The sequence below is a fragment of the Malania oleifera genome, chromosome 11 (genome assembly GCF_029873635.1).
Source record: "Malania oleifera isolate guangnan ecotype guangnan chromosome 11, ASM2987363v1, whole genome shotgun sequence".
NCBI classification, from domain to species: Eukaryota; Viridiplantae; Streptophyta; class Magnoliopsida; order Santalales; family Ximeniaceae; genus Malania; species Malania oleifera.
This window is the reverse complement of record NC_080427.1, coordinates 31,555,102-31,627,190: the sequence shown is the minus strand read 5'-3', so window position 1 is coordinate 31,627,190 and position 72,089 is coordinate 31,555,102. Positions and strand designations below refer to the sequence as shown.

Genomic DNA, 72,089 nt, shown 5'->3' with positions numbered 1-72,089 from the left:
CCGGCCGAGAATCCTTCCCCTCACGTTGTCAAGCTCTCAATTCAGGCCGGCAAGGAACTCGAAGACTCTTTTGTTCTCGAGCCACCTTCGGTATCTTGTGCTGTCGCCGGAGCACTCCCACTCCTCGTCGGTGCTCAAATCGAGCTCTTGCCAGAGATGAGTCATCTCCATTAAATACTCGGTGACGCCTCTCTCCCCTTGTCTCATCTGCCACAATCGTGTCTTGATTTCGAAGATCTGCGAGTAGCTTTCGACGTCGGAGTATGTCTCACGTACAGCTTCCCAGACTTCCTTCGCTGGTGGCATGAACAAGTAAACCTTTTCGATTGATGGCTGCATCGAATTGACGAGCCAAGCTGTAACCATGGAGTTTTCGGATTTCCATCTTTGCAAGGCAACGGCGTCGGTAGGGTCTGGCTTCCTCCTTTCCCCGGTAAGGTAGCCCAGCTTCCCTTTTCCCTCAATCACCAATTTCATGGATTGAGCCCATTCACAAAGTTTCTTCCGTTTAATTTTTCCAATGAGAGTGGAAAAGCTGTGTTGTCCAGCCCATTCAAAGCCCCAACGGATGTGGCCTCTAAGTCATCATTAATATTTGCAGACGAAGTAGAACCTCTACTGTTGGCCATCGTTTAGCTAGGGTTGAGAAAACCTAGCTCTGATACCATGAAGGAAGAAACAATTGAATATTTTCTTCATTGATTTGTTCATATGTACATCCCAATATATATAATACGATTACCTATTCTAAACAAGGAAACAATTTCCTTACTGAATAATATCAAATCCCCCATATCAACCTACTTCCCTAATTTGTATATTATTTACAATGATACTCGGGATTGGGATTTTAACAAAAGCAAAATGTCATCACCAAAAGAGAGTGGATAATCAAGTACTCATTTTTACATCTGGTAATTCTTTTGAATGGAGATTCTAAATTATACCCCATATTGACCATCTAGTTGTTGAGGCTTGAGAAAAGCTTCAAAAAATATAAAATAAAAAAGCTTAATCTGCATTTTTCACCCTTGTACTATACCTCTTGCGTGTATGTTGTGTACTGCTTAATTTGCATTTTTCACCTTTGTACTTCACCTCTTGGCAAACTTCTTATATGATGAAACAAATGAAGTGTGAATTACCCAATGAGACTGGGTCGTCAAATATGAGAATACATCATCATTTTCCAATCATTCCTAAGACTTGCAATTAGATAGGAATGATTGGAAAGAAGTGAAGTAGCAAATTTGGGTTGATGCCATAACATGATGGAAAGGAGATAGTTGCAGAATTGATCAAAATCTGGGATATTTTTTTATTATCACTCAACTTGGATTCCATTACATCGCACATGTACATTACCGACATTTTTGCTGCGATGACTTTGCTATGTGGAACAACAGAAAAATTGTTTATTAAACCATCTCAATCTAGTTACCTTAAAAACGAGACACAATGGTTGTTATATCATCAATCTTGCCTCCCTTATGTTTGTGCCTTGCACACACAAACTCTTGCACAGGGCGTGTCAATATTTTTGTCCATTGAACTGTAAAACGCGAGGATCATCAAAATCAATGCCAACTGTTATGACCCCACACTTTTACTAGGACTTTATGATATATTCTGTCTCCGTTTGGAGCATGTTGTCAAGCAATCCATTGATTGCAGTAACAATGATGTCTCCTGGTACTACTGCTGTTATTAGCTCTTACATGCATTCAAAAGTTAACAGAAAGTGTAGGATTAGTTCAACTAAAGCATATTTTTTAGCATGACAAACCTGGGCGACACTTGGATGATCACATACTCTGTTATCAAGAATAACGTACTGGGCACCTAATTTGTCTCTGGAAGATGCTCCATTACTCCTATATTGAAAACTTCACCAAATGGAGATGTCACTATGAATTCTCAATATTGGATGCTTTCTAGAGAAAAATGAGATCTCTTAGTAGAGTTCTGAATACCATTTGGAGATCGCATTGACCACAGAGAATCCACATCTTTCTCTGGATGGCTGCGAATCATAATCTGTTGAATTATGGCTTATTTTAGAAGCCTACCATTGCCATTGAAGTCTTCAATGGTGGGCTATTTTTTCTAAGGTAGGTGATTAGTGGTTGTAATAGTGGTATTTCCTAACCTGTATAAACCCATCACCTCCATTTGTAATCTCATCCCCAAATTTGCCTACTTCTCTCTTAGGCACATTCTCTCTTCTCTCTCTCATTTTGTAATATTTCTACAATAGAGAAATATTGATTGATAGTGTCCGAGGACGTAGGCACAATTAGCCGAACCTCGTTAATTCTGGTGTTCTTCCTTTTATCTATTCAGTAGTTAACTTTTGTCGGGTATAGTTGTAGTAATATATTGTGTTAATTACATGTCTAAGGAAAATTCTGTCTAGGAAAGAGAGATTTAAGCGGTCCGTTGTGACCCCCCACTTCCCTGGGAATTTACCTGGTGTAATTTTGCACAATTATTCACTCTCTATTTACCTGTACAATTGTAACTGTGGTAAAGTTAGGTGGAACAATCTCAAGTTTCACAACAATTGGTATCAGAGCCAAGGTTATTCTTAGTATGCTCTGTGGTTGCAGCTTAGTCTGATCTTCCACATCAGAAAAGTTTTCCTTGGGCTATTGGCATTCCGCATCGGCAGCTATTGAATAGCATTTATGGCAGAGATGGCAGATAGTGCAAAAGCATCCACATCAAACTCGTCTATTTTGGCAAGAACTACTGTGACAAATGCCAGATTTGCAGTGGAGATTTTTTACGACACCGGTCATTTTGGTATGTGGCAAAGTGAGGTTCTAGACGCTCTCTTTCAGCAAGGTCTAGACATTGCCATTAAAGAAGAGAAACCAGAAGTTATTGAGAAGAAAGAATGGGGGACCATCAATCGGTTAGGATGTGGTACAATTCGATCATGTCTTTCAAGAGAGCAGAAGTATGCATTCTGTAAGGAAACTTCTGCAAACAAGTTGTGGAAGGCACTGGAGGAAAAGTTTTTGAAGAAAAGCTCTCAGAACAAACTCCATATGAAGAAGATACTATTTCGCTTCACTTATGTCTCGGGTACCACTATGAATGATCATATCACCAACTTTAATAGGTTGGTTACTGATCTAATTAATCTGGATGAGACTTTTAAAGATGAAGACCTGGCTTTGATGTTGTTGGGATCCCTTCCTGAGGAGTTTGAGTTTCTTGAAACTACTCTGCTCCATGGAAAGGATAAAGTGTCTCTTGACGAGGTTTGTGCTGCTTTGTACAGCTATGAACTGAGGAAGAAGGACAAGCTTGAAAACACAAGTGGAGCCAATGAGGCTCTAGTAGTACGAGGCCGTTCACAAAGCCATAATAGAAGAAAGAAAGAGAGATCCAAGTCAAGATCCAGACCAAACAAAGATGAATGTGCCTTTTGTCGAGAAAAGGGGCACTGGAAGAAAGACTGTCCGAAGCTAAAGAATAAAGGCAAACCTGATAAAGGAAAGGTCATCTCAAATGTGGCTGAGTACGAAGATGGAAGCTCAGATCTTTCGCTTGCTGCTACGCCATCAACTAGTTCTTCGAGTATGTGGCTACTAGATTCTGGGTGTAGCCATCATATGTGTCCCAATCGGGATTGGTTCTTTGATTTTAAAGAACTAGAGGGTGGAGTCGTCTACACAGCAAATGATGTCCCTCTTACCACACATGGGATTGGTTCAGTCCACTTGAGGAATCAAGATGGATCAATCAAAATATTGACGGACGTTAGATATGTACCAAGTTTGATGAAGAATCTTATTTCTATGGGAACCCTTGAATCAAAGGGATTCAAAGTAACAGTAGAAAACGGAGTCATGAAGATCATCTCTGGTGCACTCGTGGTAATCAAGGGAATTTGGAAGAACAATAACTTGTATCACTATCAAGGTCGTACAATTATTGGGACGGCAACAACAGTTTCTTCTGATGATAAAGAAATAGAAGCAACTAGGTTATGGCATATACGCTTGGGGCATGCAGGTGAAAAATCCTTGGGACTTCTTACAAATCAAGGATTATTAAAGGGAGCAAAGACCTACAAGCTAGATTTCCGTGAACATTGCATCAAAGGGAAGCAAACAAGAGTGAAATTTGGTACTGCAATCCATAATACCAAGGGTATTTTGGATTATGTTCACTCTGATGTGTGGGGACCTTCCAAGACAACTTCACTAGGAGGAAAACACTACTATGTGACCTTTGTTGACGATTTTTCTCGAAGAGTATGGGTGTATACTATGAAAACTAAGGATGAAGTGTTAGGAGTCTTCCTCAAATGGAAAAATATGGTGGAAACTCAAACAAGTAGAAGGATCAAGTGCCTCCGTACAGATAATGGTGGAGAATATAGAAGTGATCCATTTCTTAAAGTTTGCGAAGATGAAGGTATTATACGACACTTCACAGTGAGAAGTACACCACAACAGAATGGAGTGGCAGAACGTATGAATCGAGCATTGTTGGAGAAGGTTCAGTGTATGTTATCCAATGCTGGGTTGGGTAGAGAATTTTGGGCTGAGGCTGTGACATATGCCTGCCACCTCATCAACCGCCTACCATCTATTACTATTTGTGGTAAAACACCATTGGAGAAATGGTTTGGAAAGCCTGCTACAGATTATGATTCCTTACATGTATTCGGTTCCACTGCCTACTATCATGTCAAGGAATCAAAGCTGGATCCGAGGGCTAAGAAAGCAATCTTTATGGGAATCACCTCTGGAGTAAAGGGATATCGTCTTTGGTGTCCAGAGATAAAGAAAATAATCTTCAGCAGGGATGTTACCTTTAATGAATCTATTTTTTTAAGAAAGGTGACAACAGAAAGTGTTGAGCAAAAAGATGGTGCTCCAAAATAGGTGGAGTTTGATAGAAGAATTGTTTACCCAGAAAATGAAGACTCTCCTATGGTAGAAGAAGAGTCACCTGTAGAAGAGGTTTCAACCCAAGAACCTCCACAGCAACATGAATCTATTGCATTGAGTAAGCCAAAGAGAAAAATTAGAAAGCTTGCTCGCTTTGTTGACATGGTGGCTTACGCATCTCCAATTGCAAACGATGATACTCCTGTTACTTACAATGAAGCAATCCAAAGTTCGGAAGAAGAAAAGTGGAGGGAAGCCATGAATGAAGAAATGCAGTCCCTTCATAAGAATCGAACATGGAAGCTTGTTAGTCTTCCGAAGGGAAAGAAGGCAATTGGGTGTAAATGGGTATATACAAAGAAAGATGGATTTCCTGACAAGAATAGTGTTCGCTACAAAGCAAGGTTGGTGGCTAAAGGCTATGCACAAACGGAGGGAATTGATTACAATGAGGTATATTCTCCAGTAGTAAAACATTCCTCCATTAGAATCTTATTGGCTTTGGTAGCAAAATTGGATATGGAACTAGTTCAATTAGATGTAAAAACTGCATTTTTACATGGAGACTTGGAAGAGGAAATCTACATGACTCAGCCAGGAGGTTTCAAAGTTGCTGGAAAAGAAAATATGGTGTGCAAACTTGAAAAATCGTTGTATGGATTAAAGCAATCCCCAAGGCAGTGGTATAAACGATTTGACAAGTTTATGATGGGGCAAAAGTACAGAAGAAGCAAATATGATCACTGTGTGTATTTTTGCAAGCTACAAGATAGATCTTTCATATATCTTCTTCTTTATGTTGATGATATATTGATAGCCTCCAAGAGTCAGACAGAAATTGACAAACTAAAGGCTCGGTTGAATAAGGAGTTTGAGATGAAGGATCTAGGCGAAGCAAAGAAAATTCTCGGTATGGAGATTAGTAGAGAAAGGAAATTGGGGAGGCTTTATTTGACTCAAAAACAATATTTGAGGAAAGTACTGAAGCGTTTTGGTATGGATGAGAAGTCAAAACCTGTTAGTACTCCGCTTGCTCCTCATTTCAAGCTGAATACATCTATATCTCCAAAAACTGAAGCAGAACGAGAATACATGTCAAAAGTACCGTATTCAAGTGCTGTTGGTAGCTTGATGTATGCCATGGTGTGTACAAGGCCCGATATTTCACAAGCCGTTGAAGTTGTGAGCAGGTATATGCATGATCCTGGAAAGGAACATTGGCAAGCTGTGAAATGGATTCTACGATACATTTTGTATACGGTAGATGTTGGACTAATATTTGAGCAGGATAAGCAAGGTAATCATAGTATTGTTGGATACTATGATTCCGACTACGCTGGTGATTTAGATAAGCGTCGGTCAACTACTGGTTATGTTTTTACTCTTGCAAAAGCGCCAGTTAGTTGGAGGTCTACCTTACAGTCAACAGTTGCTTTGTCCACTACAGAGGCAGAGTATATGGCAGTCACAGAGGCTGTGAAGGAGGCAATTTGGCTTCAAGGATTGATGAAAGATTTAGGAATTGAACAAAAGCACATCAAGGTGCATTGTGATAGCCAAAGTGCTATCCATCTAGCAAAGAACCAAATCTACCATTCAAGAACAAAGCACATTGACGTTCGATATCACTTTGTTCGAGAAATTTTGGAAGAAGGTGGAGTAGTAATCCAGAAGATTCGAACCACTGAGAATCTTGCTGATATGATGACAAAAGTGGTAACTGTGGTCAAGTTTCAACATTGCTTGAACTTGATCAACGTTGTTAAAAATTGAAAGATTTGCGCTACAAGCGCGTTTGAAGACATTATGGAATCTATAAGAGATGTTAAGAGATGGAATTTAGCCAAGGTGGAGATTTGTTGAATTATGGCTTATTCTAGAAGCCTACCATTGCCATTGAAGTCTTCAATGGTGGGCTATTTTTTCTAAGGTAGGTGATTAGTGGTTGTAATAGTGGTATTTCCTAACCTATATAAACCCATCACCTCTATTTGTAATCTCATCCCCAAATTTGCCTACTTCTCTCTTAGGCACATTCTCTCTTCTCTCTCTCATTTTGTAATATTTCTACAATAGAGAAATATTGATTGATAGTGTCTGAGGACGTAGGCACAATTAGCCGAACCTCGTTAATTCTGGTGTTCTTCCTTTTATCTATTTAGTAGTTAACTTTTGTCGGGTATAGTTGTAGTAATATATTGTGTTAATTACATGTCTAAGGAAAATTCTGTCTAGGAAAGAGGGATTTAAGCGGTCCGTTGTGACCCCCCACTTCCCTGAAAATTTACCTGGTGTAATTTTGCAACAATTATTCACTCTCTATTTACCTGTACAATTGTAACTGTGGTAAAGTTAGGTGGAACAATATCAAGTTTCACAACATAATCAAACACACAAATAAAACCAGAAGTGATCCAAAGGCATTTGTCTTTGAGTCATACCGTTCTATTTGCAGCAACCAAAGCAAATTGAGGGTAAATTCATTAGGACTAGACTGCTTTTTAATTATGAGTCGCCCAATGGAGGTGTAAACATGATCTATAATTTGGGAAAGCAAAGCTACAACTGGCAGATATGGCAATGGATAAATAAATATATCTTTGAAAGAGATCACTAATTTGTTGAAGAAATAGAGTTTGCTCAAACAAAAATTCCACTATGGCACCTAAAGGAAAGTACGGACCAGATAATCCTTAGCTAATAGCTTTGAAGTTTGAACCACCTGTCTGAGGGTTGGATGGATTAAACTTAGATACAAAATTTGATCAAAGAGGTTGATGAGGAATGATTTGTCATTTTTTTTCAGGAAAGTTGGTGTTTTTTTCCTGGGTTCAGGCTGCATTTTGAACAGCTCAAAGAAGACTGAAAATAATAGAGCATGAGGTAGAAACCTTAGCCAACTAACTGTGGAAGTGTATTCTTTGGTAGTTGTGTAGGTTTCATATTTCTCGTGCTCGTCAGGAACTGTGAAGGAAATGTGGGTGCAGACTGACTCTCAAACTGGACATTGGAATGGTTTGTTGTTGTGATAAGTGGCTCACATATTGAATGGAAAGCATGCACAAAGGGAAAACATGAATAAAATCAAGGTGCAGCAGGGTAAACCATTGACGGTTTGGAGCAATGTCTAAATAAATTTTCATTCTATCTGAAACCGTCGACAGTTTGGCTCAAGATACCCAACGCAGATTTTAAATTTGAATAAGGGAACATTAATATGATTGGAGTTTGGAGGGAAAACTTCCGGGAACTCTATTTATATGTCACTTGTGATGTATTGTTCATATACTTTGGACAAGAAGATAGTAAATCTTTGCCATTTGCTCCCATGGATGTAGGTATTGATGAACCACGTAATTCCTTGTATATTGTGTTGTTATTGCTTTCATATATTTGCTATGGTTGTGGATTGTTTTATATATTCATCATTAAGTACTGCATTGTGTGTTTAATCCTATATATATATTCTGCTGTGCAATTTGTTTTTTACAACAAATTGGTGTTAAACCATAGTTGAAATGGCCTCTGGAACTTCGTCTGCGAAATTTTACGTTATCAAGATTGATGGAACCGAGAATTTCAGTTTATGGCTGAAAAAGGTGAAGGATCTCTTAGTGCAGCAAGGCATGGTGAAGGCCTTATACGAAATTCAACCGGAAGGCATAGATGAAGCAAGTTGGAATGAATTGGAGGTAAAGACAGTATCAACCATCCGACTTTGTTTGGCTGATGATGTGCTGTATTACGTCATGGATGAGGATTCTTCGGCAATAGTTTGGAGGAAACTAGTAAGCCGGTATATGTCTAAGTCTTTATTGAACAAATTGTTTCTTAAGCAAAGTTTGTATTGGCTTAAGATGGTGGAGGGTTCGGATTTGAACCAACATATCAACGCATTCAATTAGATTGTAAATAATTTGATGCATGTTGATGTAAAGTTCGAGGAGGAAGACAATGCGCTGATGCTATTTAATTCCCTACCTACGTCTCGCATGTATGAGAATTTGGTTACTACTCTGACATAGGGCAAAGAAAGCCTGAATTTAGAAGAGGTGACAAGCGCATTGCTCGGTTTTCATCAAAGAAAAATGGCCAACAATGAAGTTTCACATAGGGAAGGGCTTGTGGTGAAAAGTAACTAGGAACGTGGGAGACATAAGTCCCAGAGTAGATTTCGATTGCAATCCGAGAAGAGAAAGGACAAAAAATATTTTAGGTGCGGTAAAATTAGGCACATAAGACAAGAATGTCCGGAGTGGAAGAAAGGAAATGCTGAAAATCAGTATGGTCCGTCAAAATATAAAAATGTAGTGGAAGGAGACTCAGGGAGCAGTGAAGATGATATGTTGTATGTTTCATAAGGTTCAAAGTGTCTGACAGATTCTTGGATCCTAAATTTTGGATGCTCTTATCACATGATAGCAAATAGAAAATGGTTCAACGCCTACAGTTCAGTTAATATTGGTTCTGTTTTTATGGGAAATGATATTTCATACAAAATAAATGGTATTCAAAATGTCAAAATCAAAATTTATGATGGTGTTGTGAGAGCCTTATGTGATGTAAGACATGTACCAGATCTAAGGAAGAATGTAATTTTATTAGGCACTTTAGATTGTAACAGATATAATTATAAGTCTGAAAGTGAGGAAATGAAAGTGCGTGAAGGCAACTTAATGGTGATGGAAGGATAAAAGGTAGAAGAAATATCTGTGCACTGCAAGGTATCACAGTTGTAGATGGAGCTGCAGCTGTAGAATCTGAGTAAGATGTTCTGTGGCATATGCGGTTAGGGCATATAGGTGACTGCATGTATTTAGATGTTTGGGGACCGATGAAGATAGCATCACTGGATGGACATATGTATTTTGTGGGTTTATCACGAAAGGTCTTGGTGTAGCTTATGTGGCACAAGTCTAAGGTATTTTCCAAGTTAACTTGTGGTTGAGGTGGAGAACCAAACCGGGAGAGATATCCTCAAGTCAGACATTGGGTTTGAGTACGCTGGTTCACTTCAAGGAGTGTTGTGAGCAGGGCTTGTAGAGAACTTCTTGGTGAAGTCAGTGAGCATGGCGTGTGTTTCATTTGATCGGTCGCCAAAAGTATTGTTAGATGGGAGAGTTGTAGGAGAATTGTGGGCAGGTTTTGCTATAGACTACTCTATTTTAAGTGGATGACCACAGGTGCACGTTTCTAGTGAGATAGGATCTAAGCTTGGTGTTATGTTTGAGCAGTACATCTTTCTGGGGTATAAGAAATGTGGGTTCAAGTTGAGTGATCCTGGGGCAAACAAGGTGGTGATCAGCGAAGACATGACTTTTGGTGAGAAAGTCATGGGGTAGTGTACTCAAGTAAAGAAAGAGAAACAGATTCTAAAAAACTGCAGCAGCGGCAACAAACATGTAATTCAAATGAAGTTAGATACTTAGTGCAAAAATGTAGGGAGTTATATCTCAAGTCAACAATATCACAGTATAAATGGGCATGTGATGCTGGTGGAGCTACAGACTCAGGACAGAGATGACATTGTTCATATTGCAGTGAGGTGCAACAATTATAGATAGTTTGGGCATCTTAGGGACCATTGGTGATAATGAAGAAGTGGTAACTTACTTATGTGAATTTGCATTTGTTGGGCCTATAGTGAGCAAATGGGCTTGCCCCATGTGGAGAAACATTTGGGCATGTATGGTGGCTGACCCAAGCCCATTTTTTAAGCCCTAAACCCATCATGTGCTGTTGAAATTTAAAGGGAATTGGTAACTGTCGAATATTCACGAATTTAGACACAAAATAGAGAAAAAGAGAGAGGCAAGGCAAGGTTTTCAACTCAAGGAGAAGCATTGTAATCTTGAGGTTGATTCAAATCATTTTCAACTACAAGACAAGTTATTTTTACTTCCTAATAGCTAGGTTCTTTTCATCACAGCTGGATTTGTGTTCTTCAAGAGGGTAACTCACTTCGGTCTTGTAGTAGAAGTTCAAATAATGTTCTTTGTAGTTGGGCAGCTTGTGTAGCTGTAATTTCCTTATTTTTTCAGATCTCTTGTAACTCTATTTAGTGTTAGTGGATTCTATTTTATGCCCCGTAAATTTTACCCCCAATTTTTGGAGGGTTTTTCATGTTAAATCTTAGTGCCATTAATTGTTATTCTTGATTGCTATTGTTGTAAACTTGTTGGAGTTGTATTTTTACTCACTTAGGTATTCTAGGTTCATTTTCGCAACAACATTATGGTTTTTAACTTTGGCCACAAGGGCTCACTTGATTTGCTTAATTTCTAGACTTGTTTGATGGAAGTTGATGTCTAATAGAGGTGGACAAGAAAAAGTAATAACTTGAACCAAATAACAAAATCGAACCCAAATTTTCGTTTGTCATTCCTCTTGTTTGTAATTTTTGTATTTTTTAGTTATCGGTCCAATTTTGGTTCAACATATTCAATAACCTTTGTTAACCAAACAAAATAGAAATATATATCAATTAAACCCATTAACCTTTTCTTAGTTACAAATTAGTTCACTTTTAAACTTGCTAAACACTACAATTAAATGAGTCAATAATATCTCTTTCAAAATTTTTTCAAAAATATAATATGCTAAAACTATAAAAATCCACCTACTTTTTTCAATCCACCCAACTGTAATTGAATAACCATTGAATGCAAGGTCGCATTTTTCATTAGAATGAAGAAAATGTAAATTTTTCAAACCTCAAAAGGCCAAAACTCAAGAAAGGTCCACATCTATTACCCTAAGTAATATTCATGGCATCAAAGGGGGATTTGGCTAATCAATACTCACATTTAACTAGATGGTTGTTGATCGGGCACATGATGGTCCTACTAAACTCAATTACAAACCCAAAAACCTCCACGGTGAAAATAGCCACAAATGATATCTCAATCTCCACAATTATCATCCAATGAATTTTCATTATATTTTCCCTCTGTTAAATATTATTAAGAATAAAAACTTATTTTAGTATAATTAAAAACTTAAATTTTTTGTTTATGCATTTAATATACTTTTTTTCTTAATAACCAAACATTAAAAATAAAAATTAAAAAAAAAAACAGATTATTTTATATTTTTCTTTCATTTGTCTGCGTTTGGAAGCATATATTTTGAATTTTAAATTTAAATTTGAATGAATCTAAACAAATGTCAATACAAATCCAATACGTCAAATCTAAATTCTCTTCAAACGTGAGGTTAATCTTTTTAAAATTTCAAATGGATGTAAAAATTATTAACAAGGTAAAAACCAACCCCTCCAATGGAACTCCTTCCCTCCTAACCAAAAATACCATAATATTCTCCAGAAAAGGTCGAAGTATATGATCAACGAGGTACAAGGATTTCAAATTTTCAGGCAGGCGAGTCATGCAATGTCAATTCATGGAAAAGAATCCTTTAACCAGAGGATGGCAAATAACTGCAACGGAAAGGGTATTTCTATAGTATTACCCAATGCACATTCTTTCCTAAAATACAAAGATAAAACTACACACTGTACACCCATTGTCGTGTGCCGCTTTCCCAAATCCCCCATAGACAGAGCTTTATGCACCACCTGCCGTCTATTCTTTCCCAAAAATAGTCAAGTATATTTTGTCGTCGTCAAGCAGAAAATCTGATAAATTCTATTCATCATCACCATCATCATTCTCACTTTGATTTTTATCCTAATCTTGATAGAAGCCAAGAAGGACTATTAAAGAAGCACAGATGTACATGTTCCCATCTCCACAAAAAAATGTAAACAATCATAACTGATGTAAATATCTCAGAGAATATCCCAATGGTTATAATTTCTCTTTTGAGACAGCAACTCTGGAAATTCTGTAATCATGACCAGCTTATATTTCATCTTCGTCAAAGGGATCTCGTTCAGGATACTCGCCAACCTGGAAACAAGGTTGCCTTGTAGCATTCAAACCCACATAGAAACCAAGACAAATACAATGCAAAATGGAAGCTCCAATGGTTTTAATAGCAAGGGACCATATTAATTAGGCGCAACAGGGAGTCACAACGACAAATTGACAATGTGGTATCAGCATATAGGTGTATGCCAGTTTCTCATTGAAACTAAAAAAATAAAAAATGAATCATAAAAATGGAAGCATATCAATATTTCTCACAAAATTTTGCATCCAAATTGAATAAGAAAACAACAAGAGACAAGACGAAAGAATTGAGAAAATTACAAACGCAAACATGCAAACAAAGCAAGTTACCCTATGTTTGTGAGCATAGATTTCAGGTCTTAGATTTGGATTTTTGTGGATTTGAACAAAGCAAAACAAAAACTTATATTAAATTTCATCCTAATCCGCATAAATCCAAATCCAAGGCTCAAATTCATACTCCCAAACACTAACTTCGGGACCAGAACTCTTTCATTGTAGTCAAAGGATTTAGCTGACTAGATTGGCACATGCACTCCTCCCTCATCTTTTATTTAAAAAAATAAAAATCATCTCTACCATGTGGCCCATTTTTTACATTTCTTTTCATGTTTCTACAATTTGGGCAGTCTAAAAAATTGCAGTGAGTTAACTGAATTAGATATGACAACCATTTTGTGGGAGAAATTCCATTCTGAAAAGAGATGGATTGAGCCACTAAGAGCCCAAAGAAGCATCCAGTTAATATTTTCCTTTTTTTTTAAACACATGACAGCTCCAGTAGCAAGGTCAAGCTGAAGGATTAGGACACATTACAGAGAGAGAAATTGTAAATGAAGCAATGCAAGATGAGTGAACACAATATTTATTTAGATAAATAGAGAAATATATTAATAGAGAGCGAAATTACAAGATAAAGATAAAGGCAGAGAGGAAAACCACAAAAACACACACTACCTAACCTGGAAAACCTTTTTTGAAAACCTCTTACATATAATTAATTGAGCATTTCAAATTAGCGTATGTCCCACCAACCTTTATTCACCTTATTCTTACCTATATAAACAAACTTCTTGACCAGCAGGATCAGACAACCACCATCCCATCTGATCCAATCTTCCATATACTTCCCTTTCTCTTTTGCGAGCGAAGCAGGGGCAAGCAAAATGCCATCCCTGTTCCCTATTCTTTATCCATAACATCATCCACAAAAATATGAACATCTTCCAGACCTTTGAGACATGTTGGAAGCACATGATGAATATCCCCTACTAAATTTGATGAATCTGTAACATACTCACATTATTGCCGGACCTCATCCAATAATAATCCATTGTCTTCGTTAATGGTTATTTGGTTTTTTAGCATCATTAGTATGTACTAGATTTATGTTAGTTAACTGTTAGTAAGGGTATTAAACATATATTATAAATAAAGGGAGAGACCTATCATTGAGGTAAGGTCTTCCATGTTACCCAATTATTCAATATGGTACCAGAGCAACATCCAACCCAAACCCTACTGCCGCCACCACCAAACCAAAGCCTAAACCTAGCCATCCCATGCAAATCAGTCAGTATAGGAGAATCAATCACACTCCAACAGCCTAGAAACAAGTTCAGGGATTGACGGAAAACTTAGCTGTCGCCTGAAAATTCCCTAGCAATCGCTGCCCTTCTCAAAACCTTCAAAACTCTTCCATATTCACAAAACCAACCATATAACCAACAATAGAACCCTCCAATCTGTAGCTCTGCAGAACCCCATCGCTGGAAACCTCCACATGCACCCCCGCGTGCTGGAACATGAGAATTTCCAGCCTCCCTTTTCTGTATAATGTCCTGATCATTTCCATAGACCATAATATCAAGCTATTGGGCATGTTTTCTGTTCAAAAATCCAACCTTTTTCAGCCATGTACTCGGCAATCCATGTTGTTGTTTGGTATTAGTAAAATTCATCACCAAGTCTCTTGGAGTAGTGGCAGCAATCTACATTGATTTTGTCGGGCTGTGGCAGTGCTATGTCCAGTTGTCGGTGACTTGTTCGTTGTTGAATCAGTGGTTGACTCATTTGTGATTGTTTCGGTTCGTCCGTAAGTTCACTTGTGGTTGTTTCAGTTGGTCCAAAAGTTCATTTTTGGAATTCAAAGAGCATTTTGTTGACTGTGTATTTCTTATTTGCTGCTATATCAAGGTTGTGTGTGTATTGGGATGGCATCCTAAAATCCCAAAAGTGTGTTTTCCACATCAGGAACTTGTTCAGGTGAACACTGTACTATAGTTGTCATGGAGGAAGAGAATTCAAGGTTCCTACAATATCAAGCATCCTAACAAGCATCTCATCACATTGCATCTTTTGCTCAAAAGGGTAAACCTACAATCTGTATGTCATCTAGTAACTCTTCCGCTAGTCCTTGGATTATCAACTCTGCTGCTACCAACCATATGACAGTTGTAATCAACTTCTTTTCTGCCCTCCAATATCCTAAAAATCTACCTCAAGCCAGCATTTCTGATGGGTCCACAACTACAGTTAGGGGACAGGAACAGTAAATCCTACTTCCTCCATCTCTCTTTCTTCTGTTTTGTACATTCCTAAGTCCCCTCTCAATCTCATGTTAGTTAGAAAGCTTACAAAGGCACTAAATTGTTCTGTAACCTTATTTCCTGATTCTGTGATTATTCAGGATCTGAAGACGAGAAAGACAATTGACACAAGACATGAGATTCATGGACTTTACTACTTCATCCCTCACTTCTCCCATTGCCTGCAAGCTGCTGTTACACCACTTCAAATCCATTGTCGCCTTGGTCATCTATCCCCGTACAAATTGAAACAGCTAGTTCCTACCTTGAGTTTTCTCGGGTCAACAAACGAGCGAATAGTTGTTTCATGCTCACCCATTCTAGAATTTGGGGTCCTAGTTGTGTCACATTGGAATTGGAGTTTCAGTACTTTGTTACATTTGTCAATGACTACTCCTGGATGACTTGGTTATAATTAATGAAAGATCATTCTACATTGTTTAATATCTTTTGTGCCTTCTTTTCTCAAATAAAGGCTCAATTCGATATGCTTATCAGAATACTTCGTAGTGGTAGTGCTAAGGATACTTTAGTGTCCTATTTACCTATATGACTAATTTTGGTATGATCCATTAGTCATCTTATGCCTATACTCCACAACGGAATGGATTTCAAAACCAAAAAACAAACATATTCTTTACGTCACTCATAGCCTATTAAATCAAATATATATCCCCAAAATTGTTGGGAGTGATGCCGTGCTCACTACTTGTTCTCTTATCAATAAAATGTTATCCTCTGTCCTTGGTGGTAAAATCTCGTATTCAGCTATCTTCCCTAAGGCTTCTTTGTTCTCCCTTCCTCATATATTCGGTCCTAAGACTTTTTTCCATCCTTTAATTCCAAGAATAGATAAGTTGGATCCTCACACTATCAACTATATTTTTTTTTGGGTTATTCCTATACCAAATGGGATATCAATGTTATAGCACTACTTTATATCGATTCTTTGTCTTTGTTGATGCCACCATGTTTTGAGTCTACATCATACTACTCTGATTCCTAGTCCTTCTCATGGCTTGGATCATCCCAACTTACAAGTATACACATGACGATTTAAGGAAAGAGAGAGCTTCCACTTCTAAGCCTTTAGTTCCCTTGTTAGATGATCCTATTTCCCAAGATGTTGATCCTCCTATTGTTGTTCCAAAATGTAAACGTAGTTGTACCCAACATCCAATCTCTGATTGTGTTTGTTATGATTTCTTGTCACCCTCATAATATTGTTTTGTTAGTACTTCATCTTTTTTGGCTCTTCAAAATCTACTTCTAAAGCCCTGTCCCATTCTAGGTGGAGGAATGTAATAATTGAAGAGATGCATGCGTTACAAGATAGTGATACTTGGGAGTTGGTACCTCTACCACCTGATAAGCCTGTGGTCGGTTGTTGGTGGGTGTATACTGTGAAGGTCAATCCAGATAGTTCCATGGCTCAATTGAAGGCCCACCTTGTTGCTAAAGCATATACTCAAGTGTACGGTTTGGGTTATTCAGACACATTCTCTCCAATCACTAAACTTGCTTCAATACGTTTGTTCATCTCCTCAGCCATTACTTTTCATTGGCCACTACATTAACTGATGTGAAGAATGTTTTCCTACATGGTGATCTTCAGGAGGTCTATATAGACCAGCCACCTGGGTTTGTTGCTCAGAGGGAGTCAAGCTTAGTATGTCGACTCAAAAATCATTATCTGGTTTGGTCAATTCAATGTTATCGTGCTTGAGTTTGACCTCCAACAGTATGCAACAAATCATTTTGTATTTTATAGTCATGCTCCATCTGGTAAGATTTTTCTTATTGTGTACGTCGATGATATTGTGATAACTAAAGATGATGATCAAGATATCTAGGATCTAAAGCTTTTCCTACAGACTAAATTTCAGACCAAGGATTTGGGACTTTTGAAGTACTTCAAGAGCATAAACGTAACGAGATCTCGCATGGGAACAATCTTGTCACAGAGAAAGCATGTACTTAATCTTTAAGATGAGATTGGGTTGTTAAGGTCCAAACCTATTGATACACCATGGATCCCAAAAATAACTTAGTACCAGATATGAGTGATTACTTGCCTAACCCAGGACAATAATGGAGACTTGCCAGAAAGTTGAATTATCTCACATTCACTCAACCTGATATAACTTTTGCAACAAGTGTTGTGAGTCAATTTCTTGATTTCCAGAGAACAAGTCACTGGGATGCATGGTTTTTAAATAACAGTCATTACATAATGGTAAATGAGGCCTCCAATACAGTTATAGGCCGCTAATGCAGTGAGCGAAAAATTCATGGCCGTTACGGAACCATAACGTCCCATAGCAAGCGTTACACTTACGTTACAGTCCGTAACAGCTGTTACATCACGTTACGGCTTCCAACGCCTTATCTCCTCGAATCTGCTTCATTTTTTGTGGTTCTCTTCGCGTGCCGCTGCTTCTTTCCCCCTTTTCTCCTTCTTTCAGCTTAGGTCTATTGATTTGAAGCTTCGAAACCCCCAAAATCCGCATTGATTTGTTGTTTGAAGCTGTGGTCTGCAGGTCAGCTGCATTGGCTCTTCGAGCTATGGATATTTTCACAATTTTTCGGCAAAATTGTTGTTATTTGGGAAAGTTTAGCGTAGATTCTACAAGGAAATTGTGAAATCAATAAGAAATTTGAGGATTTGGAGGCTTGCAGCTGAAACTCACTCCACTTGGTAGGTTCGGTCAATGTCGGGACTCAGGTATGTCTTCTTCTAGACTCCAGTCTTCCTTCTTCTTCTTCTTCTTTTTAGTTATTTTTTTAATATGAAGCAGCAGAGGCTACACCAGCACTACTACAGTACTACATTGCTAGAAGCCTACTAAATTAGCAATTTAGTTTATTTTATACTTTTTACTTAATTACATTTATTTTATTTTATTTTATGTATGTAAAATTGTAAATAATTAATTATATAAGTAAAATTTATTAATTAATATAAAAATTAGTATAAAGTATAGAATCTATAGATTTATAATTAATATATAAGAAAAAATTATTAATTAAAATAAAATTTCTGCAAATTATAAATCTACATATTTATTTTTTTAAATACCTGGACAATTTTATATTTATTTTGTTAAATTGTAAATTGTGATATAAATAATTGTATTATATATGTATAAATCAACTAAAATCTTAATAGTTAGCAACTTAAAGTCTTAAAATTAATCCATCATTTATATTATATTGTTATGTAATTAACTAATTACATACCATTTTATTCTTAATTTCTAGTATAAGGACCATAACTTATTATTTTTACTTGTTTAGAAATCATCTAATCAGGCATCAAGATGCCGCGTGATACAAAAGGAAGTGAAAATCTACCTAGTGAAGACATTGGTTGGCATTTTGCAATGGAAGGTAGTAGACATGTTGTCTTATGTAAATTATGTGGAAAGACAATTAAAGTAGGAATTACACGATTGAAACAACACTGGCACATAAAAAAGGTCAGGTGTCTTCGTGTCCAAATGTAACCATGCAGGTTATGGGAGGTAACGGGCCACCGCCCCATTATGCCAGATGCACCTTCCAACAGCCTTTAACTCGAAATACCTAATTTCTTCCCAATTTTTCTGCCTTCTGCAGCATTTCTCCCTTTCCCCTAGCTCGTCCAGCTTAGATCTAGTGATCTACAGATGCAAAAATAGAAGTTTGTACTTGAAATTGCCGTCCAAAGGTCAAGTGTGTGCTTACCCTTCCTTTTGTCAGAAATTTTATCCATTTGAGAAGAAATTTGTTCTTGTTTGGAAGTGATTTGGGTAGATCTGAGTGGGAAATCAAGTTGGAAGCCTGGGATTTGGGTGGATCTGAAGTGGGTTTGAAGAGTTCGCCGAAATCGTCCTTTTTTGGCTGGCTGCGAGTATTGCCGCTGCTCTTCATCAGTTTGTGGGTTTGTCCAGTTTCCCCCAGTGTCCACTGCCAGCATATATAAATTTATTTAACCCCACCCCCCTCCATTGTCAGCATGTATTATTTATTTAACCCAACATCCCCCCTCCCCTCCTTTTTTATTTCCTCCTGCTTAAGCGAGTTAAGCAGCTGAAAGCTGAAGCTTAATACCAAAGATTAATTTGGTTTACTTTAGATAATTACATTATAAAGATAGTTAATATAAAATTCTAGTTAACTAGGTTTTAAAATTTTAATTATTTAACTTATTTACTTATATATTTTTTATTTTTAACTTAATTTCATATATTTTTTAATTTTTTAAATATCCTAATTTCTTAATAGTTGGTGCTTCATTGCTAATGTACTATCATTAATATTACTTAAAGCTTAACTTATTAATTTTTTATATGGGCCAAAATTTCGTAATGCATAATAAAAATTGCTATGCTTAAAATTTAAAAATTAAATTTGCTAAAAAATACAAAATAACATACATGTAACTATTAAAAACATTGATTACAATGTGTGAAGACTACTACCTACTTAGTATAAATTTACTTAATGAGCCTAAATTGCCTACTTGTATCATAATATTATATTAATATTGACGAATCATGTGTGTATATGTATGTATATTCATTTTATCTCTTTAATGAATTGGTTGTCAATTTCAATTACATTTCTAAATTTTTTAGTCATTACAGTAGTGAACAGTATAAACAACATAAAAATCATGTTCCCTATTAAAAAAAGTATTTGTAGGTTGAATAAAAGCAGTCAAAATTCATTAAAGATCATGTTTTAAAGGATTCCATCATTATTCTTCAATTTTGACGTAGTTGTGCATGCATGAACAAAATTCACGACCACTAAAACCGCTTCCCATTATGTAACATCCGCTTCTCCCGCTTCCCACAACACCCGCAATCGTGACATGGCGTTACCCGCGACCGCAATTTAAAACCATGGTTGCGATTTCTATGTTAACAGTATGAGAGCTTTCTCCGTAGAGGCCATCAGAACAATCAGCAATACAGCACAATCCAGCACACACCAGTACCAGCAAGGACTGCACAACAGAAACAGAAGGAACGGCACACAACAGAGAAAACAGAAGGAGCAAAAAATGACCAAGATGCAGGGCATTATAGCTGGCAGCAACTAGAAGCAAGTGAAGGGAAAAACTGGAAATAGCCATTGAACCCCAAATCAGAAACCAACCAGCAACTGATAGAACAGCATCATCACCCCACAACCAGCCAATGGAACATCAAAATAACAACAGAAGTAAACCAAAAACAGTATACAACTGCCATCACATCAGCAAATCACCACGAACACACACAGCATCCAACCAAGGATGCTGCACAGCCTAACAGAGAGGAAGAGTGTCCCTAAATGACTCACAAAACAAAGAGACAAATCAGATTTGAGAACTGATGGTGAAAAGATAAGAAAATAGAATAAAGGAATGTCCAAAATCAACTCAAATACTCAAATTTAGAGGAGATCAATGCTCTCATACAGTCATACCATGTTACAAACCTGAAATAAATTGAATATTTCATGAAGAAAATACAACACTTAGGGTTAGAGAAAGAGAGAAGAAGAGAGATGAAGATTTGAGAGGGAGACACAGTGGTCAGCAGTCCTGGAGAGTTAATGTACAGCTCCCAGTCTGTCCTCTTTATATATTAATGATAAAAATATATGATGGGCAAAAATGCCCCCACTCACATGGTAATTACTAAAATAATATATTCCCTTCTAACAAACTGAAGAACTTCTCCACAAATGAAGATAAAAGCAATGATTTGATGCGCCACAACCAAGATCCAAGGACCAAGTGTGATGGAGGAGATGATGAAAACACTGTAGGCTGAAGCACCCATCTGTGCATACTGAATTAGGCATAAACTGGGAGATGATGAGCAGTTGAGTACACTGTAGGCTGAAGCACCTCTGTTTGTGTGCTTGTGTCATATTATGTGGATAGAACTCAAGTGAAGTCAGGCATAAACTGGGAGAATCAATTACTAACGTACCAAACAGCCCACAAAATTTACAACCCTAAATCAAAACAAGCTCCAAAAATAACAAACATCAAACTACTTTATGCCTCAATCAAGCACCTATGAAGCAAAATTGAAAAAGATAGGATTACTAAAGGCTCAAGAACTAAGAGAACAAATGAAGAACTTCAACACAGGTGGAAGCAAAAAGAAGGAGATAGGATTGGTAAAGGCTCAAGATCTAAGAGAACTAAAGAAGAACAACACAGGTCAGAATTCAACTATACATCTCAGTTCAAAGGCCATATAAATTCAATCAACATTGATAACAGGCAGGCAACCAATCTGCCCACGGCGTCAGGGCTGCATAATCATTTTAGACCATACAAGTGGACCATGTTCCACATCATCGCAGCCATTAAGCTGATGTCAAATTTTCAAATAGGTTAAACAAATGCATCTATCCAGCATGATTGAGTAGATCATGCTAATCTGTAATATGATCTACCTTGATAGGAAAGTAAGCATCAACAAAATCAAAGATTTTTTTTGGATCAAAAAAGAAGAATATATTAATAGAAAAAGAATGTATATGACTGGAGAATAAGAAATCCTTCTGAAAGGCACAAAAAAGCAATAATAGGAAAACAAAAAAATTAATATAAAACAACACACCAATCATGCTGAACATCCTGAACAGACAAACCCTTGAAACAGCCAGTAGCAACAGCCCATAATGAAGCAAAATACAGAATCTTATCCCAAACCAAAGACTAGGAAGTCTTCTTTCCCTTGAAAATACTGGTGTTCTTTCCAACCAAACACCCAACAAACTCACATGCAACCCACATCTCCAAAGGGTTGATTTGTCCTTCCGAAACCTTAAAAAGAAATGGCCACCTCCACTGACCCTGGACAAACCCAAAGTTCCCCAAAACCACCATAAGAGGTGTGTTCCAAATTCTCAAGAAACAAATGAGAGGCAGACTCAGAACCATCAAAACAAAGAACACACGCATACAGGGATAAGACCTTAGAAGGCCTCCTACTCTGCAATAGATGGTTAAGAATGACCAACCAAATAAAAGCATTAATTTTAAAGTGAACTTTGGCCTTCCAAATACTATGATATTAAGAAAAATGCAAATTCTTCAGGATTAAAAACCCAGAGAAAGATTTACAAGAGAAAACCCCCAAAGACTCCAAAAACTACACTTCCTCACATCCTCCCTATTGGAAGGTAGGAACCCTCCAATAACCTCAACAATGACGCAAGTACAGCCACCTCTCTATCATTCAAAGCTCTATGGAAATGGAAATCCCAAGGAAAGTTCTCCCCAATAGAAATCAAAAAGAAGAAACAAAACCATTATGTAACAAAGAAAGATGATACAAATGAGGGAATGACACAAAAAGAATGAAGTCTCCCAACCATGGGTCATCCCAGAAACGAATGTGATGCCCATTACCCACCCAAAATTGGGTACTAGAAATAATTGTGGACAAAGCTTAGATATGCATCTCCTTCAAATTTACTTTTAGTTACTTTATGTCAAAGAGAGTTCTCCTCTAAAGGAAATCTCCATAACCATTACTCAAGAAGGCAATGTTTTTAGACACCAAATTTGCTAGACCCAGCCTTCCCTCACTTTTAGAACTACACACCACCTCCCACCAAACCAAGTGATTCTTCCTCTCCCCCAACCCACACCAAAGAAAGCCTCCCATAATTCTCTTTACAGACCTAGAAACCCTCACAAAAATTTTTAAAATGGACAAAAAATATAGCAAAACGCTAGAAAGACAAAAAAGAATATGTCTGACATGACCGCCTAACCAAAAAAGAGCACCTTTCTAGTTTCCATCCATCTAGACACCTTCTCTACCACAAGAGCCCAAAAACCCACCAATCTAGGATTACCACCCAAAGGAACCCCAATATATGTCAAGGGCTAATCTAGATTAGCACACCCTACAAAAGAAGCCAACTCCAAAGATCTATCTATTAGGATCCAGCACCTACGACTGGACCAAAAGCTATAATTGTCCAAGCAACACAACCCTTATACATGGCAACACAAAGCCCTGCATCTATACATGCTACAAGTGGGCCTAAGGGGCTTCGCAATGCACACGTAGACAGACTGGCAGGATGGGCTGTTAAGCACCGATATTCTTTACTTGCATACATGATAGCGAGTTTGTAGGGATATCGTTAGCAGCCCATAAATTCTGACAATCTCCTCTCCCAAGTTATGTAGGGACAAGTCCACCAAGTTAAAAGAAAAGAGAAGAAAAGAAAAAAGAAAACAAAAAAACACAAGATCACAAAAAAGAACTAAATGAAATTAAACAAGAAACCCCCTTTTTAAACCCTTTCCACCATAGTTTACCAAACTCTTCAAACTTGCTAATTCCCTTTGGCCCTTCACCTTTCAATTTTTGCCATCATCCAAGCGCACTTCATTTCCTCCAATATCACTCAGCTCTAAATCCATTTTATCCGAAAGATTTTGAGCTTCTAACTCCTCCTACAAGAACTCCTCAATTGGTGTAGGCAAAATCCCATCCGCATGTTGTACCATATTCACCAACCCATCATTATCAAAAATAGAAACTCCTTCCAAACCTTCCAACGAGGGTGGATGAACATAAAATAAATTCCCTATTTCATCGTAGGAGTCAGAAACATACCCATATTGTTCTTGTATCTCATTTAACAACAACCCCATACCCATATTGTTCTCGTATCTCATTTAACAACAACCCCCCCCCCCCCCTCCACAATCAGAATCACAATTATCATCACTTTCTGGATCTGAAATATCTCCCTATTTCTTTGCCTTTTCTAGTCTTATTAGAACCTCCAACATTCTTCTCAACTTGAGGAACTTCCACAATACTAAACTCTCCCTTAGAATCTCTCCTTAACATCTTTGTCATAGACTCACTAGAATTTTCTCTCTTATCTTCGAATATGGTTTTTATTTCAGAACCCAAACAAGCCACCTTTCAACAAGCATAAACCTTATTACCTTCAATTGATCAACATAAATACGGCAATCAACCAATTTCTCCCGCAAACCCGCTTCTTTTTCACTCTTTTTTACACTTCCTTATGAAATTACTACGGGACTAGATGCAGATTTATCACCATATTCTTGAAACGAATATGATCTTCTAATATCCTGGACTTCCTTCAACTCTTGATCATTTCGATTCATATTCATAATGCTTGTAGGCTGAATAATGTTTCATTTAACTGGATGTCAAATAATAACTCCAATACTAGAGGGCATAACTTCCTCCTTCCCAATACACATCTTTTGAGAAGTAGGGGCAATACTTTGGGCCTTTCTATTATCCAGAGCCAAGCCAGCAATATTTTAGACCTATCTGTCATCTACTTAATGTCAAGGCCCTTTTGTGTGAAGCCCATATGAGGAGAACCTCCCTTTTGATCCAAATTGAAGCTTACATCAACATCTCCTAAACATTGGTCCCTTTCAAATAATTGGCCCAATTTAGTTAAAAAAGAAATACCCCCTTCTTGAGTTACGTAGGCGAAGTCCAAAGTAAGAACCATGCAACCCAACCCAAATCTCTTCACTGCTTCCTCCCTGAACGCACCCCTAGCTGCCTCTCTGATCATTCTGCTCCATCCCTAACCCTAACTTCCTTCCCGCTCCTGTCAATCGAAGCTGACTGATTAGCAATTGCCTTAGGTTCATTTCAATGCAACTTGTCTCCACACCAGCAGCACAGATCTTGTTTCCCAACCTGCTTGACTATCGCATGCATCATCATCACGATTTTTGCCTTCCAACACCACCTAACTCCACGATCTGTGTTGTGAGGAGTTATCTGCACCCACACTGCCAGTTTCCTCAAGAAAACCCTTTGCTATCTCGCAAAAAGCCCCGAGGAATAAAGACTTAAAACTTCTTCCCTTCCCATCCCAACCCAAACTCCAAAAATTTTCCTATCTTCGTTCATTTAATCGACATCCAGAGCTTCGTAATACCCAACCGAACTGATCGAAACCCCCTTTTCGTGCGACTGAAAGTAGATACGCCATCAGCAAACCAAAGCATAGCCTATCAGCAAAACCTAACCCACCTGCTACGAGAGATATTGCTCTCGACTACAAGCAAGGATGTGAACCCTCCGACCATAACTAATCACAGATTGAAGGATTTACCTTTGATCAGGATCAAAGGTTTCAGCATTGGCTACCGTAGAAGCTTTCATGGAATCAAGCACATGAAGAGGAGAAAAAGGTCCATGAGAGAGAGAAAGAGAGAAAACCCATTGAGACCTTGGGTGCTTCAATAGCAGATTGCAGGATATGATAGAGAGTTCTATGTTATCATTTTTTTTTATAGAAAAAGCAATTCATTAGATAAAGAAAGAATAGCTGACACCCCATAAATGCCAACACTGTCCACCCTCAAAATTAGTTATTCAATTCTTCCCTAAATTAACTTTTAACCGAAAAGCACACTCAAAAATCTATAAAACAGTAAGCACATGTAAAAAAGACTCCCTATGAATTATGATCCTCTTAAGAAAAAAAATAGTATATCAGCAAACTGAAGATAAGACACTGTAACCCTCTCATTACCAACCCAATACCTCTCACAAGCCCTCTATCAACCGCCCTATCTATCATTTTAATCAAACAATCAACTACCAAGACAAACAAGAGCAGGGAACAGATCTCCTTGCCTAACACTCTTTGAAGCCTTAAACCATGATTTAGATTCCCCATTGATAATAATAGACAATGAAGGATTAGCCAACAACATCAAAGAATCTACATATAAAAATCACCAAAGCTGACTCCCGTTCATAACAATAGAGAATGAAGCATTAGTCAACAGCATCAAAGAAACTCCATTTAAAGTATAACCAAAGTTTAGTTATGCACAAACCTTTACTTTTTCAGGCCTGATCAGTGCACCATGGAGTGGAGGGCAATTGAAGTAACGAGTGCCTTTCACCCTGAAACATGACCAAGCAAAATCATAACCAATAAATATGCACAACACCTCCACTATCCATTAAAAGAAAAAGTTAGATTCCACTGCTCAGTAAAAGCAAAAATGGCAACAAGAATAAAAGGGAGACAAAAAAATAAATACAAGGAAGAGGATGAAACATCCTGTGACAAAGAAAAAACAAAGGAAACTATATTTTTTTAATTACAAAAGCAAAAGAACTTTCCGGCCCATTGAAAATCAACAGATAAACACCTCTGAAGTTCCCAGACACAGAGCACCAATTATTTAATCCATACAGATTGCTATTATATATCAATTTACTTCAAATACTAGATAAATGTTTCTCATTTTTCATTTAAAAGAGATTTTGAAATGCATTCTTGCTGTTAAAGCACATAACTCAATGTAGGTTAGTACTACTAACTGCATCCACATTCAGTATAATGGAAGGAATGGATTCTAAAATGGGGATCCTTATGCACATATATCAGTATTTTTCAAGAGTTTTTTATTACCTGAAAAAATATATCATCATCGAAAGTAAATTACAACCAAATATTTTAAAAAGTAATGGGAAACTAAGACTATAAAGTATCTTTAGTTTCTAGGAAGCACCAAAAAAATTGGAATTAAAAGCTCACATACATGCCATCATGTTTCCCCAGTGGTTCATCATATTGAACTCCAACCCAGAATCCAGGTGCAACAGACTCTGCTCGGCCCACAAACATAACAACACCTCTTTTCTCCCCAGGCTCAACTTCACATCTATCTCCAACCTTTTTTGAAGGGAAAGAAAATGAGGAAAAGAATGGTAGTTATGACAAACACCAATAAGGAATGCTCACTGCTTGAGACAGAACAAAATATGATTAAAAACTATTAGACATATGAATGTATATTCACAATTGAAAATTTCTCTCCTTCATTAATTGAAACAGTGAAATGTATTATTGACATGAAGAAACATTTTGACCATCCATAAGTGCTGTCAAAGACTAACAGCCAGCCAACAAGTAAATCCACTAGGCCCATAGACTGTAACCATATCAGAGCAACATTTTGGTAGAAACAGCACAACAGCTTTAGCAAATATCCAAAATTATTTCATGATACAAGCTTCATGTCATTAAGGATATGTATGAAGGAGTAATGACTAATGTAAGGAATATAGATGGAGAAACTAGAGAATTTCCAATCACCATAGATGTACATCAAGGATCTGCTTTGAGTCCTTATCTTTTTGCTTTAATGATGGACCAATTGACTAAGAGTATTCAAAAGGAGGTTTCATGGTGTATGTTGTTTGCAGATGATATTGTATTTATTAACGAAACTAGGGACGGAGTAGAGGCTGAGTTAGAATTATGGAGAGAAACTTTGGAATCTAGAAGTTTTAAGATAAGTAAAAATAAGACAGAATATATGAAATGTAATTTTAGTAATGATAGGCGGAATATTGGAGACAAAGTTAAACATGATGATGAAGAAATTAATAACACTTGTAGATTTCGATACCTTAGATCTATTATGCAAGCTGAAAGAGAAATCGAAGATGATGTAATGCATAGAGTTAAAGCACGTTGGGTAAAATGGAGAAGTGCTTCAAGTGTGCTCAGTGATCGTAGAATACCCTTAAAATCGAAAGGGAAGTTTTATAGGACAACTATAAGACCAACTATACTATAAGAATCGGAATGTTGGGCAATGAAGAAACATAATATCCAAAAAGTAAAAGTTGTCAAGATGAGAATGCGTAAATGGATGAGTAGTATAACACTGAAAGATAAATTAAGGAACGAACATATTCGTGGTAAGTTAGGTCTAACTCCTATAGAAGATAAGATAAGGGAGGGACGACTCAGATGGTATGGACACTTGCAACGTAGGCCACATAGTGCACCTGTGAGGAAGAGTGACTTAGTTACGGTGGGGGGGTAATAGAAGGAGTAGGGGTAGACCTAAAATAACTTGAGAGGAGATAGTGAGTAAGGATTTAATATCCTTGAATCTATCAAAAGAAATGGTCCATGATAGCATAAATTGGTGGAAAAGGATTCATATAGCCGACCCCGCCTAGTGGGTCTACGGCTTGGTTTTGTTGTCGTTGTTGTTGTTGATACAAGCTTCATCAACTACAATATAAATTTCAAAAGACTAGATAACAATTAGATTATTAGATACTAGGCATGTCAATATTTCACAGTATAGCCATTGTAGTACTTTGAAGAAATTCCAAGCTCTCTGTAAATGTTTATAACCTAAATAATGTTCATACACTCAAACAATGAAGCTGGAAGAGCTTGTTCATTGTCAATATCAACAAAGAAGGATTTACCCCTATCAGGCACACATTTGTAGGCCATTTCTTGGTGAAATCTTTGAATTTATTACATATTAGGGGGGGCTAATGAATAATAAGTGCATTCTTAAGTGGATAAACTACATTGGAATTTGAAGAAGAAATGCCATCACATTCTGTTGCCTTCTGTCCTCTCTTTGCTTTGCTCATTCTTAGCCTCTCTATTAGGCCTATGATCCCTATTTTTGGTTATAAAAAAAAGAGACTTCATTGAAAAGTAGAAGATATAATCCTTAGTACTGTTATACAACTAGGAGATCCTCACCTTAGTTTATCAATCACTATTCAGATTTCAGACCATAACTGTAGTCTGTAGGTAGAATCAAATAAACAGTAAATGACAACATATGCTTCACATAAGACATTTCCTTTACTTAAAGCTGAGATAAAATGGATAGTTGGATACCACATATTATTTACATTGGGTAGCATGTACTGTTCAATGTGTACTTCACCTGTATCTAGATTGTGTTCCATTCGGCACCCATTAATGGATCTTATTACTTATTATTTATTATTTTTGTGTCTATATTTGATTATTTTCGATGATGTTGCCTCAAAAGGCAAATAAAAATTATGTTATAGGCTTATAGCAAACAATAAATCTCTTTCTTTACTATTTGATAGTCTTTCACAGTTCCTTCCCTCCTCTATATCTAGAAAAAGAAAAAGAAATCAATTCCCCAGTGTTAAATAAAATGCAACACCATTCAATTCCATCTTCCTGCAACGCCATTCAATTCCATCTTCCTCTGCATCAATTAGAAGCCTTCTTTTTCATTTAAGTAACCTCTAATACCATGCATACGTGTGTCAATCAAAACAGTAACTCAGAAAAATTTTACAACTTGTTGTTTAAAACAATAATGTCACCCATAAAGCTTACACAAAGCAGCAACGAGTTGTGCAGACATCAAAAACAAGATTTTAGAATTCATCTAGTTTCCTTCACATGAGGGTTTCTTATAAAAATTACAGTCCCCTAAGCATCCTCTTTTACCAAAAATAAAATCATTCCATTATTTATAATTTCCTTTCACTACCACCATCCTTCCAGTGAATGAGAAATAAAATAAAACAAAAATTGAAACCTGCAATCTTTCCTAAAGCAGTAACTAATATTATAAATCACCTTCAATGGACTAAACATTTCAACAGTTGCACATATCCACTAATGCAAAAAAAGAATACATATATTTAATAAATAAATAAATAACCACCTTGATATTGGCACAGAGGTCTTCCATGTAGTCATCTGATATCTGTAAACAAAATTTTGTGCAAATAAATATCCACTCACTGCTAAAAAAAGAACATATCACGTGAAAGTGGAAGTTTGATGATTTAAAATATCATTATCAAGAAGTTCAAGATGCCAACATATAGCAGATGAAGAAAAAAAGTTCATTTTTGAAAAATAGAACTCTCAAAGCACTAAGAATGGAGTTATAACATCAGACAACAATACTGAGAGGCGAGAGCGTCTTACCAGCAAAAATGAAATAGAAGAGCCTTAACAAAATACAAGAGGCTTACTTTAGTTTCAAAAGCTGATGGATTTTGAGAAGCCAATTTTTCCTTAAATTTTCTAAAAGTACCTGCAAATTATGTTAAAAAGAAACTTGAGTTACTAAAACATTGTTAGAGCTTTATATACATTGTTTCCCACAACCTAACAGCTTAAGCTTTTAGGTAAAGTGGTAATATAACTTGGTGTCTGAGCCGGTTACCAAGAGGTCTTGGGTTCTAGTCTTGTTGCCCACGTTTATTGTGTGGTGTTTCAAAATTATCATATTCCCTGTAATGGGTGTTATTTATTGTTTGTTTATCTCTCTAGGTGCTATTAGCTGCACGTGCAGCAGAGTGCTAAAGCCTGACCTACATTATTGGCCCACAACCTAACAGCTTAAGCTTTTAGGTGAAGTAGTAATTTAATAAATATAAACTGTGGTTTCTGGCACTAAACCAGCAGTTTTATATGTTTTTTATATATTTTTCCCAACATTTTCTCAAAGTACCTCTGTGCGTGCGATACATAACCAAATACTACACTAACACCAAATGTAGTGCAGCATTCTCCAGAAGTACCTCTAGCAATGCAGCTTATTCAGTGAAGCCACTAAAATAAACTTAGCTGTTTGTTGTTCTATATCTCAGTCATCTCATTTAAGGTTTGCTACATAATAATACAACAAATCAGCTGGCTTACAGTTACCATTTATATGCACTTCAAGTTTTCGAAAACAGACAAATGGACCAACAAATATGTTTTTGATCAATCAAAAGTAGGTCAACAAATATTAACATCTACCCAAAAACAACTGCCCACCACCCAAAAGCACTACCTATACCTAAACAAAACACCGCCTAAGAGATCTGCTTGTCAGTCCTTTCCTATTGTAATTGGATCACTGCAAATTAGAAAATTCTCATTGCGCCATCCTAGAGCAATTGATTCAGGAACTTATAGTCAGAAAAGGATCATCCAGCGTAAGTGTGTGCGTGTGCATGCGCGTGCAAGCACCATGTCTTAGGCTTTGCTGTTAAGCCAGAAATGTAAATTTTTGCTTGAAGACTCACCATCAAGTTTACCATAGGCTTCTTCAGAAATAGAGTATTTCTCCACCAATGAGGTGTCTTCCAGCCAACCACCAGAAGTTACAGATGAGGGGTCAAGATCCACAACATGCAACCGGAAACTGTTAATAGACAAGGTCCATTGCTTAGCAAAAAAAAATAGACAAGGTCCACAACAAATATTATCTGTGCTAATAAAAGAACTATTAGAAAACCAAAAAAAAAAAGCCAATATGAGAGAAAACCCGATATGACTAACAACAGAAACAAGATAATAAACAACAGCAACTACCTGAAATTAGCTTAATAAACAATGGGTGATTGATTGCAATGCAAGTTATGAAAAAGATATAGTCTCAGTTGATTAAAGAACAAAAATTACACCAAACACAAATAAATGAACAAACATCATCAAAAGCAAAGCTTATAAATCACGCAACAAATTTAAACTCAATTTGAACTTCGAAACTCTTGATGAAAGATAATTATATCAAAAAGACAATAAGTTAACTGCAATGAAGCTGGGTAACTCTGCACTTAGCAATAGCCACCAGGCAAACAACTTCAATGAATATTTACTTTAAAAAAAAAATTGATCTATAAATAAAACTGATTGCACAGGAACAAAATCATAGAGTGTTTACCTGACCCAGAGCACCCAATAACTAAAAGCAAGCAATGCCTGCTAGAACTGGTGAAAAAACATAAAAAAACAAAGAAGACAAAAAATACAACACCTGACAAAATAATCAAGACCATCTGCATCTAGATATCAAACATCTGAATTTCCACCACTGAGATTCTATGGTTCCTCTCTTCCCTTAAACTCCACATGAGAACAAAAGGAAAATGTTCAAAACAAGTAATCCCTTCCTCCCAAGCCTTGGCAAACCCATTTCTCATTAGAAATGACTATCTCTATGAGAACCCCAGAATCCAAATCTGCAAAGGAAAGATGACCAGTTGCAATTGGAGAAACAGAAACATCAACCTTGCAAATAACACATATGGGGAGACCTAGTTCCCAGAATTCACAAGATCCACCACAGAAATCTTGTCTAGGAATGTCATCCCAACAACTTAAAAAGAAAAGAGCAAAGATTTCAAAATGGGCGTATCCCTGCGTTTGGAAGCTTGGAATATGGACCTTGGACTTGGATTTGAGCAGATATAAAATTGAGCACAAAAATCCAAACCCAACAACAACAACAACAACGAACCAAGCCTTAAGTTCCACTAGGTGTGATCTACCACAAGAATCCTTTCTGCCAATTTACTCAATCATGGGCAATATCCTCCGACAATTTAAGGGCTATTAAATCCTTACTATCTCATTCCAAGTTAGTTTAGATCTACCCCTACCCCTCTGCTGCTAGCTCACTCCTCCTCACTAGTGCACTATTTGGCCTATGTTGCACATGCCCAAACTATCTGAGCCACCCCTCCCTGATCTTCTCTTCTACCCTAACTTACCACGAATATATTCATTCCTTAATTTATATTTTAACAGCTCATCCAACTAAGAATTCTCATTTTAGCAACTTTTACTTTTTGATATATTGTCTCTTAGCTGCCATACATATAGCATGGTTGGGCTTATAGCCATCCTATAAACTTTACTTCTAATTTTAAGGGTAATCTACGATCACACAATACACCCATAATACTTCACCATTTAACCTTACTCTATGAATTACATCTTCTATGATTTCTCCTTCAACTTACATATAACACAATAGATCCAATTTATCAAAATCTACTAATTCTATTAATTTTTTGACCATCAACTTTAATCTTTTCTCCAACGTTCCTCCTACCATGATTGAAATTTCATTTCATATATTGTCTTTTTTTCTAAAACATATCATAGAACTTCCTTAGGTACCCCTTTGCTTTCTCTAAGTCAATAAAAATTATATGCAAGTTCCTCTTCTTTTCCTTAAACTTTTCCATTATTAAAAGACACATAGCTTTAATTGATCTCCCGTGCATAAAGCCATATTGATTTTTTGAGACCCTCATTTTAACCTTAGTCTGAGTGTAATTACTATTTCTCATAGTTTTTTGTATGATTCATAAGTTTTAACCCCATGAAAGTTATTACAAGAATATCTCCTCTATTTTCTGTATACAAGTATTGAAATGCTTTCCCTCCATTCATTTTACATTTTCTTAGTTTTAATAATTGTGCTAAATAAATTGGCTAACCATATAATTCCATTGTCATTTAAGCACTTCTGAACATCAATTGGGATGTCATTCAGTCATATAGTTTTCTTTTTTTTTTTTCATTTTTTTAATGCAATCTTAACTTAATTAATTCTATTATTGCAAATAAATCTCAAATTTTTAGTCTTTTCTTCATTTATCAATTTTAAGTTCAAGGTGGTTTTCATTAAATAGTTTATTAAAATAACTTTGCCATGTTTGTCTTATGTATTCTTCTTTAACCAAGATACTATCATCATCATTTTTTATACATTTTACATTACCCAAGTCCATACTCTTTCTTCTGCTAACTCTAGCAAGTTTAAATGTGTCCCTTTCCCCTTCTTTTGTATCTAATCTAGCATATAAATTATATTATGCTCTATATTTAGCTTCACTTTTTTTGCATCTTTTCTTCTTTATACTTTTCAAAGTTTTACATGTTTCTATGTTTTTTCCATATATTATACCAAATTCCTTTTGTCTTTACAGCTTTTCGGACATCCCGATCCCACCAACTTTCTTTACTAACTGAGAATCTTCTTCCCATATATTCACCAAAAAACCTTTTGCTATCTTCTTAACAAAGCTAGCTATCCTTCTCCAAAGAGTTTTTGCATTTACACCATCTCCTATTGTCCCATCACCATCTTTGATCATTTTATCTTTAAATTTTATTATGTTTTCTACCTTTAGGTTCCACCTAACCTAGTTCTCTTGCACTGGTTTATGTTCTCCTTTCTCTTCTATTTTTTAATGCATATATCTAGCACTAAAACTCTATGATGAGTAGTTAAACTAAACTTTCAAATAACTTTACAATCCTTACACGATAAACAATCTACCCTCCTAGTTTAGAAATGTTTAGAAATTTGTTTAACTTTTCTTTTATCCACTTGAAGGATAATAAGTGTTCTCCTCTCCTCTTAAAGCATGTAGTCATTGTAATAACATCAAATGACATGGAAAGTCTAAGATCATATCAAACTCATTTTTATCTACATATTCTTGTCCTCCATGTATCCTCTCATAACATTTATTGTCCTTTCCAATGCGTCCATTCAAATCAGTTCCTACAAATATTTTCTCACTCTCTAATAACTCTTGTATAATACTATCCATATCTTCCCAAAATTGTCTTTCAAGGTTTTACGCTAGACCTATTTACGGAGCCAATGACCTTTATTATCTCCTAGCCTAAGATCATCTTGATTTTTATGATTTTATCCCCCCTTTTTTATAACAAAAGAAGATATCATTAATAGAAAGAGAATTTAATTTACAAGAGGGAGAATGAGACATCTCCTGAGACTAACTGAGACTCTCCAAGCCTAAACAAAAACATAAAAAATGCCCAAAGGAAAAATCATCCAGTCAACATGTTCCTCCAATCTCTTTGCAGCTCTTGAAAACTTGCCTTCTGAAAAAATCCTTATCCGATGCACCACAAAGAGGCCAAATATTTTATTTTTTTCCCAAACCAATATCTAAATTAATTTTTTCTCAGAAAATATTTGAGTATTAAGTTCAATCCATAAATCTCATAATACTGCGAAAAACCACACTTTCATAAAGTTGCCCTATCCTTTCTTCTACCAAAATCTATGAAAGATATTTCTAAAAGGTCTTCAACTGAGGGAGGACAAACCCAGCTTTCTCCTATAATGCCAAAAAGCATATTCCAAATGCTCCAAAAAAATTCACATTGCAAAAGAAGGCGAGAAGTTGTCTCGGAGTTCTTGTAACAAAGCGCACATACATTAAAAGAGAGAACCTTTCCTAACTTTCTCCCCTACCCACTTAGTTTCTCAAAGGCAGATTACATTAATTTTCCATCTAATCATTGTTTTATCCCAAGTCTCCTGAACTCATTTCTCGACCCACCCACATCAAGAATGATGCAAGAACTCTCGCATATTTGCCAGCATGAACGAGTGTAAACATGGCAGTTCATCTCGACAAAACGATCTAGCCTACCCTTGCTCATTTTTCACTAGGATCAAGTGGTAGGCTGGTAGCTCATAGGGGGCACCCCAATAAATAACCAGTTAGGATCCATATCATTCAAATCTAGTACATTTTTAAGTTGGTTGTCAACTACCTAACGTAACCCTCCTCCTTTACACAAGTTTGGACTAGCTGCATGTGAAAAGAATTAGGACATTGAGTACATCCCAGGCGGAGTTGTGATTGAAACCTAGCAAGATCTATGATCCCAAAGACAACCTCAAGGATCCTCCAGTCCCATGAAGACCACTAACCTAAAAAGAGAGCACAATTGAAACTTCAAGATTTAGAGACGAACCAAAAACCCAAGCATTTATCAAATGGCTTCACCTTTTTGATTTACAAATATATTCGTGGATGGTGTCAAAAAAATATTCCTCTAAATATGGAAGTTCCTAAATAAAGTGAAATATGAGACAGGAGGGGCTCGCAAGGCCCAGTAGTTCATATAAATTCTGGAAGCACCAGCAAATCTGCAAAAGAAAGGACAATTCATTTCTCATCTTAGCAAGATCCTCCACTCCCATAACTTAGAGTTGCTATTTGACTATTGGGAGGGGGGGATCTTCCCATGTTAGAAATATTTCACGTTAACAATGTCAGTCTACAAGCTTTTCCATCAACTAAAAGAGAGGGGATTTACAAGAAAAAATCAATTAAACTAACCCGTCCTGAGGAGAATAAAATCCAAGAGGTCTCAAATTATCACTCAGATCCGAAATTTTAGCACCAGTGTCATCATAGAGCTCGAGGCACATTGAATTGACAGAAGTACCACATTTTCTCCAGAGCTTCTCTTTCACAGATTCCACTGTCATCTGAGAACAATTAAACAAAACATAGTCACCGAAAGCTTCAAAATAAGACCAAGAATATATCTTCCATAGATCATGCACTTGAGGTCTAATGCAAACGATACAACTCAATGCATGATACTACTCGACGCATGAATAGAGCATGAGAACTCTTAGAGCATGAATCCAACACACGTAAAGCTGAAAACACAACATCAAGTCAAAAGCAGCAAAAGATTAGATGGCCATCGTGTCCCTCGAAGCATGAATACAAGGAGAATCCAGAGCACGCATGCATTATTCAACACAAATCTTTAATCCATAAACAAGCCCACGCTTGGAATTTGAGTACCTGAAGGGAGAATCGAATATCAGCCGAGAAACTCTTGAGATTGGAATGAGTTGCGCGCAGGAGGACAGAATCATCCGCCTGAAGTTGCAAGCGAGAAGCCATGATCAAAGGCTCCGCCCTTCGCTTCCACACTTCACTTGTGCAAAATTTTTGCAGCTACTTTCAAAATCATCAAAGTCTCTCTATCTAAACACACGGACCTTGGCTTCAATTAATCAACCAGTGTCGCAACCGAGCGCACAGAAAATCCACAAACTGCATTGGGGCATGGAAAGTTTTGCAGCTCTAAACCTTATTCCCACATTGCCAGGTATATTGATTAGGAGGTAAAAGGGGAAATTGCAAAGGAAATTTTTTATAATACATAATATTATTAAAAATAAAAATTTATTTTTTTTATAATTAATTTTTTTTTCCTAATCTTAGAATGAGACCACCTGAAAATCAGCCCAACCTACGGCTAATGCTTCTTTGATTCCTTCTTAATAGCCCATACTTCTAGTAAATCTAGGGATGCCACCAAAGTCACACCCATCAACTTAATAGAATTCACCATCTTGATTTTTAAATAAAGCCTTGCTCGTGCTTCATTGGTTGTTTAATTTTTGTTTGTTGATTTGCCAAATATTTTATTTTCTTCATGGCTTTCTTAATGGTTACCCTAAACACTAAACACAACAAGAAAATCGGGGCAGAGGGAAAACCCTAATTTCCCTAGTCTTTACGCCTATCTTGCCAATTTATAGAATTTTTTGACTTTATTTTGGCCAATTTGATAATTTCAAGTGACCCAAAATGGTTCAAAATGATTAGGAATAGTTTGGTCAAGTCTTAAATTTTGTAAATAAAAATCAAAGTAAAAAATCCTATTTACATATTTTTCTACAGATTTTTTTACATTTTTGTTTATTTTTTTATCATTTTTTACCATTTCGAGCAAATCAAAATAGTTCAAAAGAGTTTGAAGTAGTTCGAGAGAGTTTCGCGCTTTTGTGCAAAAATTGAGAAAGTTCATATATTCTTATGAGTTTTTTTCTTTGTCAGCCCGGGTGTAGAGTCAAGAGGGGGGTGAATGGACTATTTCGCAAATTTTCATTTTTCTCTATAAAATAATAATCTTGACAAGATGCAAGCAATTATATCACAATATATTAAATAAAATCATGCACAAGATATAAACAATGAAGTATAGGAAGAGAAAGCTCAACACCGGTATTTTAACGTAGTTTGACACCAAACCTAGGTCCACGCCTTAAGACCAACTCAAGGATTCCATAATTCACTATCCAAACTCATTCACCAGCAGAGAAGTCTTACAACGAGAGAACAAATCTCTCAACACCCACCAAAAGCCGTAAGGTTCACCAAGAAGCCTTATAAGTCGGTTCACCAAGAACCTTCATAATTGGTTCACAAATAACCTTACAACTGGATCAAATCCCTTTACAACAAGAATGCTCCTTGATTGAGCTAACATCAATTACAATACAAACCTCACAATATTCTCTCAGGTAATGAATCAAACAAAATTAGAGAGCAAGAGAGAAATTAAGCACTTGTGAATATGAACTAAAATGTAAAGTGCTTAGAGTTGATGTTTAAGATATGTTTTTCACAAAAAACTTGTAAACCCTCAAAAACTTATTTAATCAAGTTTATGGACTTGTATTTATAGCCAAAGATCGAACCTAGCCATTATTTGACCGTTGGCAGTGAATCCCAAATGATTGGCTTGAGAGCTAGCCATTTTCTAGCCATTGGTGTTTAGGTCTCGATGTTAATCGTTGACGAATTGCACTCAATCATCAACGAGTCACCATAAGTGGTCGACGAATTACCCCTTTTCATCGACAAGTCACCTGAGCTGAAAACTCGTTTGGCTTGGAAAAATTCATTGACGAGTCAAAACCCATTCGTCGACGAGTCCACCCAATTCGTCAACGATTCATGCCTATTCGTCAACGATTCAACTGGTTAGAAACTCAATTAGGCTTACTGGTTTAATTAGTCGACGAATACTCTCCATTAGTTGACTAATGTCCTGTTTTTCATGCTTAATAAGCCTTTTAATGATTTAAAACATTTTTGGACAAAAATATATTAAAGATATTAAGTCTAATGAAAATTAATACTTGTCCAAATGAGTTTATTTTGAATATAAGATATCTTGTTCAAGAAAATACATTTGAAAGCTCATTTTGATATGTTATATGCAAGTATTTCCTTTATAAAGATATACTTGACTTTCTTAAGTCTTTAGGACATAAAACTTGTTTCGACAAAATCGGGACCAAGTATGAGAAAGATTATAACACAAATACCACTTAAAATTTGTCCCATTTGAAAACATATTTGAGTATAGGATATTTTTTCAAACTCTTTGATTTATCTTTGAAAACATGAAAATTGAGTTTGAGACTTAGTGAAATCCTATATACTCATGTGTCCTAGTATGCATGTGCATTATTGCTCAACTCTTGCTTAGAATTCATATATGAAACAAAACCGCAAGAGTTACAAAATGTACTACCTCAAACACTTCCTATTACATGTAATTCAATATTAAGCTTCCTTAGGTTGTACTTAGGTTCTTACGAGTGAGTGTCCTTCTGATCTTTCCTGCTTAACGTCTACTCGGTTCGATCTTTACCTTTGATCCAATACTTCATGTATTTGTCACTTGAACCTATACTAAACATGATATACAAAGAAAAGATAAATTAGGAACAACAAATAGGTTAATATCATCAAAACATATTAAACATGATTATGAAGCCACCAAGGTTAACAATTTCCCCCTTTTTAATATGCAAAGATTAGTTCACCCAGAACCACTAATGGGTTGTTATCATCAAAACATGACAATAAAGATCATGTAGCCACCAAAGCTAACAATTTCTTCCCTTTTGATGATGGCAAACAATTGGTGTTCTTTATAGGGTATATTTAAAGTTCCCCCTCAATTTATGCATATTCTTGAATGGGACTAAAATATGCTCCCCTTACTATATGCATATCTAAAATTTGCTTCCTCTTACTTTATGCATATAAGTCATAATAAAGACATTTCATATCTATTGGAGCTATATTCATGCAAACCATAAAATAGAAAATTCATTTAAGATAAGACAACAAGCAAATTTAACTTTCATATCACTACATGCATTTCTTCCTGCCATAACACCACAAAATTTCTGCCCCTTTGATCATCATCAAAAAGAGAGGTACAATTCATTTATCTTAAAATTGCTCTAAAAGCCTATTAAGACTAGTTTCCAAGTTGGTGAGGTGAGTATGTGCAAAATTTATATACCTATTTTCAGTACTAAACCATAACATTTGAAAAGCCTAGATTGGCTTTCTTACTTACTCATGAATGATGATGTTGAAGTTTATTAGAATGATACTACTTGTCGTTTGGATCAATCATTCAATGATAATTCAAATATGGACATTTTCCATAAAGAATTCATGCTTGTGATTTAAGCATGGTAAATATGTCCTTACTACTTTACAATGAGAACTTAGGGGTATACTAAGCTTTATTTAACAATGCTCTTGGTTAAGAAGAGACATGTTCTCCTAATTTGCTACTAATGGGAATGTATTCTTAAAACATAACATATGCTCACAATGATGCTTTATTTGAATACCACTTGTTGTTATGATTAACTTCGCTAAAACTCAACTTCATGTATGAGATAAGTTATGTTATGCTTTACATATTCTCACTATGTATCCAAAGTTAAGTATATATCATAAAAAACGTATCACTTTTCCAACAGAGATGTACTTAACAATCATAGCATGCCTTTGAACTTATATTTAGAGCCCGAGTAATTCACATGAGAAAAACAAGGTTTTTCAATTTACTACTCATAAATTTTATCCCTAAAAAACAAGTTTTGCATGCTATTACATCCCATAAACAATAACCAGTACTTTCAACAAGAAATAAACCAATCAATAAGGATATATACAATTAAAGCATCATATTGATTTTATAATTTAAACTCATCAATATTGGCTTGATCTTCTAAAATTCCGTGCATAGTAATTAAACAATTTAAAACATAATCTCAGATTTTTATACTTTGAGCACAATCTTAGTCATCACATTCCCTTTCTATTTTTACCTAGGTATAATTAATTCTACCTAAATCCTATTTCCTAATCCTAGGTTCTAAGAAGGCAAGTTTAACAAGACTAGGTAACTTGTTTAGGTACCCACTCTTCCTTGGGTCCCAATGGATTGGTTTTCTTAACTACCCATTCCAACTTCCTTTTTTTGCCTCGATCTCCTCTATAAGGGCACAAATACCAAATATGACTATTTCTCTCACAATATAAACAAATTTTGTTTGTGTGTAAGGGTTTTGACTTAATTGCACTATTTTTGCTTAAGGCATAACCATGTGATTTATAAGAGGATTTAAGATTCTTTTTGGAAACAATATTTCTTTTAATTCCCAAAGATTTATTTGAGTTTTCTTTTCCTCTTATGATTTTACCATGATCTTCATTTTTCTTTTTCAAGAGAATATTCTCTTTTAAAACATTTGCTATTTGATTTTTCAAATTTCATACTTCTTCTTGAAAAATTTCATGGTCTTTTTTAACTTTTTCAATAAGCTAAGGGAAATATTTTCTTCTTTCAAGATAGAACAAAGACATGGTTCTTTTTGTTTGCATCTTGACAATTTTCCTTCAAAATTTTCTATCTTTACTTTTAAAAATTCATGCTCTTCTTAAGTATTTTCAACAAACTCTTTATTTTTTCTTTGAAGGGATTCATTTTCTTCTTTCAAAGAGAATTCTTTTTATTTTGACAAAGTAAGTTCTTTCTCAACATTTTTGTTCTTCCCTTTTGCCATAAGTAATTCTTTATACATTTTAGCGCAATTATTTACTAATTCATCATAAGAAGGAGTATAATTATTATCATCATCCGAACTTACTTTCTCTTCTTGTTCGTTTGCCATGAAGCGAGGATATATGTGCTTCTTTCTCATTTTCATCATCGGTAGCGAATCCATCGATCTCATCCCAAGTAGCACCATTCATGGCATTATGATTCCTATTTAGAAAATTTTCTTCATTTTGATTTAGGGGGCAGTTTATCATGTCAGACCTAGAGTTATTGCAATAATGGCATTCAATGCATGATTCTTCTCTTTCTTTTTGTTGCATTCTCTCACTTAAAAGTTTCTTTAGTTTTCTTGTGAAGAATGCAATATCATCCTCACTAGCCTCATTTATTTCTTGGTGATTAGCACAAAGTGTATCTAAGGTAAGACCATTTTCTATCTTAAGTTTTTCTAGATTTCTTGCTTCTTCAATGGTCATTGATGACTTGGGTAAAGATTGGAGAATTGTTTGAATATAATCTTCTAATGAATAAACTCTACCAAGTGCTTTCAAGTTGTTTATGAGGTGTGTGAATCGAGTGAGCATGGAAGAAATTTCTTCACCTTTATTTAATTTGAACATCTCATATTCTCTAACTAGCATGCGTATTTTTGATTGTTCATTTTGAGATGTGTTTCCATAAATGTTTTCAAGTACATCCAACATTTCTTTTGCGATTTTACATTCACAAATACGACTATGTTCAACATTATTTAAACCACAATAAATAATATGTTTTGCTTTAAAATTCAATTCAACTAACCGCTTTTCGCTTATTGAAAGCTCTGTTAAAGACTTTGAAATGTCCTCATTCTTGTCGTTTTTCTTAGTGAAGGAGAACTCTCCATTTGAGATGATCTCCCACAAATCCAAGTCGTATGCTTGAATGAAGATGACCATTTGATTTTTCCATGCGAGGTAGTTGGTGCCTTCGAACATTGGTGGTTGATAAATGGATCAACCTAGGGAAGAGGTGGTGTTCATCGAATACACCATTTGATCTTTACGTTTTGAATTTTACTCCAAAAAATTCAAGTGCCTCGCTCTGATACCACTTGTCAGCCTAGGTGTAGAGTCAAAAGGGGGGGTGAATGGACTCTTTCGCGTATTTTCGTTTTTCTCTACAAAATAATAATCTTGACAAGATGCAAGCAATTATATCACAATATATAAAATAAAATCATGCACAAGATATAAACAATGGAGTATAGGGAGAGAAAGCCCAACACCGGTATTTTAACGTGGTTCGGCACCAAACCTATGTCCGGGCCTTGAGACCAACTCAAGGATTCCACAATCCACTATCCAAACTCCTTCACCAGTGGAGAAGCCTTACAATGAGATAACAAATCTCTTAACACCCACCAAGAGCCCCAAGGTTCATCAAGAAGCCCTACAAATCAGTTCACTAAGAACCTTCACAATTAGTTCACAAAGAACCTTACAATTGGGATCAAATCTCTTTACAACAAGAAGATGGGATACAAAGAAATGCTCCTTGATTGAGCTAATATCAATTGCAATACAAACTTCATACTATTCTCTCATGTAGTGAATCAAACAAGATTAGAGAGCAAGAGAGAAATTGAGCACTTGTGAATATGAATTAAAATGCAAAGTACTTAGGGTTGATGTTTAAGATATGTTTTTCACTAAAAACTTGTAAACCCTCAAAAACTTATTTAATCAAGTTTATGGGCTTGTATTTATAGCCAAATAGCCAAGCTAGTCGTTATATGACCATTGGGAGTGAGTCCCAAATGATTGGCTCGAGAACTAGCCGTTTTCTAGCCATTAGTGTTCAGGTCTCGATGTTAATCGTCGACGAATTGCACTCAATCATTGATGAGTCACCCTCAGTCTTCGACAAATTACCCTTTTTCGTCGATGAGTCACTTGGGTTGAAAACTCGTTTGGCTACTGGAAAAATTCATCAACGAGTCAAAACCCATTTGTCAACGAGTCCACCCAATTCATCAATGATTCTAACCTATTTGTCAACAATTTGACTGGCAAAAACTCAATTAGGCTTACTGGTTTAATTAGTCGACGAATACTCTCCACTAGTTGACTAATGCCATGTTTTTCATGCTTAATAAGCCTTTTAATGATTTAAAATATTCTTGGACAAAAGTATATTAAAAATATTAAGTCTAATAAAGATTAATACTTGTCCAAATGAGTTTGAATATAAGATATCTTATTCAAGAAAATACATTTGAAAGCTCATTTTGATATCTTATATGCAAGTATGTCATTTATAAAGATATACTTGACTTTCTTGAGTCTTTAGGACATAAAACTTGTTTCGACAAAATCGGGACCAAGTATGAGAAAGATTATAACACAAATACCTTTTAAAACTTGTCTCATTTGAAAACATATTTGAGTATAGGATATTTTGTCAAACTCTTTGATTTATCTTTGAAAACTATGAAAATTGAGTTTGAGACTTAGTGAAATCCTATATACTCATGTATCCTAGTATGCATGTGCATTATTGCTCAACTCTTGCTCAAAATTCATATATGAAACAAAACCGCAAGAGTTACAAAATGTACTACCTCAAACATTCCCTATTACATGTAATTCGATATTAAGCTTCCTTAGGTTGTACTTGGGTTCTTCCGAATGAGTGTCCTTCTGATCTTTCCTACTTGACGTCTATTCAGTCCGATATTTACTTGTACTTATACTAAACATGATCTGCAAAGATATGATAAATTATAAACAACAAATAGGTTAATATCATCAAAACACATTAAACATGATTATGAAGCCACCAAGGCTAACATTCTTTTTTCTATTAATTTAACCTTTCTAGATTTTCAAAAAATTTCAAATATTTTCAATTTTAGTAAATTTAAAAAAAAATAATGATAAATTAATTAATTAATCAATTAAAATGTTATTAAATTAATTAAGGTGTGTAAACATATGCACTTGGTGAAAGGATTTGGAGCCAACAATTGGTTTTGGGAATATAGTCAATGGGGCAAACAAAAAAAAAAGATGAAAAAATGGAAAAAGGATGAAAAGTGGAAAAAAGGAAAAATAAAAAAAAAAAAAAAAAAGAAGAAGAAGAAGAAGAAGAAGAAAAAGCCTAAAGACTGGAGCTTAGTAAGGACCCCACTTCAACAATATGTCATTGGTAGTTTTAAAGAGATGTAGTCAATACATAAGAAACCTCGTGGGAAATGGATTTCAAATTATGAGGACGTTTATCAAGAGAAGTAGATGGAGACGACTTATCAAACTCAATCGTACTTTGTTTGATGTATTGTGAATAAAATTTCTCGTCTTTTTATCTAAATTGTGATTAGTGTCTAAAAGGTATGATTGTATTCTGATCAAATGTGGGGTGACCATCTTTGGTTGACTAGTATTCCCAAAAAAATCAAACATTGATTTACCATTTGTTAACTCATTTTAGCCTGAATTTTAAACCATTTTTTTTTTCTTAAAATTCAGTTTACCAAAAATTTAACTTGGGTCTGGGTCTCCTAGTGTTTGGCAATTCATTTGAGATCATGGTTACTACCAAAATGCTAACAGACCATTTTTTGTGCTACCCAAAAGAAAGTCAGAAAAAAAATCTCTTTCGCTAGAACTCACATTTCTTAAGTTTGGCATAAAACTTCTTTTTTCTTAGCACATGGAGTACTAGTCTCAAATGATGCTCATGTTCCTCGAGACTCTTTGAATAAATCAAGATATTATCAATAAAGATCACCACAAACCGATCTAGATATTCTTGAAATACCATGTTCATAAGATCCATGCAACAGGAGAATTAGTCAGTCTGAATGGCATGACTAAGAATTCTTAGTGACCATATCTAGTTCGGAATGCTGTCTTTGGAACATCCTCTGACTTGATTTTCACCTGATGGTACCCTGATCAGAGATCGATCTTAGAGAAGTGTTCCTTGGAATTGATCAAACAAGTCATCTATGGGGGGTAGTGGGTACTTGTTCCTAATTGTCTCCTTGTTTATTCTCCGATAATCAATACACATTTTCATCGACCCGTCTTTCTTTTTAATAAATAAAACTGGTGCTCCCCATGGTGACACACTAGGTCTGATGAACCCTTTGTCCAGAAACTTGTATAACTGCCCTTTCAGTTATTTCAATTCTACTAGAGTCATTTTGTATGGAACCTTAGAGATCGATGTCGTTTCAAAAAGTAGGTCGATAGTGAACTCAATTTCACGATCGAAAGGCAACACAGGTAAGTCCTCTGGAAATACATTTGATAATTCCCTTACTATTGGGATATCCTCAAGCTTTAATTCTTCCTTTGGTGTTTCCTTCATACATGCTAGGTACCCCTGACATCTATCCAAGAGTAGCCTCTTTGCCTAAATAGCTAACAATATTTGTGATAAGGAGCGCACACATGATCCAACAAATTTGTACTCTTGCTTTCCAGGAGGTCTGAACACTACATCTTTCTTGTAACAATCGATATTAGTATAATTGTAAGCTAGTCAATCTATCCCCAGAATTACATTGAACTTATGCATATCAAACACTACTAAATTAGCAGGTAGCATTCTTTCCTGAATACAAATTGGATCACCTTTAAGCATCTTTCTACATACTATTGAGGTCCCATTAGTGTAACCATAGATAATTCAGCATTTAATGGTTGGGTTCCCACCCCGCACATTTTAACATACTCCATAGATATAAAAGAATGTGTTGCTCTGGAATCAAATAATACCACTTATTTCTTTGAAAATATAAAAATATTACTTGTTACCTCATCACTGGCATTTTCTAGCATCTCCTAGAGTAAAAGAATAAACACGTGTCTGGGTGGTATTCTTTTGATAGCTTCCTTGGTGTGCCTGATTGTTTCCCCTATATTGATTAGGAATGGCTGCATTATTCAGCGGCACACAACAGTCTCATGCAATGTGGTCGGATTTATTGCATCGATAAGAGAAAATTACTCCAACTCGGCATTCACCCTAATGCCTCATATTGCATTTAGGACAAGGGGTGCTTGGTGGATTATTTTGAAAGATTCGATTCCCCATTGGTTGTCTCTGGCCCACATTATTATTGTTTCTCTTCCAAAGACCTTGACCTGTACCAGAGTGAAATCCTAGATGTAACGCCCCAAAAAATGATATACTTGGAAATGTAAAATAAAATAAAAAATAAGAAAATAAATAAATAATAATAAATTAAGTATCAATTAATTAAATAATTAAACATTATTAAATTGAAAAAATTAATTAAATAATATGGTGGTTATATATATAAACATATAAGGATATATAAGGATAAGATATATATATACATCTCCTAAAGCATCATCAAGCTTCAGGAGACATTTGTTACTAAGATTGAATCAATCTCAGAGACACGCCCCCCCTCCCCCCCCCCAAACGCCTCTCCTCGTCTCCTCTCCTTCCCTCTTCATTTTCTCGGCCAATATTCGGTCGCTCAGAAAATCGAAAATACCGTCGGACTCCATTTTTCGCCACCGACATATCTATCAAAGCGAATTTGTCATAGGAGCAGTGTAGGTACCATTCCTGTGGTAAGGTAATCTTTCCCTATTTTCTCATTTTCTCCTTAGATCTTCAGCCAAATCAACGATCGGGCACCACCACGGCCTAGTCGTGATCGTCATCATTTTGGTTGGAGTAAATTTTCAATTTAGGTTTCCTAGGCACCATTCCAAAGCGAGAGTGGGATTTGGGGAATTAAGTAAATTAGTTATATTTAAGGGTATAATTATTTATTTGGAATTTATGAGCCTAGAAAATATTAAAATAGTATTTCATTTAGGATTGATTTAATGGAATTAGGATTTTTGATTCAGGGTCCGGGTGAGCGCCGTAGGCATCAGTTTGGGATTTCTATTGGCGTAGTTCAAGAAACCAGATAAGGGAATATATTAAGTCAAAATTTTCATAGAAATACTTATTATTCTATAGCATTTTATTTCAGAAATTATGTATGATATAAAATTATGTTTGGAAAAATTACTGCTGTTTATAAGGAATGTTTATATATATTCAGGGAAAATGGTTTAATTTGTGTGGCATGAGTATAAAATCTTATGATTTATGTGATGGCAAAATGTTATGTTTTTAGAACCTTCATGCTATTATTGTTTTCAGGAAATGGTTAAAACAATACAAGAATTATATTTTTCGTAATTTATGTGAAACGGCGCAAAGGTCGCAATTTATAAAACGGAGCAAGGGTCGTAATTTATAAAATGGCACAAAGGCCGTAATTTATGTGAAATCATGCAAGGACCACATTTTATATAAAATGGCGTAAGGACCATTAATTTATATGATATGATATGAAATGTCGGCGCAAGGGTCGTAATGAAAGATATGTTATTTTTATGAAAATATTATTATGTTAGATATTATGGTGAAACTGTTATATTCAGAAAATGAAATACAGTATATGATATTAGTACCCGGATGGCTTAGTTTAGTTCAGTTCAGCAGCATGATACCGTAGTTATATATGTATTCAGATTATGTTAGTGCTACCACATGCTGCAAGGGGTTGTGGGAGATTGGCAGTCGATATGGCTTTAGTGCAGAGTTGTAGACGTCCCCCTGGCATTCCGGACTAGGGTGGGGCTGGCCCATTGTACTTACAGACTTATATTGATCTAGCATGGTCGGCGAACCAGTGCTAGGTCCTGCCTTCAGGTCGCACAACCCAATTATATGAGGGTAATACATGGCATCAGCTAGTTATCCATCTTAGGATTTATTTCACGTATTATACGGTGATATAAGATGTTTTACATGTATATATATATATATATATATATATATATATATCATGACATGTATGCTACTTTCAAATATGTTTATTTAGTAAATTATCAAACAGTTTTCACAAATATGATTTATATACAGTATATACTTATGACACATGAAAATACTTATGTTGCCATACACTGATATTAGTTTATTTCCCTTGCTGAGAGATGTCTCACCCTAGCTCTAAAACATTTAAGGAAATCCAGGTAGAGGAGCGAATAGAGCTCCGCAGCGTTAGTGGTCGCTCGATCTACCCTACCAGAAGGGTAAGTCGCTATGTTAGGGTCAGATGGATTTTGGGGTAGTGACCCTAGGGAACTTTATTATCATTTTGGGATGTGTGTATATTTAGATGACGGGTTTGTAAAACTCTAGTATTGTATTTGGACAGTTGGTTTGTTATATATATGATGTATGTTTTCCGCTGCTAGGGTGTCAGTGATATATGACAGGTTTTTCCCCAATACCCACAGGTCTGGGTGGATTATGTTTATGGTTATCATGATTATTGACATGCTATTATGTTAAAAAAAATATACATGGTAAATTAGGCAGGTTGTTACACTAGAGGCATGAGCCTTTTTCTCTGGTTGAATAGTTCTGCACTTCTTTGTAGACTTTTTTCCACTACCGTTACTTTATCCACCAACTCGGAGAAGTCTTTGACTTGAAATGTCACCACCTGTTCATAAATCCTCAGACTCAAGCCCTCTTTAAATTTCCGAGCCTTCTTTTGATTCGTTCGGAATTAAGTACGAGGCAAATTGAGATAACTCAATAAACTTGGCCGCATATTGCTAAATGGTCAAGTTCCCCTGAATTAGATTTGTAAACTCCTTCGGCTTGGCATCTCTAGTAGAAATGGGAAAATATCGCTCAAAGAATATCTCCTTGAAGCGTCCCACATAAAGGTTGCTGGTTTTGGCCTTTGTTCCTGGAGAAGTTTGATGGAAATCCACTAGTGATTGTCCTCGCCAGTCATTTTAAAAGCAGAGTATAACACCTTCTGCTCCTCCGTACAAGGAAGGACTTTCACTAACTCCTCCATTTCCTGGATCCAATTTTTTGCAACAATTGGATCAGCTCCTCTTTCAAAAGTTGGGGGGTTCATGCAGGTGAACTGCTCAATGGTACAACCCTCGTTAGTGGCTGGACAATTCTATCCCCCAGAGCTCCGCAGAATTTTTGTCATAACCTGTTGGGTTAACTCACGTAGCACTGTAGTAGAATTAATGCCTTCTTCATTTAAAGCCCCCATATTATTACTACTTCCTTTAGCATTCATGTTGTTATCTATGGGGTCTATTCTGAAGAAAAAGAGACAAAAGTTATTTTAGAATCATAAATTATAGCATATCAAAATAATAGACTAAACATATCCTAGCCTACCCATTCTCACCCTCATCATAATTCATACCTATACTCTGGTAAAATTATTTGTTAAAGTCTACAGAACCTATCTTCTAGGCTCTAATACCACCACTGTGGCGCCCCAAACCCGGTGGGGTTTAGGGTGCGACTTTTCATAAATAATTTAATATAAGCAGTGAAAATAATTTAAAATCTCAAATATTATACACCAAAGTACTAAACAATCATATTTACATGGGTATCTCAAATAATAATATTTACATCATGTGAAATATAAAAACATTTTTAACTAATATTATACAAACATTTATTCTAAACTATATTCTCTAATCCCCCCCAAATGCTCGATATGCCTGATTTCCAGTACGTCTTGCATAACTATCTTAAATGTGAAATAATAGTTGAGGTGAGACGACGCTCAGTAAGTATATACTAAATTATTATCAGTGTGTGGTTAAGATGAGTTTTACAGTGTAAAAATAATTTATTTAATAATTTAACTATTAAAACCACATTTGTAAACAGTGAACCACATATATATAAATATACATACTTTTCCTTCAAATCATAATTTAAGTCTAATAAATGGCTTTGATCACATAATTATATAAATATGTATAAAAACTCATTTTGGTCTCTGTGTGTCATTTACCCCTATGACTAAGTTGTGCGATTTGAAAATTGGACTTAACTAGACCAAACTAAATCAAATATCATGTCAGTAAGTGAGATTTTTTTTATTAAGTCCTGATTTGGAACCAGATGTGCACTCAATACAAATCCACTGTCATCCACCAACACTTACACAATAGTGTAGTTGCACTCATACTCATCTGTAGTTACGGTACCAAGCATCCATAACATTCGAGCCATTAGGGTTCTTAAAACATACAATTATAATTTATGCAGTAAAACCATATTATAAAAATCTCATCATTTCTTAATATAACACTTGTATTAAAATCTCATTATTATTCGCATTAAAACATGTAATAAGTATAACACCGTAAAAATCTCATACTTGCTCATTTATGCAATAGAATAAGCTCATGTCATACGATTTGCATGCTAATCATTACTATAATTTTATAAATTACCTGAGAAAATTTATAATATTTCTTAATAAAATATATTTAGGTGTATTTAAATAAAAAGTGGGTATGATTAAATCCACGTATTTTAATTCTACTCAAGTATATATTTAAATAAAACCGATATAATAAAATTCACGCACTTAATTTAACACAGGTATATTTATGAAAAATTTGACATAATCTAACCCACTTACCTTGATCTGTTCCCCTAACGCAATAAAATAATGAATTCCTAAAATGAGTTTGGAAATAGTGGGAGAGTAAAAATTTTAAGTGTACCAAAAATTCTTCGTCTACCATTAAATGTTTTTCCTCACTTTTTCTTACAATTTTCTCCTTAAAATTTCTTATAAAAATGAACTTAAGATTTGATCCTATTTATAAGAGAATTAGGGAAAGGGTATTTTGGAAATTTTGCACGCAGCTTGCATGTGGAGATGATACGTAGGGGGGAGATAGAATTTTGAATGAAACAAATGATACGTTGGGGAGGGGGTCATGCAAGCTACCAAGTGAAACTTTGTGTTTGCTTTAATGCAAACATGAAGAATTGGATATATTTAAATTGGAGAAGGGTTGCTTTTAGGGACGAAAACAAACAAAAAAACAAAAAAGGAACAAGGGGTTTTGCTTTCATGCATGTAAAAGGAGATGTGACTTTACGTGGAGAATGGGAAAGGGGGTTGCTTGTCCTTGCATGGGGAGAATAATAATAAAAATAAAAAAACAAAAGCATTAATCTGGAAAGAAGAATAGAGAGAAATATGGACGGAGAGTGCTTGTCACGTGAGGTGAAGATTGAATTGAATCTTTCAATTCAATCATGCCTATCCTTACATATATATATATATATATTAATTTATATTATAATATCCTTTCTATATATATGTCCTTATCCATATATATTATGTTATATTATATTATATTATATTATATTATATATTTATTTAATAATAATTTAAATTTTATTATTTATTTATTTATTTTCAGGATTATTACACTGAGCCTATAAATTGGGGTTAGGGAAAACAAATAGCAAGGAGACTCAGAGAGAAAAAAAATTCACAATGAAGAAAATAAGAAAAAGAAAATAAGAAGAAGAAAATAAAAAAAAAGGGGCTGCCTTTCTCGCCACTTACTGTGGCCCTCCACAAACCACCAAGCACCACCACCGCACGGACACCTACACAACCCCCGTCCCCATCTCACACACTACTCTCTCGCCGCCTAGCGTCGACCTCCACCCTGCACAGCTTCCACCCTCGACGCCAGCCCAGCCTGCATCCCCAACTTCTTTCCCCAACCTTTGTCGCTGGACTACAATAAACAGTGACTAGGAAGTTGTTTGTCTTGCAGTCAGATTGCGGTGTGATGCTTCAAAATTAGTTGAAGGAACATTCTGAAAGTCCAGACCTACGGTTCGTTCTTTCCCTCCCTCTTTCCCTTCCTCTTTTGGGAGTCTTAGAATAACTCATGAGTCACGACTTCAAGTCTGAAAAGTGAGTAGTACACTAATTTTTGAATGACCATGGACCATAATAGATTGTATAATATAATATTATAATATATACTGTACTATGTAGTCTGTACTCCTTGTAAAACTTGAAATGTGTGAAGTACACTTCGATTTTGAATGAGGTTTGTAAAATATAATATTATAATGTGTATTATATTCTGTATATTATAATATATCATATTAGAGTCTGTACTCCTTGTATGTTTTTAGCCTTTAGAAAAGTCCGAAACCTTAATTGACATGATGCTATCTATCTACTATTTTCATATTATGAATTTGTTGCTACTCAATATTACAAATAAAAATTTTAATTTATTAATATTTATTGTCTTTTGCATTGTATATTTTATCATGTTATATTTTTACTTTGTCAATATGTTTAATATATTTTATATGTAGCTGTTATTTATTATGTTGTTGTTTTTAATTAAAATTTATTATATGTATTATAATTTGTTATTCTATATTTGTGTATTAATCTTATATATGATCCTTGTATTACGTTATTTTATATATTTTTACGGCTTGTTATATTTATTGATTGTTGTTTTATGTTTTATATTATTACTCCTTTTATATTTTATATTAATTAATGTTTATTTTTTTATTATTGGTTGTGTTGTGTTGTTTTTAATTTTGTGTATATCTTCATCATTGTTTTTTTTTTTTATACAAAATAAATAATTCATCTTAGTGTTTCAATTTTGTCATTTTGCTAAATTCATGTAGTATTTTATCTTTATTTTAGTTTTGCGCGTTATTCATTGTTTGTTTTAAAAATGTTCAAAAAAATTCTACAAATATTTTGAAAAAAATCAGGAATGTTCTAAAAAAAAAATCTTTTGATGACTTTCTTGATTTTTTGTGTGGGTATCCCTATGATTTAAAAAAAAAAAAAAAAAGGGCAATGGGCATTTCAGACCTCATCTATATTAGCTCTAAGAGGGGTTTTCTAACGTGATCCTTTTGGGGGTATTATTATAAATTCCTAAATCACACCTTGTTTCGTTTATATTCTATTAATTATGAATATTTGTTTATTTAAAAATGAGTAAATTAAAAGGTTATTAAAATACAATTTTGGGATAATTCTTAGTTAATTAGGTACAGTTCATAGAACGGGTGCCTAGGGGGTGCAGAGACCTTACCCTATCATAGCCGAACTCTCGATCCCAATCCTGACATACACAGACTGATACTATTTTTAATTAAGTAGTAATCAAGTGTTCTAACCGCATCAAGAAAAATAGGTTAGTAGCGATTCTAAATTCAAAATTTTCAAAAAAAAAAACCATATTTTATCACCTCGCAGTCCAGAGCCCCGCTATGGGATGTCGCAACAATAATAATTCAAATACTATTTTCTAATTTAACAAAGAAATTATAAAAATATATTTACAATACGATTTTATTAGATAAGCATATAGGATATGATGATCATTAAATTAAATCTAAACTATGAAAACTATTTGATTGTAATATAAATTGTAATGACCCGAATTTAAAATGATATTTAAATAATAAAAGAAAAGGGAATGGGAACCGGAAGCAGAAGGAGGCAGTTGACTTCATCGACGAACGCGACATTGCATTTTGGAAGGAAAAAAAAAAAGGGGATCATTAGGGCTTCGTCGACAAATCCTCTGTATTTGTCGACGAAGGCTTAAGAAAATTCGTCGACGAAGACTGAATTTCGTCGACGAAGAAATACCGAGAGGCATTTTGAGCCGACTGAATTTCGTCGACGAGGACTGAATTTCGTCAACGAAATTAATGAAGGATTCGTCGACGAATGACGTGACTCGTCGACGAAATCCCCTGTCTATAAATAGAAAAATCCAAATTTTATCTTCACTATTAAGCAAGTTTCCTTCTCTCTCTCTCCTCTTCGGTTCTCTCTCTTTCTTTCGTCAATTTCAGGCTAGATCTTCACCGGATCGACAACCCGAAGTCACCACGACGCTCCTGGGGAAGTTATCTCCAAATCTGCTGGAGCGGATTGTTGGTGAAAGTTAGGTGGAAACCATTCCAAATCTAAGGTAAGGCTTTTTACTCAATATTTGGATTTGTGACAATTGAGAAAAGTGTTATACGCTTAGAAAAACTGAACTTTAATACTGAGAGTTTTCATTTCCAGGGGTGTTGAATTGGGAACGTTGGAAATCATCCCTAAGTTGAGGTAAGGCTTTTTTAAGCCGAATTTGACTTAACGGCAGTTATAAGAAGTGTTATACACGTAAAAATATTGAAGTTTAATACTAGGGGTTTGCATTTTCAGGGTGTTGAGTTGGGAACCCTGCGGGTGCGGGGTAGAATTTTCTTAGGGGCTTTTCAAGAAGCAGGTAAGGGGATAAACTAAACTAGTTTTGTTTTGAGAAAATGCATGTATATATATATATATATATATATATATATATATATATGATTTAAATTTGGAACAAAAATACTGCTAAATGATGGTATATCGAATATGTGAAAAACCTGTTTGTGTGGCATGAGTAGGAATGCTATGAAATACTGTTTTCTGGAAATGTGAATGATATGAATTTTTATAATGGAAAAACCGGTGTACGGGCCGGGGTTTTTATATGTTTTGCCGGCGTGCGGGCAGTGCTATGTGACTGTGATTTGCCGGTGTACGGGCCATGCTATGTGGATGTAATTTGCCAGCGTACGGGTTGTGCTATGATATGTTTGCCGGCGTACGGGTCGTGCTATGATGTGATTTGCCAGCGTACGGACTGTGCTATGTGTTGTCGGCGTATGGGCCGAGCTTTGATAAAATGTGTAATACCGGCGTATGGGCCGATGATTTTTATAAAACACACACACACACACACACACACACACACACACACACACATATATATATATATATATATATATGCAAAATGATATGATTGATGTGCAAATTAATGATATGAGATATCCATGTATCACCGTTTTAGAATATGTTATATGATATCAGAACCTGGTTGGCTTGGTCTAGGCTAACACTTGCACGGTACCGTTGCTATGTGTCCATGGTCTTCGTGATCATGATATTTGTGTTAACACCGCTGTACGGAGTGGTGTGAGATTGGATGGACGATATGGTTATTAAAGAAGTGTGTTGTGATTGCCCCTGGTGTACGGACCAGGTCTGGCAGACCCATCGGACCTACAGACTACTGTTTGACTTGACAATGGTCGGCCAACCATTGTCAGGTCCTACCTTGGGGCCACATAACCTAGTCATGTGGGGGTAATACATGACAACAACCAGCTAACCTACCAGGATGATTTTTGTGTTATTATTACTACATGAGATGAGATATGTTTATGAAAATGCAATGTGTTCTGCCATAATTTGACATATACATGTTTTTCCAGATTTGACAAAATAGTTATTGAATATGTTATGTATAGGATATGTACAATACAGAATACTCATGTTGTCACACACTAGTATTAGTTTATTTCCCTTACTGAAAGGTGTTTCACCCTTTAATCTTATAAACTTTTTAGAAGCCCCTGATAAGAGAGCAAGAAAAGCCCCGCTGACCTAGTGCTGGGTATCTGCCCTTTTAAAGGGTAAGTTTCTTTTTATAGGGATAGTTAGATTTTGTGGGAAATGTCCCTAGATTTATTTTGGGATATATATATATGGAAATACTGTGGACTATAACAACTCTGGTATATTGTAATATATGGTATTGAGATGTACATTATTGTATGTTTTCTGTTGCTAGGGCTTCTTCTGTATGTTTTGGTATATCCCTAGTACCCATGGGTCTACGTAGATTGTGACCTGCTAAATTGGAATATGAGAAATGTGCTATTGATATTATCACTAAAAAAAAAATGTGGAAAAATGAGCAGGTCGTGACATAAATATAGTTTGACTTTAGTACTAAGTTACTAAAAACTTCATGAACATTTTATTTCGTGATATTGTTACATTACATTCAAGTTTATTGAATACTCGAAATATAAAAATATGATAATGTTTAATTTTCAACCTCATTGTTGAATTTCATGTTTTTTTTTTTTTAAAAAAAGTTATGTAACTAATTCTAATTTTTATGGGTTAAAAAAATTAGAGATGTATACTGTCAAATTTCGATATATTTAATAACATAACTAAAATTCATTATTGAATTTTGTTCATGAAGTTCTTGCTGTACATGGCACGAATTCTTTCAGTATATATGCATTTCATATTTTTCTTTTTAATACATAGGTATTCAGTCTATGACTTCGTAATGTTTAGGTTGGTTGATAAATATTTTGCCAATTGACTCGCAATTTACACCGTGAAGTATATAAATTTTGAAGTAGGAAATGCAACTGTTGCTAATTAGGGAGTGTATTCAAGTCAAGTTGAATTGACACAGTAAAATACTCGAACTTGACTCAATTAAAAAGTATTGAGCTTGAAACTCGATTTAAATTCGATTGATTTTATAATTATTAAACTCGAACTCGACTTGGCTATAAGTTTATAAAAAAACTCAAGTTCAACTCGATTAAGCTCAACTTGATTATAAATTATTATTAAACACACATATAAATATATATAATGTTATATGATATTAAATGTATTTATAAAATATATATTACATGATATATATAATATAAAAATAATAAATAAAAAAAACTCAATTATGTTTGAACTCGAATCGAGTACTATTATTGAGATTGAATTTGATTCATTAAAATATTAGTAGCTCAAACTTTGAGTAGAATCAAGTCGACTCGAGTTAGGGGACGAGTCAAGTTTGAGTAATTCGCAAGTAAGTTTGATTCACTTATACCCTTATAAAACTCATACACAGTGACAAAGTTTTTTTCTTTGCATTTGTTTTTTATATTTTTCTTTTGGTTCTCTCTCTCTCCTCACACTCTATTCTCTGTGCAAGATGAGTGAAGACAGATGGGGAGGGCCTCATGAGCCCCACTAAATTTTTTTATTTTTTATTTTTTGAATTGACACGTGGCGTCCGTTGTTATTATTATTATTTTTTTTTAATTTCTCTTTTGCATTTGGTTTTGTATTTTTCTTTTGGTTCTCTCTCTCTCCTCAAGAGTTTGGGTTCCTTTTAATTATTTTTTAATTAGATTAAACCCTATCATAATTCGACAAAAATTTGTTGAGTCACCTGTGATTTTATTATGAATACTATGCCTCTTTGTGGTTTTTAAAATTATAAAAAGTTATAATATCGTTAGCTTTATTGATAGAAAACTATATATTAGATAGAGATACTGTTTTAATGGACAAAAATGTCTTTAGATGATAATACTTTTCTTTTAAAACCTTCAAATAACAAGCAAATTATTTGTTGTAATTTCCATAATTATTACTAATTAGCTAGGTATGTTTCAAGGATATGAAAATAATATATATATATATATATATATATATATTAATCACTAGATAAGCTAGATATAAAATTAAATAAATGTTCAAGATATTTATTTTACTCAACGTGTGATCTCAAAAATTATATAATAAATCTAAATATATTTGGAAAATAATAAAATAAGACCAATAAAAATAATGAAAATTTATTAACATTAATTACATTGAGCATTTTAGTTATTTAATGCATTTGAGTAGACATTTTATTTTTTTATTTTTTTATTTATTAAAGGAGGGCAGCACCTCCAATTAATAAGCAGACATGAGTTAACAGTGTTATAACTTTTCATTATTTTAAGAATCACTAGGGGATAGTTTCTTCAATTTTTTTTTAACTCTTCTCCTTATATAATTCCATTGGTGGTAGGACAAAAACAGAATTGACAAAGGGTAATATATGAGAAGAGGGGTTTCTATTGTAACAAATATTGTAGGCAAGGTCACACTGAAATAGTATGCCGGTTTGGAGTAAAGCCTAAGGATAAAAGGAAGGTAGGTATGAGGAAGGAGGTAGATGGGATGGTTTAGAAAGAAGTGGGTAGAAAAGAGAATATGATAGTTGAAGAGGAAGGTCCTGTTTTAAAGAATCAGGAACAACGGGTGGAGGAGAAGAAGGATGGAAACGTGAATGGTCCATCAAAGGTGATTGAGAAAAATAAAGAAATTGTGAATGAGATTAATAATGTGGGTACTAAAAAAGTGGAGGAAGTTAATTTGGTAGAGAAGAATAGTGGAGAGAAAGTCGATCGTTGTAAAGAACATAAGTTAGGGGTGGTAAGGGTGCAGGTAGAACTGAGAGATTGTTTTAAATCTGTTCAGGAAATCGGAGTTGTTTATGAAGGGGGGAGGGGAAAAGTTGAAAATGATAAGGATGGAGAGTTGATTTTAGTGGAGGAGGTGGATGAGAGAGAGGGGGAAGTGGAGGGTGGAGTGTGGAGGGATAATTATGATGTGTTATCTAAGGGAGATTTGGAGGTTTGCATTGATACTTAAAAAGAATATTATTCTGATCCAGGTAATGTGACAGTGGGTGAATCAGAAGGAAAAAATAAATATGATAGACAAGTAAGAAAGTCTAAGAGGTCTAAGGTAGTACCTCAAAAGTTGAACCTATGATTGACAAATTTATGTTTTGGAATATAAAAGAGTTGGGCACGTCGAAGAGAAGATTGAAACAAATTGTGAAGGATCAAAAAGTTTCGATTTTGGCAGTCTCGGAACCTTTTCAAGATATAGAAAAGATACGAAGGTGGGCGATATATTTTCAATTTACTAACTTTTGCTCTAATGTAGAAGAAGGTGGGAAGATTTGGTTGTTCTGGAAAGATGATTTCCGAGTGGATTGGGTGGGTACCTTAAATCAATGTGTGACAGTTTTGTTAATAGAGGCTAGAGGCTCCCTGCTTCTTACTTTTGTATATGCTAAATGTTATCATATTGAGAGAAGAGATTTATGGGAACAATTTCAGGGGATGTCGAGTGTTGAAGTGGCTTGGGTTGTTGTGGGAGATTTTAATGTAATTCGGTCAAATGAGGAAAGGGTGGGAGGTATACCTCGCTTGGGTTCATCTATGGCTGAATTCAATAGTTGTATTAATAGCTGTGGGTTATTGGACCTTAAATTCGAAGGAAGTCAATTTTCATGGTGTAATGGCCAATAAGGTTTGAGAAGAAATTGGGCGAAACTGGATAGGGTGCTGATTAATAATGTTTTTTCTATAAAATATGGTGAAGCTAAGACTTCTTTGTTGAAAAGAAATACTTCAGATCATTCTCCTATCTTATTACAGTTGTGTGCGAATATGGAGAGGTATAGGCCAGCGCCTTTTAGGTTTCAGAACATGTGGATGTCACATAGGGATTTTTTGGAAATGGTTGAATCATCTTGGAGAGAATACATTGTGGCAGATTCAGGATTGTGTAAATTGGCAGGTAAATTAAAAAGACTAAAAAAAGGCTTAGGGTGTGGAATAAACAGACTTTCGGTCATGTTGGTAGTTTTATTCGAGAGTTGGAGGAAAGGATTGAAAAATATGAGAATTTACTGCAGACAAAATACTCGGAATCAGTTGAAGAAGAGTTTCTTGTTTCTAAGGCTGAATTGGAGGTTTGGTATAGAAGGGAAGAGGCTAGATTGGCGCAACAAGCAAAGATGAAATGGTTGATAGATGGGGATCAAAATTCAAAGTTTTTCCATGCTGTGATTACGCAAAAAAGGCGAAATTCTTGTGTTAATTCAATGACGCTTCCTGATGGTTTGGTGTTGGAAATTATGCAGATGGTCCATGATGGGGCTGTGAAGTATTTTGAGCAATTCTTAGGAAAAAATAGTTCAGTGCAAAGGCTAAACCTAGAAGATATCATCCATTTGGTAGTTTCTGAGGAGTCTATAGGTCAGTTGAGGGAAGAACCGACTGAGGAGGAGGTTCATGAAGTTGTTTCGTCTATTTCTGTTAACAGTAGCTCGGGTCCGAATGGGTTTGGGTCTTCTTTTTATGTTACCTGTTGGAAGATTATTAAAAATGATGTGATGGATGCAGTAAGAGAATTCTTCATAGGTGATATGTTGCCTCGGTATTTTTGTTCCTCTTACATAGTGCTTATTCCTAAGGTAAAGGATCCTCATTCTTTTGATAAATTTCGGCCGATAAGCCTTTGTAACGTTATCTATAAAATTTTCTCCAAAATCCTTGTTAGTAAGCTTTCGTTGGTGATGGGCGATCTAATATCTTTAGAACAAGGTGCTTTTGTGAAAGGGAGGAGTATTTTTGAAAATATAACGTTTACTCAAGAGATGACAAAATTATTACATAGGCGGGCGAGAGGAGGTAATATAATGCTAAAGCTTGATATGAGCAAAGTGTATGATCGAGTGGAGTGGCAGGTGGTAGATCAGATTTTTCAGGCTCTTGGTTTTCCAGATTGGTTTTGTAAGTTGATTCAAAATTGTATTTCCACTCCATGGTTTTCTGTCATAATGCATGACACTTATAGAGGTTTCTTCAAGTCAAAAAGGGGAGTGAGGCGAGGGGATCCGTTGTTGCCGTATATTTTCATCATCATGGAAGAAATTCTTTCTAAATTAATTAAAAAAAAGTTGGCTGAGAAGCGGATTTTACCATTTGCATACCCGTGTGGTGCACCTATTATATCACATTTAATGTACGGGGATGATGTTGTTATTTTTGCTAATGCTGGAAAAAAATTTGTTAGTCAGTTAATGGAGTTGATTAAGGAGTATGAAAACTGGACTGACCAAAGGGTGAATAAAGATAAATCAGTTATTTTTTTCTCAAACAAGTTGGGTGTTCAGAGGAAAGGAGAAATTCTTCAAGAGACTGGTTTTATTGAGTGTAAATTTCCATTTACGTATTTGGGTGTGCCAATAGTGGATGGTAAATTGAAAGGTTGTCATTTTGACCCTTTAATCCAAAAAATCAGTAAGAGAGTTGAGGGCTGGAAAAGTAGACTATTGTCTCAAGGAGGTCGTCTTGTTTTGTTGAAACATGTGCTTTCAAGTATGTCATTACATTTGTTAGCTGTTTTAAATGTACCAAAACTGGTGATTAAAAAGATTCAAGGTATGTTTGCTTCTTTTTTCTAGGGATTTAAGGATGGAAAAGAAAAAATGAAATTGAGGGCTTGGAAGAAATTGTGTGTTCCTATGGAGGAGGGGGGCATAGGAGTAAGGGACATTTCGGAAGTGCAACGGTCTTTGTTTATGAAGTTTGGTTGGCATTTATTAACACAAAATGCTTTATGAGCTAGATTTTTTAAAGCTAAATATGTCAAAGGAGGACATATTGCTCTTTACAGATCGCATGGATCGGATTCGTCCTTTTGAAGGAAAGTTCTGCAGGGTATGCCTGAACTGTTAAGTAAATCTAAGTGAAAGGTTAAAGAAGGAGATGTAAAATTGTGGTATGATAAGTTTCTAGTGTGACGACCTGCTTAATTTCCACATTTTTTTTTTATATAATCAATATCATAATCCCCAGCTCAGCGGATCATAATACACCTAGAACCATGGTTATTAGGGATAAATCAGAACGCAACACGGAAGCCTACGTAGCATGAAACATATAATCATAGTATTATAAACACAAAACATCCATCTCATTACACAAATACCAGAGTCACTACTTTCACTGTAATCCAGTACATACATCTCAAAAATAAAATCTGGGGACATTTCCCACAAAACCTAATTGTCCCTACAAAACTTACCCTCCAGAAAGGGCAGGTAACTGCTCTAGATCAACGAGGCTTTTTCTGCTCTCCTATCTGGGGCTCCTGAAAAGTTTATAAAATTTAAGGGTGAGACACCTCTCAGTAAGGGAAATAAACTAATACTAGTGTGTGGCAACATGAGTAAACTGTGTTATACATATCCCATACAGAACATATCCAGTAATTGTTTTGTCAAATCTGGGAAAACATATACATATCAAATCATGGCAGAACATATAGCATTTTCATAAGCATATTTCATCTCATATAATAATAATAACATAAAACATTCCTGGTTAGTTGCTGGCTGTTGTCATGTATTACCCCCACATGACTGGGTTATGTGATCCGAAGGCGGGACCTGACAATGATTGGCCGACCACTGCCAAGTCAAACATACAGTCTGTAAGTCCGATGAGTCTGCCTGACCTATTCCGTACACCAGGGGCGATCACACACACTTCTTAATAACCACATCGACCATCCAATCTTACACCACTCCGTACAGCGGCGTTAACACAAATATCATGATCACGAAGACCATGGACACATAGCAACGGTACCGTACAAGTGCTAGCCTAGACCAAGCCAACCAGGTTCTGATATCATATAACATACACTAAAACTGTGATACATAGATATCTCATCTCATTTATTTTCACATTAATCATATCATTTTGCGTATAAATGTGTATCATGAAAATCATCGGCCTGTATGCCAGTATTACACATTTTATCATAGCTCGGCCCGTACGCCAGCAAATCATAGCACATCCCGTACGCTGGCAAATCACATCATAGCACGGCCCATACGCTGACAAACATATCATAGCACAACCCGTCCACTGTAAAATCACATCATAGCACAGCCTGTATGCCGGCAAACATATCATAGCACAGCCCGTACGTTGATAAATCACATCATAGCACGGCCCGTACATCGACAAACATATCATAAAATCTCGGCCCCTACGCCGGTTTTCCATCATAAAAAAAATCCGTATCATAATCACATTTCTAGAAAACAGTATCTCATAGCCATTTCTACTCATGCCACACTGAACATGTTTTCCATATTCAACATACAATCATATTCAACAATATTTTCCAAATATAAATCATATATCATATATAAATATATTTATTTTCCAGGAACCAAATGCTATATATATATATATATATATATATATATATATACATACATTTTCTCAAAAAGGACTAGCTTAGTTTATCCCCTTACCTAGCCACTGAGAAAGCCCCCAAAATATTCTAGTCTAACTCTCGTAGGATTTCCTGACCAATACCCTGAACATGAAAACTCCCAGCATTAAACTTTAGTATTTCCATGCATACATCATTTCCTATAACTATCGCAAGACCAAATATGGCTTAAAAAGCCTTACCTTAACTCAGGGATGATTTTCAACTCGCTTTCACCAACGATCCGCTCCAGCAGATTTGAAGAGAACTTCCCCAAGAGCGTCGTGGTGACTTTGGTTTGTCGATCCGGTGTAAAACTGGCCCGAAATCGAAGAGAGAGAGAGAGAGAGAGAGAGAGAGAGAGAGAGAGAAGATAGAGAGAGGCGCTAAAAATGACAAAATATCCCTGTTTTCCACTATTTATACTACCAGATTTGTTGACGAGACACGTCACTTCGTCGACGAATCCTTCAGTAAATTCGTCGACAACTCCCTGTATTCGTTGATGAAATTCAGGCTGCCCCAGAACCTTTCTCGGTATTTTCTCGTCGACAAATCCCTATATTCGTCAACGAATTTCCTTATTTACTCGTCGACAAAGCCCTGTATTCGTCGACGAGTTCTAGCAATTCCTTGAAATTATTATTATCCCAAATTATTATTTCCAAAATGCGATGTCGTCGACGAAGCCTACTGCCTCCTTCTATTTTTTTTTTCATTTCTCTCTCTCTTAATATTTAAATATCATTATTTTTCTGGTCATTACATCTAGATTCGAGACCTTTGTTTGCAGATTGTCCAAATGGTGCACATTCTCATATTAAATTAAAAGATTTGGCTATCAATAATGCGTGGGATGTGGAAAATTTACAGAGGATTCTAGGGTTTAGTAAAGTAGATGAAGTGATGGAAAAGGTAGAAAATCTTAGAAATTCTTCGGACATTCTGTTATGGCTCCTGGAAAAGGATGGTTACTTTAATACAAAATCCGCATGGGATGTTATCAGAGTTAGAGCTCCAAATTTTGATTGGACTAAATGGGTTTAAAACAAATGGTTATCGAAGAAAATTTCTATCTGTATGTGGAAGGTTGTTTTGAGTGCCTAAGTGTTGATGAAAAGGTGAGAAGGGTGGGTTTCACTTGTTTTGGCGTGCAATTGTTGTGAGATAAGGCAATCAGAAGATTTGGAGCATGTGTTAAATAAGGGAGAGCTTGTTTCTAAGGTTTGGAGGAAGGTTTCGGTGGAGGTAGGTGTTCCTTTCCTTAGGCAACAAAGTTGGAAAGAAAGAGTCCAAATGTGGTTTAATAGGGCTTCCAGGTTCTCTTAACTGGGTTCATTAATGGGTTTGATTCCTTGTTTAGTAGTTTGGAGGTTGTGGAGAAGGAGATGTGTGCCTAGAATGGGAGGAAAATTAGAGAGTAGTACTGATGTGTGGCTCTCCATTAAGTATTGGGTGGGGGTTTTGAGTAGGAACATAACAGAAATGGTTCAGTTAAATGATGCTGATTTTCGGGTATTGCAGAATTTGGAAGTGCAAATTGTGAATAAAAGAATTAAAACTATGCAAAGTGTGATATGGTTAAAACCGAGGCAAGGGAGGTTGAAACTAAATTTGGATAGGAGCAGTTTGGGGAACCCAGGGCCGGCGGGTGGTGGTGGCATCCTTAGAGACCATACAGGTTCTTTTGTGATTGGATTTTCAAAATATTTTGGTTCTTGTTCAAATAATGAAACTGAATTGAAAGCTGTGTTGGAGGGAATAAAGATTTGCAAACATTTGGGCCATACCTGTATCGATATTGAATGTGATTCGAATATTGTAGTTAATTGGATAAGAGTTAGGAAGTGCTCCTTGTGGTATTTGTGGGATTTTTGGGAGCAACTTATTGGTTTATTGGAGGGAGTTGATTTTTCGATAAATCATTGGTATAGAAAAGGGAACAAAGTGGCAGATGCCTTGGCTTGACAAGGTGCTATGGGGAGGAATAGTTTGTTTACAAATAGTAGTCAACTCCCTAGAGTTTGCAATGGTTTGTATAAATTGGAGAAGATGAGAACGGCTTATATGAGCTATGTTTAACTGATTTCCTTTTGGTTTTTGCTTATGCTTTATGATGATTATCTTTTGTTTTATTTTGTTGCGTGAGGTTTGTTTTGTAGGTCCTGTTTTATTTTGTTTTGTTTGGACTTATAACTCGGTATTTGGCTAGATGTTGAGTTTGTTCTTTGGGAGGTTTTTAACGTGTCGTGTTTTGTTATCTCTCATTGATTGTCCTGTAACCACTGTATTCCTCCACCAAAAGTGAGGGGTTATCAATAAATAATTGGAGGTGCCGTCCTTCTTTAAAAAAAAAAAAGGACAAAAACCTCAATGTGAGTTTGCTCTACTAGAATTAATTTCTTTGTATTTTTACCTCTCTCTCTCTCTCTCTCACTCACTCCCTCTTCTCATGCGATTAGTCCACCTCAATCACTATTATTTTGAACATCTTTATTCTATTTTTCTCTCCCCCCCCCCCCCTCTCTCTATGTGCAGTAATGACTTGTTGAACCTATTAAATTTACTTTTTTACAAAATTTTAAATTCATTTTTCACATGAGGGCAAAGACCTCAAGGTGTGTGGGTCTCACTATAATAAATTTATTTTGCTGGTAGACCACCTCAACCATTTTCTCCTTTCTAAGGTGGAATGTGGAGGCACTAGCAATATGTGAGCTCCCCTAAATTTTACTTTTTGAGAATTTTTTAAATCTCCCTTTTTTAGGACAAAAATCTCAACTGAAATTAATTTGTTTTGTTCTTAACTCTTCCCTCCCCTTTATTTATGTTATTGGTCCACCTCAACCAACCTCCTTTCCAACACCTCTGCATTATATCTGTAGACACCCCATTTTATCCTGGGGCAATTTAACAAAAAGATAATTTTTTATTACTATTAATACTGGTATTATATTAATTACAACAGAAAATTACCAAGTACAAAAATACAAAGAAATTCGAATTACATGAATACATTTGAAGAAAATACAACAAAAATTGAAATAAATGCAAAAATCTTGGGACTTTGCTGGTTTTGGCACACCTGCACGCTTGCACAAGAAGCAAAAAGAAATTAAATTAACAAGTTGGAGGTTAGCAGTTAATAACATTGATTAAGGATTTAAAGTAAATGTCTCTTCCTGAGCCTATAAATTGAGGTTCAGGGAGAGCAATAGCAGAGGAGAAAAAAGGAGCAATATCACAGAAAAGAAAAGAGCGAGATAGTCAAAGAAATAAAATCGGAGAGCAACTAGAAACAATTAGAAGTAATCAGAAACAATCTGAAGCAATCAAAAGAGCCATTCATAGAGCATAGCAATTCAAAATACAATAGCATTATATAATAAAATGGAGGCATCAATATTCTATTTAAAGAAAGAAGGAGTGGAAGGTGGAGGTAGGTTTTATGCTAATTCCTATATTTTTCTGTTTTATTTGTTCAATATTAATTCAAAATAGAAATAGAAAACACTTTAAAATCAGTCAAATTCGACTTATGAGTCCAGATCCGACCAGTTGACCTGACCCAGTCCTTTATTTAACAATAGGGTTTGGGCCTATTTTCAGAAAAATAAAATAAAATAAACCCTTGACCCTTCTCTATTTGTAAAACTAGTGGGTCTATGCCCAAATTTCCATCCACCTAACCCTTTTCTATTTTTTAAGCTAGTGGGCCTAGGCCCAAATTTTAAACACCCTAGCCCCCCCCCCCCCTTTTTTAAAACCAACAGTGGGCTGAGGCCCAAGTTTTTAAAAACCACAGGTCCCAAGGCCCATTTTTAAAACCCAAGCTTCGTTTTTTAAAAATACTAGGCTTTAGGTCCATTTTCAAAACACACTAAAACCCCTTGGGCCTATTTTTTTTTTTTTTTACCCATTTTCTTCTTCAAAATCAGGGCTAGGCCCATTTTTCAAGTTTTTTACCAAAATATTAAAAAAAAAAAATCAAAATACACAAATATGAAGGAAATTGAGAAAATTTACACAAATGTACCCAACCGACTTTCCAAAAGTCGGTTTGAGCTTTAAAATAATTTTAAAAAAAAGTCAGCCGCATTTCTTGACTGCCAAAATAAAAAAATAATAAAAATTAAGAACCGACTTTCCAAAAGTCGGTTTGGGCTTTAAAATTAAAAAAAAAAGTCAACCTCAATTCTTGATTGCCAAAATGAAAAAAAAAAAAGTAAAAATTGATAACCGACTTTTCAAATATATATTATTTTTCAAATTTTAATATTTAAATAAAAAGTTATAAATAAAAAATATATTTTTAAGTGTCATTTAATACAAAAATATTTTTTACATTTTATTTATTTTTCAAATGAATTAAAAAAAGTAAGTTAATTTTTAATTTTAAAAAATTATATAAAAATGAATACAATAACAAAAAATTTTGAAATAATTTACTTTTGGGAATATAAAGACAAAAAATGACATTTTACTTCCTAATTACATAAAAAAATTATTTAATATATAATTAAGAATGGAAAATTTATTTAACATATTATTTTATGTATATTTTATACAGGAAAATTTTAAATTTTAATATTTCTTACCTAACCGACCTTTCAAAAGTCGGTTTGGATTAAAAAAAATAAAATAAAACAAAAAACTTGCACAAAAATCTAGGCACAAAAAACAATTAGAATAAAATAATGGAATGGAAGAAAAATGTAATGAAATAAAAAAATTATAACACGTGCTTCACGTGTTCTCCCATCACCGATGTGTCCAACTCGTGCCACCCACGCACCGCAACTGGGTAAAAATCCAGGCATGCCCACATTCCGGTTTTCGAAGTAAAGTATAGTGGGTGCTTCGCTTTGACCCAATTCACGAAATCTCTCCTTTGGTACAAGTAGGTCACTCTCCAGTACTTCTTTCGGCTACCAACGACCATTCTCTAGTGTTCGTCTTGCCCGATCTAGCCCGTGGTCGGGTCACGGAACGCGCTCGTGTTCATGTTCGGGGTGGGAACCACAGGGGGGTTGTCGTCGGGTGTGATCCATTCATGGAGATACGGGTCAGATAGGTTAGCGGGTACGGTGTAGTTCTAGACCTACCTGTTCTGGGGGTCAAGTCTGGTGTAGAAAATGACAGGTTTGTTGTCCGGGAGGATGGTGATAGATCCGGACCAGCACCCATTACTGTCGAAGGGCTTGGACGAGTAGATGGTCTGATCAAGGGCGACCCAGTTGATGAGGTCCTTGGAGATGGAGTGAGCCCAAATGATGTTACCCCACACAACTCCCTTCGGGCTGTACTAGTAAAAGAGATGATAGATTCCATTATAGTACATTGGTCCTATTTGGTTCGAAAGAAAAGTAGAATAGCGGGGAAAAGAAAGATTAATTAAAATTAGAGACAAATTTTCTATTTTGGGAAAAAAATGGAAGTTAGTTTTTTTAATTAATTTTTTTTATGTAATTAGGAAGTAAGATGTCCTTTTTGTTTGATTATTCTCAAAAGTAAATTATTTTAATTTTTCTGTTATTGTATTCATTTTTATATAATATTTTGAAATTAAAAAATTAACTTACTTTTTTTAATTCATTTGAAAAATAAATAAAAAATAGAAAATATTTTTTTATATTAGATGACACTTAAAAATATACTTTTTTATTTACAAATTTTTATTTAAATCTTAAAATTTGAAAAATAATATATATTTTATTATTATTTAAATTAAAAATAATATATATTTTATTATTTAATTTTGGGTGGGGGTTGGGATTTGGTTTTTGGGGGGTGACTTTTGAAAAGTCGGTTCTCAATTTTTTTTTTATTTTTTTTATTTTGACAGTTAAGAATTGCAACTGATTTTTTTTTTTTTTTTTTAATTTTAAAGCCCAAACCGACTTTTAGAAAGTTGGTTCTCAATTTTTATTTTGGCAATCAAGAATCGCGGCTGACTTTTTTTTTTTTTTTTTTAAGCCCAAACCGACTTTTGGAAAGTCAGTTGAGTACATTTGTGTAAATTTTCTCAATTTCCTTCATATTTTTGTTTTTTGATTTTTTTTTAATATTTTGATAAAAAACTCCCATTTTTCTTTGGAAAAAAAAAAAAAGACAAAACAAAACCCATTTTAAAAAACACCTCGCCATTTTAAAACAAAGGGCCCAGGGCCCATTTTACCTATGACCCAATTTTTTAATCCCAAAATTGAGTTAGACCCAAATTAGTGGGTCGACCCTCCTTTAGTCAACCCAAACCAGTTCTCAATGAGTTGACTCATTTTAAGTCAACTCGAGCACACGGGGTTTAGTGAGTTAACTCACCCAGTACCAAATTCCACACAGGCTTAGACCAAAACAGTACAAAGTGATCTGATTAAATCAAATGAGAACAAAAAAGGTGGGGGGGGGGGGTAAGGGAACTTATCGTGGTTTCAGCATCTTTGATCCTCTTGAACTTTAGCCTGCAAAATAGAAAACAGAGCAAAAATTAGAAAACAAAAAATTGTGAGAAAAGAAAAGAGCATAAGGGAAAAAAGGAGAAATAAGAAAGAGGGAGAGAAACCCAGAACCCAAAATGGGAGATCCATGAGAAACATGGATCTAAAAAAAGAAAACACTTAGGTAGAGTTCAGAGAGATTCGCAGAGAAAAGAAGATAAAAGAAAAGGTACAACTTCTGAACAAAGAAGCAGAGAAAGGGGAAGGAGAGAGAGAGAGAGAGGAGAGAAACAAAATCGGGAGAAATGAGAGGAGAGAAAAAAGTTGACTTTTATATGAAGGGGTTAGTGGTCAAGTGTCACCACCGTATGGTGACACGTGGCGTAATTTGGTCTAAGTACTAAATGGGCAACGCAGCCGCTTCTAAACTGTCCGATCTGTGTTTATTTAGATGGTCTAGATCGTGCCATATCAGCGATCCTTGTCTCTTTGTCCGGGCGAACCCATGATTGACACGTGGCTGACATCACCCTTTTGCAGAAAATAAAAAAATAAAATATATAATATTAAAAAATGGGACACATGTCACCATCCGTATGGTTACATGTGTCACAAACTCCCTCATCAGATTTGTGTTTCCTTTGAACGGTCCAAATTATGCTACATAAGCAAACCCAATTACTCCCCAAGAGCCAATCAACGATTGCCACGTGACAAGGTGTCGTCAACATGACGTCACCCTCTAGTAGAAAAATAAAAAATTGTTACCACGTGTCATCAACCGTTGTTGACACGTGACACCCACTTCTCAAACCAGTTAAACTAGTTCAGATTGGCCAAACCGGTCTATTTAAATATTTATTTATTAAAATTTTAACTGAGAAAAATATTTTAAAATCATAAAAATAGGAAAAAAATCAAAAAAATCAAAAAATTTGGGAAAAAATCAAGAAAAATATTTTGAATAAAAAACTATTTTTTTGACTATTTTAAGCTAAAATAAATAAGGAGAAATCTTTAAAAATCTCAAAAAAATTTAGAAAAAAATGTTGAAAAATTCAAGAAAATTTCTACAAAAATTTTAAAAATTTTAGGGATCTTTTTAAAGATTCTTTTGCTTATAATTTGACATTTTTCTCAATTTTTGTTTGTGTGTTATGATTTAAAAAAAGGCAATGAAATATTTTTAAACCTTACATGTATTAGCTTTGAGGGGGGGGGGGGTTTATCTAATAAGATCCCTTCATTTGGAAGTCTTATTAGACATTCTTAAATCACACTAGAATTTTTAGTCTTCTGTCAATTTTGTTAGTTTATTTATTTATTTGTCTATTTTTAAAAAATAAGTTAAGATTTTTAAATTCAATTTAGGGATAATTCATAATTAATCAGGTACCGTTTGTTGAACGAGTGTGTAGGGGGTGCGAATACCTTCTACTCGCATAACTAAACTTTCGATCCCAATTCTAGTAAAAGCAGACTGAGACTACTGATTTCTTAACTTAGGTTTAGTTTAGTGACTAATCAAATGAGTAGTAATTAGGTATTCTAACCACACTAAGGAAAATAGGTTAGTGGCGACTCCAAATTCAAAATTTTAAAATCTATATAAACTAAAATTATAAAATTAATATAAATTATCAACTCTCACTTTTTTATTCTTTATTTATATTTAGATGCATTCAAATTATATTAATAGTTCAAATTCTATATATTAAAAAAATATAAAAATATATCATGCTATGTTCATGTTTACATTCATTAAAAACTATAAAAGTCATTCAAATTATTTAAAAAATAAAAAAAAAAAGCTTAAATTCAAATTATTAAAAATATTCATTATGTATATCATGTTGCATTTATGTTTGCATACATTAAAATTATAAAAATGATTAAAAATAAAGTAAAATTATTACTGTTAGGTTTCTTATAGAAGTAATAAAAATACAAGCAAAGACACTAACCTTATCCGAGGTTTGGTAAAAAAATAAGGACCTCCCTTAAAATTTAAAAAATCCCATAGACCTCATATTAAATTTTGGAAAGCGCATAAATCTCTCTTAACATTTGATTTTTGGGACACTTAAAAATTTACCTTTTTGCCAAATATAAGAGGAAGACTATGTTTTTTTAACGAATCTCAGTGATGGTCTGTGTAATTTTTAAAATCTCAAAAGGGTTCCTCTAAAATTTTGAAATCTCAAGAAAAGTTATTGTCTTTTTGGAGAGGTTAGTTTTTATTATTCCAAAATTTTGGATTTTAAAAATAATTTAAATTTCATAAAATAAATAAAAACTATATAAAAAATTCTAAAACATCTATAGCAGTTTTCTGATATTTTTAGGGCCTCTGGGGTTCTATGCTGATTTTTTTTTTACGAAAAGGTTGAGTTTTAAATAATTTCATTTTATACTATACAATTCTATGCACTAAATACAATTTTTCCTTTTTTTTATGGCTCTAA

General features: G+C 35.1%; 1 protein-coding gene across 1 annotated transcript; it reads right to left on the bottom strand.

Annotated features, from left to right (window-relative positions):
• Positions 1 to 12,345: 12,345 nt before the first annotated feature.
• On the bottom strand, positions 12,346 to 37,186 carry LOC131167994 (tubulin-folding cofactor B). Its single transcript, XM_058127116.1, has 8 exons — positions 36,651 to 37,186; positions 36,171 to 36,322; positions 31,293 to 31,411; positions 30,249 to 30,310; positions 29,933 to 29,974; positions 26,996 to 27,129; positions 26,282 to 26,351; positions 12,346 to 12,820 (listed from the first exon to the last, which is right to left on the bottom strand). Exons 1-8 carry the CDS (start codon positions 36,750 to 36,752, stop codon positions 12,773 to 12,775), a joined length of 729 nt encoding a protein of 242 aa, XP_057983099.1. The 5' UTR covers positions 36,753 to 37,186; the 3' UTR covers positions 12,346 to 12,772.
• Between the last annotated feature and the right edge of the window lie 34,903 nt (positions 37,187 to 72,089).

What these genes read in the sequence shown, in the direction of transcription:
- LOC131167994 (XM_058127116.1), bottom strand. Translation starts at nt 36,752, where the DNA reads ATGGCTTCTCGCTTGCAACTTCAGGCGGATGATTCTGTCCTCCTGCGC. An exon ending in TTTTATTCTCCTCAGGACGG is followed by an intron (nt 31,412 to 36,170) that starts GTTAGTTTAATT and finishes GTCTATTAACAG; the next exon opens with TTTCCGGTTGCATGTTGTGG. An exon ending in TCAGGCCTGAAAAAGTAAAG is followed by an intron (nt 12,821 to 26,281) that starts GTTTGTGCATAA and finishes CCTTGTTTCCAG; the next exon opens with GTTGGCGAGTATCCTGAACG.